General features: G+C 42.0%; 3 protein-coding genes across 4 annotated transcripts; 2 read left to right on the plus strand and 1 right to left on the minus strand.

Annotated features, from left to right (window-relative positions):
* Positions 1–1958: 1958 nt before the first annotated feature.
* ptdss1 (phosphatidylserine synthase 1) lies at positions 1959–24200 on the minus strand. Its single transcript, NM_001127036.1, is given in 13 exon segments — positions 1959–3009; positions 5607–5673; positions 6564–6632; positions 7393–7492; positions 8672–8737; positions 9989–10101; positions 10638–10779; positions 11859–12010; positions 12934–13092; positions 13403–13527; positions 14551–14595; positions 15538–15629; positions 24017–24200. Coding segments are annotated over 13 exon segments (1398 nt in total). The 5' UTR covers positions 24196–24200; the 3' UTR covers positions 1959–2920.
* Positions 24201–24400: 200 nt separating this feature from the next.
* Positions 24401–34502, plus strand: mterf3 (mitochondrial transcription termination factor 3). Of its 2 annotated transcripts, XM_012965214.3 has the most exons (9): positions 24401–24595; positions 25929–26052; positions 27069–27511; positions 29182–29334; positions 30730–30919; positions 31489–31636; positions 32424–32495; positions 33376–33537; positions 34048–34502. In XM_012965214.3, the coding sequence occupies exons 3-9, from the start codon at positions 27175–27177 to the stop codon at positions 34240–34242; spliced, it is 1257 nt and encodes a 418-aa protein (XP_012820668.2). In that variant the 5' UTR covers positions 24401–24595; positions 25929–26052; positions 27069–27174; the 3' UTR covers positions 34243–34502. The 2 variants fall into 2 exon arrangements, with proteins under 2 accessions (XP_012820668.2, XP_004915194.2); XM_004915137.4 differs by lacking the exon at positions 33376–33537.
* Positions 34503–37395: 2893 nt separating this feature from the next.
* LOC101732809 (cytochrome b-c1 complex subunit 7) lies at positions 37396–41191 on the plus strand. Its single transcript, XM_004915135.4, has 4 exons — positions 37396–37501; positions 39175–39246; positions 40307–40473; positions 40999–41191. The coding sequence occupies exons 1-4, from the start codon at positions 37483–37485 to the stop codon at positions 41074–41076; spliced, it is 336 nt and encodes a 111-aa protein (XP_004915192.1). The 5' UTR covers positions 37396–37482; the 3' UTR covers positions 41077–41191.
* The last annotated feature ends 30898 nt before the right edge of the window (positions 41192–72089 follow it).

Below are 72089 nucleotides of genomic sequence, written 5' to 3' on the forward strand. Positions count from 1 at the left end.
TATGGAAAGATCCCTTATCTGGAAAGCCCCAGGTCCCATACCTGTATTGCATTTTCATTTATGAGCTTCATTAAAGTTTCTCCTCTTTCATTCTTCCATCTAGAAATACAGAATGAACCATTGAGATGGGAGGATGCTACTTATCTCACGGGACATGTCTTCTTGGTATATTTGTACTTTATAACCAAAGCCCATACTGGTTGCCCCATCCTGCATAGACTTCAACTGAATAAAGTCACGTATTCACGATACCTGGTGGTACTGCTTAACCCTCGACCTGCTGGCAATGTAGAATCCACTTAGTAGACATTCAAGTGCCAGGCATCATAGAGCCTACATCTCCAGGTTCCCATTACTGACCTGTGTAGGTCAACAACAGTATTTTAAAGAGTACTGTCTTAGGGCCCTTACACACGGGAAATATGCTGTATTTGTTTAAAGGAGAACAATAGCCCAACTACAGAAATAGGTTAGAAATGGTGTACATTAGGTTTTGGGGTTCTGTAGCAGCCCAATCTTATGGAGGGCCACATCTGGCCAGTTGGTTAGACATCAGATATGAAAGGGCGACTGAATGAATTCATTCTGAAAACTGGGAAGAAAAAAAAAAAAAAAAAAAAAAGAATCCTTATTTGTAATGTTCTTTTTTTAAAAAAACAGCTCCACCTTTAAAGGTCATTGTTGGAATTATTGATCCCTTCTTACAATTTGCATTGGAGTTGAAGTATTCTGAGGGGTGTTCAGAGAGATTAGCAGTGCCCTGAACTCTAACGCCCCAATGCACAGAATGGCGTTCCCAAAGCAGTGAAGCACATTTTGATGAATAATCATATTCTTCAGCTTTAATAAACGTGTCAATTTGTGAAAACCTTTCCTGACTCGCACTCCAAACCCCTGGGGCCCCTGGCAACTGTTCTGACAGGGCCCACAGCCCCTCAGTTTACCTGCAAGTGTTCTTGGTGCAACCGACGATGTCTTTCATGTAGGTTTGCAGATCAGCCATTACACAATCTGAGCTGTGGGATAAGATCGGTCGATACGAAGGCTTCCAATAAAATCCCTATAAAAAGGGGCATTGGGTTTTGTTGAATGTGAAGCATTGAGCAATGTTCTAACGTGTGCACTGGCAGAGCCCAGCGAGTGCGGCTGGTCGGAGCCCATCATGTTGGGGCTTCGGAGAGACAGGGATTATTTGGAAGTTTCAGGGAAAGAGTTTTATGAGCAATGGAAAGAGGAGATGCGATGCCAAGGTAAAGAAATAGAATGTTGCTTTTGGAGCAATAAATACTTTTCCTGATCCCCTGCACCAGATGTCACATTGTGTGGCCTAATATAAACTCCCAGGAGATTCTTATTTTTATATTCTGCGCTGCTATAAAACAAGGCTGCTTATAACAGCCATATCCAAATGGAAGCCCACCATGGCTACAGAACTGCAGCTTCCCATCGCTCCTAGCTAAGCAGCAGATAAGAAAAGATGGAGGCAACTGTGTGTGTGCCCCCACTGGAGCGGTGTGCTTATAGCGCCTGCATTCTGCTTGGTGAAAACAATTAGAGTTGCCACTTGGCTGGTATTTAGCCATCCTAGCCGGAATTCACCAGCTAGGGCCAGCACTGGTATTACAAATTTACTGGCAATGTAATACCCTATAAATACCACCCCCCTCCACCACTGCTGATCAGCCTTTATTATCACAGGCCTGCCTCTGCCCCACCCATTTCCCTGCCCAGTCTGCCCATTTCCCCACCACATTCACCCTTTTCCCCACCCTTCTTATGTCATAACCCCACCCCCTAATGATGTCACAGCCCCCCCCCCGACCCAATGGCTGGTATTATAGAAAAAAAAAAGGCAGCACCCTGCAAAAAGCAGCCAACTTGCAAAAAGAGAGCTAAAAGTGCGTTAGTGTCAGGCTGCCTTACACCTTCACACTACACAAACACACACACAATAATTATTATTATTATAATGATTGTTTATTTTGTGCCTCAAAGATGTGTATTTTAGCCATGTTGGCAAATGAGTCATGGCTGGTACAAGATCTGCCTTTCCCTGTTTACCCGAAAAAAAAAAAACTTCAAGTCATACATCCGCTTGTGGCAGCTACAAAGTTGCATGATCGGATTGTGCTGGATGTTTTGGCATTCGGGTTGTCTTTATGTGCATTCTGCTCGCTCCCAGCCAACCCGCAGCGCACAAGGTTGGAAAGCACACACGTTAGACACAAGCCCCTTCACACCTATGGCTGTAAATGCTGGGTTTGTGATTGGTGGGCAAAGACCTGGAATACTTCTGCATGTGGTTAAATCTATTCCTAATAGAACAATAGTACGCAAGATAATAACAGTAATAATAATGGGAGCCACAGTGATGGTTGCATACAAAATGGAAAAAAAAAAAAAAGTTGTACAAAATGCAAAGGAAAATGAGGAATAAAAGCGCGACACGTTGGGCCACATTCCCAGGGGCAAAGCTCTGGAAGCCAAAGTTAAAAAATACAAAAGTCTACCCACTGAAATAAAACCAACAAGGCTGGTGGTGTGGAAGCTTTGGTATCTGGGATAGCAGAGACTTTCTGTCACAAATAAGCAGTGCATGGCCCAAAATAACAAAAAAAAACAAAAAAGGCCCTTATTTCTCCACTACTATAGGGTGGAGGCTGCTGTTTGATTGCCTGCAGTTTGCAGTACTGAAGATCCAATGCCTCTAATGTTTCTGAGAAGCTTATAAATGGCATTTGGAGCAGGTGATGGCTTAGAAATGAAGGTGATGGAGGACCTTTAGCTTGTGGGATGCTTAAGAACAAAACCCTGATTGCACGATCCCGCCTCCAATCAACTAAAGGCTCCTCGTGGGCGTGAATCAACAGTAGAATTGTCTCAGCCCCTGCTCTCTCCTAAGGCTTCACCACACTTGTATTTACTTCTTTCCCACCCCGTTAGTCACTTTTCCTTTGTGGCGGTTCTTTCTTCTTGACGTACCTTCATTCTGCTTCACTGGGGCTTCAACTATCAGTGCAACAATGGGGAGGAAAAAAAAAGGCTTCTGTTAAAAATGGAAAAATTATGGGGAAAAAAATCCCTTTGCACAATGCACTTGCTATTATAAATACGCCCTTAATTAACAATTTCTGTAAAACTATAGGAAATATTGGGTTTATTTAATGGTTAAATGATTCCCTTTTCTCTGTAATAATAAAACAGTACCTGTACTTGATCCCAACTAAGATATAATTACCCCTTATTGGGGGCAGAACAGCCCTATTGGGTTTATTTCATGGTTAAATGATTCCCTTTTCTCTGTAATAATAAAACAGTACCTGTACTTGATCCCAACTAAGATATAATTACCCCTTATTGGGGCAGAACAGCCCTATTGGGTTTATTTCATGGTTAAATGATTCCCTTTTCTCTGTAATAATAAAACAGTACCTGTACTTGATCCCAACTAAGATATAATTACCCCTTATTGGGGCAGAACAGCCCTATTGGGTTTATTTCATGGTTAAATGATTCCCTTTTCTCTGTAATAATAAAACAGTACCTGTACTTGATCCCAACTAAGATATAATTACTGTATATACTCGAGTATAAGCCTAGTTTTTCAGCACCCAAAATGTGCTGAAAAAGTCACCTTCGGCTAATACTTGAGTCGGGTGCAATGGGTCCCTCCGGACTCCCTTCAGCACCCTCTGTCCTTTGTGTGCAAATTAGGCCACCTGCAACCAGACCCTCCAGTGCCCTGGCCTAGGCTCCCAGTCGCAATACTTATTCCCCCTTACGTGTCTTCCGGACTGGGTCTGCTGCCAGTTTGCCAATGTGCAATGAGCATGGGGTAGTACTCATATTATTTTTGTTGACCCTCTTCTCCACTTACAGAGCTAGTTTATGGTTTTTCTTTTTAATAAATGATTAAAAACATATACCCCACTGATGCCTCAATTTATGTAATTTACTGGTTTTTATTTTGATTATTGAAACTTAGCAGTAGCTGCTGCATTTCCCACCCTAGGCTTATACTCGAGTTAATAAGTAAAATTATAGGTAATAGGTAAAATTAGGTACCTCAGCTTGTATTCGGATCGGCTTATACTCGAGTATATACGGTACCCCTTATTGGGGGCACAACAGCCCTATTGGGTTTATTTCATGGTTAAATGATTCCCTTTTCTCTGTAATAATAAAACAGTACCTGTACTTGATCCCAACTAAGATATAATTACCCCTTATTGGGGCAGAACAGCCCTATTGGGTTTATTTAATGGTTAAATGATTCCCTTTTCTCTGTAATAATAAAACAGTACCTGTACTTGATCCCAACTAAGATTTAATTAATCCTTATTGGACGCAAAACAGTCCTATTGGGTTTAACATTTAAATATATCTGTACTTCTTTGTGTACAAGTAGTGCTATATAAACATATACAATCATGGATATATCTAAATAAGGGCTCAGGGAAGTGTTTCTCCCCATATGTTGTATTCACACACAGGACATGAAGCAAAGGTTATACTAGTGCCCCATCTAGTGGCAAGTAAAGGAGTTATAATCAGCCCATCGGCACTGTCTCTTAATGGGAAATAACCACCGAACACGCTTCAGGCCTACGGAATTGTGCTGCTGTAAGCATGGCGTCTAATGTTTCCTGATGTCCTTGAGTTAAAGCAGTAAGTCAGATACTCAATACTCCTACTGATGTCAAACAGACTGGTAACGGCTGGATTCCCAGAGTAAATTCTTCTAATGCCAAACTGATAGGAGATGGTCACCTTGGGCAATAAAGCCACATTATCTAGCAACAGATATGCTGATTGGCCAAGGGAAAATCTGAAAATGTGCTTGCTTTGCATGAACCTCAGCTATGTTGGCTACCCCCTGAAGCAAAACTTTAGTGTCCTAGGCCCTCGGAGATATATCAGGCCTCTTGAATGTCCTGGTGTTTCTCTAGTTATTCCAGCTATGCTCTTTATACTAGGGGATGATAAGATACAGCTTTTACAGGCAATGGCTCTTGCTTCTGCACTCCTGGCCTAAGGCTGCCCAAATAAACACGGACACTCGATCCTAATGAGTAAATGGCATCTATTGGGAAACTCTTCCAGTAGTTTTCCAGCATGTGTGATACATTCAGAATGAGATACAAACATGAGCACTGCCCAGACAGAGGACAAAGTGTTGAGGACATATGGAATAAGTTAACACAGATGTGCCTGGCTCAGACGGGCCCGGACTGGCAATCTGTGGGTTCTGGCAAATGCCAGAGGGGCTGCTGTAAGATGCCATAGACAGTCACTAATTATTGGGCTGGTGGGGGCTGTTTGGGCCTCTGTGTACTTGAAATGCCAGGGCCTATTTTGACCCCCATACCAGACCAGGGCATAGACAGAGGTCAGGGTATGTGCTATATAGAGAATAAGTAACCACGGCTGTACCTTTGACAACAAAGTATGGAACCAGTTACAACATCATGGTAAACACATTTTAAAAGCAATGTCCCTTCCTTGCAAACCTGAGAGGGCCCATCCATTATAATAGGGATAGCTATCTGGGAAAGGCAACCAATAGCCCATCTCTCAGGGTGATGGCAGTAAATCTGCATACTTGCCTGGTTTGTCTATATGGTGCCAGGGAATGTCTGTGTTGTATGTGCTGTCCTCACACTCAGAAAATGTCTGCAGAAAAAACACAGGTTACACATTACTAGCCCATTAACAGGAATAGGCACGGGCTGCAACTGTCACTGTTGCATTACCCTCCCCTAGCCACTAGGGGGCAATTCTTTTTGGGTTCTCTAGTTATATGCAGGCCCAGACTGGGTATCTGTGGGTTCTGGCAAATGCCAGAGGGGCTGCTGTAAGAAGCCATAGGGTCTGTGTGTACTTGGAATGCCAGGGCCTATTTTGTATCCCAGTCTGGACCTGGTTATGTGACAGAAAAGTGAGGAGCTAGCCAGTACATGGAATGAAAATAAATTGTACAGAAATTGGTTTCACATCACTACCGGTCACAAAGCTGCTACTGCTTATACTGTGGGTTATCATCCACCATAATCAAGGCTTGGCTACTCCTGTCTGTAGGTGTCAGAATCTGCCCACCAGAGGACATCTTTACACTATGACATATAGTTAAGATTTGGAGGTGGTTTATCTTTGGTTTAACTATAATGGCCTTGCCACAGGACTCCATTTGGAAGCATGTAAATAGCCCAAGATCCACAACTGAAAGTGATGGGCTGATGGTTAGTAAAGGGCAATGAGAAGTCTCCTGCAGTGATTGCCTGTTAATTGTGGAGACAAAAGGCCTCCTAGGCCAGAGCCCTCTCACATCTATACATGAATGTTACTAGTGGCCCTGATATAATAATATTTACAGCTTTATAAGCAGTTTACAGGAGATATAAGTAGCTTATGTTACATATGGGCTATTGGGAATAACTGGCACATTGGCTTGTAGGGTAGAACTGCAGTCCTGGGTGACATTTTCTCCCACAGGCAGGTTAATTGGCTCCCAGTGAAGTTGTCCCTAATGTGTGTGTAAATGTGATAGGGACATGGGATCGTACCTTCTCTCGTTGCCCACAGTAATCAGCGTACCAGACCATGCCGTACAGACACAAGAACGTAATGACTGCCTGCAGGACAAAACACAATGAGCATTAAGCATGAGGCCAGAGCAATGACATGGCAGCCATTGCACTACAACGAGCTCTCAATAGGAAAGGGGTTGGGCTGAGACGGAGACTCGCAAGTGCACATAAATACAGATGGAATTTGCATGCCGTCAGTGCTCTCGAGGTGGGGTTTAGCCTTCGTTTATTTTCCCCTCAGACAGTAAAGGCCAAGACACAGCTTATTGTTTGCACAGAACATTCTTTCTCTGTGCATCACCATTGCCAGCATTTCCATGGACACTGCCTGGGCGTCCCGCTGCCCTAAGGAGGAGGCTAATGTGCCCCTTATGCATGACTTGCTTAAGGATGATGCTTATAACAATACCAATCTGAAAATTAGCAATGGCTGGAAACTGCATTTCTACATGGGCGGGAGATGCCATATTACTTAGCAGGGCATCACCGAGTTTTAGTTTGTTGTTAAAAATTCCAGTTTATGCTGTAGAAAAGGAATTATAACCTGCACTAGGATATATTTTTAAGATATGGCTTCATCATTAAATTACTGATGACCAGTAGGGGTGCTGTTTTAGCTGTGTCTATCAGTGGTGCAAGCAAAACGACAGATGTAATAGCCGAGAGCAGGGCGAGCTGTTCCATAATAAAGTCACCATCAGACGCTGCTCAGCTTGGCACATAGCATTACAAATGCATCCCTGTTCCAATCCGTGGGACGGCATCCCTTCAGGATATAATGGAATAGAATGAATAATCTACTTACCACACTGAAAAGCCAGAGAAACACATAAAGGAGATGTGTTTTAGAGAAGAGATCCTGCCCAAACTTTATGCAGACTGTGGCTTCCAGGAAGGCAATTGCCCTGCAACAAAACAGAAAATGCCAGAAGTCCTTAGTCATAGCACTATGTTATTTATATAATATGTATGTATGGCCTTAATATTAGGAAACTACAACTCCACGAAACCCCAGTGGCAACTGGGTCACCCTGGCCAACAAACCATTCAGGGCAGTTATGTTGCTGGCACTGTGGGTGGGAAGGCAAGCTTGCCATAACGGCTAGGCAGGCTGTGCTGGGAGTTGTGCAGCAATTGCTGGATGGCTACAGGCTACAGTTACTAGACAAGGAGGATTTATTTTCCAATGAACAGTATAGCATAGCTGGAGGCAGGCCTGACCGGCAATCTGTGGGTTCTGGCAAATGCTAGAGGGGCTGCTGTAAGATGCCATAGACAGTCACTATTTATAAACGGGCAGCTCCCCCTTTCCCCTTTGAAAATCCCTGGTTGCACCTTGCGCTTTAAACTCTTTGCACTCCTATGCGAGAATGGACTACTGAATGGGACTCTCCATAGCATGGGCAAAATCTAGTTGTCCACATATCTTGTGCAGAGAGTTAGTATAAAACAATGCCCGTATAGCCATAGCCTGGGCTAAGCACACTTCTAAAGAAATACCTAGGGGCACTGATGTTGCCTCCTGCTCCATTAATCCCCATAACATATAAACTATATTGGCCTTATAGGAACACGCAGTGTGTAGCTAGTGCATCTATGACTAGCAAAAAAAGTAAAAAAAACCCCATAAAAAACAAAGAACACTGGGATATACAGACAGTAGCCTATATAAATAAGATGTAAGCTACAGAGCCCGGCAGCTGCAAGACTACAATATGTATCACTGGAAAATGCTTGGCCCAGTCCTGTAACCTATAGCAACTAATAGCAAACATTCGATTGGTCACTGGTCTGGGCAAACTCTCCATGTCTAATTACACACATTCATAATTACATTTATATGGACTAGACATTATAAAAATGGGACGTTTTGTTGCCATCAACCAGTGACTGCTTGAAGTGCTTCTCTAGACTATGGCATCTAGGGGGAAGACTACAGCTTTCTTCTTACCTGGCCAACACACCAGTCTCTATGCCATTTAGTCCATTATTGTCACATGGGCAACAAAATTGAAAGAGATAAATAATTAACAAAATAAATTAATGAAAATGAAACTTGGCGCCGCTTGTAGTTAAAAACTCACCCAAACACCCAGCATTGTGTCCCGACCCTTTTGCACTGAGTGTCGGTGAGATATGCATAGTACTGCCTAGAAAACAAAACACAGCAATAAAGCACCTTTAAAGGGGAACTCCACCCAAACACACAGCTTTTTGAAAAGAAAACATAATTTCAAGCAACTTTGCAATATACATCAGTTTAATAATATGCAGTCTTTTCCTGAAGCCCAGCCCCCTCTTTCCCTACAGGACAGTGATACAGATATTGATGATAAGTTAAGAGAATGGAGATAATTAAATAAGGTAAATTAAAGTGGTTGTTCACCTTTAAATTATTAACATTTAGTAAGACATAGACCTTGATATTCTGAAAAAAACTTGCAATTGGTTTTCTATTTTTATGTTTTTTTCAGTTATTTAGCTTTTTGTTCATCAGTCCAGTTTGGCATTTCAGCAGCAACCTATCTGGTTGCTAGGGCCTTTACCTTAGTAGCCAGACAGTGGTTTGAACAAGAAACCAGAATATGAATAGGAGACAGACTGAATAGGGAGATAATTGATAAAAAGTAACTATAACAGTAAAATTGCAGTTTTCCATAGAAATACTTTTTTTTGGCTGTGGGGTCAGTGACCCCCAATTAAAAGCTAGAATGATGTAGAAGAGAAAGTAAAATAATTAAAAAATGAATATAAATAAATAAGGAAGACCAATTGCAAAGTCTATAACATACTAAGGATATTTGTGGTGCTATAGTTTGACGAGTAAACTCATTTCCATGAATGTCATTTATCTAAAGATCCGAATTGAAAAAGCATGAAGAAAAAAGTTTTTCAAAGCAATTTTTTAGATTTATTGAACTGAAGGAAAACGGAGTTTTTCATACTGACGGTACAAAAGCCAGCTGTAGAAGGGGCATCTGCCACTGACTTCTACGAGTTCTCGATGGTGTATTTTTTCATTCAGATTTGTTGCATTTTTGACGCATTATAAATCTGAACAAAATCAATTTTTTTTTTCAACAAAATCAGCCTTTCCATTGGCTGGAAGATTCTTTGTCTTTACATCATCATACTTTATACAGAGGGTACCACACAGTGCGGCTGCTACCAAGAGAAGCGAGTGGTGCGGCCGAACCTTAAAGTGAGTTGAACCCTGGGATAAATGCTCATTTGCTGTTCCCGGTACATTTAGAACAGTACAGCAGGGTCACATTTAAAGGAATTGGAGTTTTGAAGTGCCAGAAACTCCTAATACTCCTAATACTCTGTTTTCTACAGCAACTCTTCAGTGTGGCAGGACAACTGTGTGGGCAGCAGGGTGGCAGAGCGGCAGAGGTTACCTTACAGTAGGTGCAGTGATGATACCAATGAAAAGGATCCGGCACCAACTCAAGGGATGGCTGGCTTGGAACACAAAGATGTGCTTTAAGAAGAACGTATTCAGTTCGGTCAGCTGCAGGGGAAGAAAAGCAAATGGTTTCTCTATGGAACACAAACACGTGGCAAGGTCACAAATGAGGATCTTCTCTCAATATGCTTTCGGGATAATTTGGGCCAAACGATCAGATTAGAACACTGGGGATTCAGGCCACTGGGCAAGGACCACATCAACAAGCCGATGAAAAACCAAAACTGCCCGATCAACATTTGACCGTTTTTTGGCCAGATATCAGTTCAATAGGCCCATTGGAGGGCTCCAATACTCTGGCAGTAAAGTTGCTGAATTGGCCTGAAGGAGCCAGGGCTCAAATCTGCTCGTGTATGGCCACCTAAAATCAGGGAAGTTTTTTCATGAAGGCATATATAGGGTTATGGGGCACACAAAGGGTAAAGGTTATGTAAGGAAGGTTTTGGGAAAAGCTTTATAAACACTAGGAGGACACCGGCATCAGGAGTATCACTTATACAGCAGCTCAATTTTACAAATGCAAAGAATTTCTTTAAATGTAAAGTATGCCATATATTGCTTTATACCATTATTTCCATTACCTGCCAGATAATCATGAACAGATAGACCCCAGCTACTCTTTGAAAGGAAGATTTGGGGTCAAACCAGCGCACGTAGATCCAGCTCGCTGGAGTGAACTGCAGAACGGCTCTCTTGATTTTGCCTGTTGTGGTGTGAATGTCCCTGGAAGAAAAGAGCACCACAAAGTCACAACGGTCCAAAATAAACTGCACATTCAATTGTAAAAAAACAAAAAACCTTTTATTAGAAAGAGCAAATAGATCCACCTGTGTTTGAACATGAGGAATTTTCAAGAACTAATTATAGCCAAGGTCAAGGCAATGTTTCTATTTGCAGAGGAAGAACACTCCCCCAATGTGAGGATATATGGCTTCCTAGGGCAAACAAGGGCAGGCAATTTAAATGGGACTGAGGTTCAACTGAAGGAACAGAACTTACTGGGCATTTTATGGACCCCACTGCCCCTAAAATTAATGCCACCCAAACATGAAAAATATGGTTCAAGGCACACTAGCACTGACACACAGGGTCAGACTGGGCCAGCGGGATAATGGGAAAAATCCTTGTGGGCACTGTGGCCCCGCGCAGATCATGCCACTTAGGCAGCAGTTATTGGAGGTCAATTGTCAACACTGGGCAAATTTTCCCATGGGTAGTAACATATTGCAACCAATGAAATTGTTGCATTCATTCTACCTGCAAGTGGCTGAATAAAAAGCTAATCACTGATTTGTTGTTAAGGGTTACTGCAAATTTGTCCAGAGTTGATAAATGAGCCCCATTATCTTTAAATGGCCCACCCACTTCGAGCGCAAGCTTTACAGGAAAGGGACCTTGTTCAACCTGTGTTTCTTAAAGTGATACTGACACAAATATGGCAGCCTCCTCATAGAGGAACATGGGGGATCAGATTGGTAATGTAAAAACATTGGGCAAATACATTTATGGCAAAATTATAAATAGCATGCAAATACAGTGTTATTATATATTTAAAAACTGTTTTATTTCAGGTGCCACTATCTCTTTAACCTACAGCATAGGAGAATAGAATAAATAACTGATTAGGTAAGTGAATAAGTCATAGTGACAAAGCACGGACAGAGAGAAATACGTATCTCTGTATCAGGGGGACCCACGTGGTACTTGAGTTAAAAACTCCACAAGCCCCAGGTGAAAGTTCCGCAACAATTTCCAGAGATCAAAGTTCTACGAGCAACTGAGGTTTTTGTATTAGGACCTACTTGAAGCTTGCCCAGTGATAGGTTCTCATCTCCAAGAAGCGGCAAACCACCATGCCCAGCAAGATGCCCCCGCCATTACACAAGAGGATGTCCAGAATAACTTGATCCCACCAGCACTCAGCAAAGTTAGGAAGGAGGTGCATAAAGAACAGCTAGATGGAAGGAAAGAAACACAGTGAGAAGAAATAGCAGTGATAGGAAATTCAGTACAGTCTTTTCATACACCGGGGTAAAGAGCCAACCAGGGTAAAGAACCATCCAACACAAAGAACCAGGCTATTGGTTATATTATAAGAACTGACCTATTGGCTTTCCAGTGCCAAGGAAACATGGGGACCTTAGATGCATTGGGATTAGCAGTGGTGTAACCATAATACAACAGACCCCGCAGCTGCAGGAAAACTTAAGTAGGACGATCTATTAAAAATACACATTATATTCTCTTCCATAAAATCAGCATTACCCATCCCTAGTTTAAAGCATCGAGTGTAATTTGGAACCTGTTCCAGAAGAGTCACCCTGAACAAGTATATATGGCTGGATACAGACTGGGCAGAAAATAAATAAATGGTATCCTGTGAGGCTGTAAAATGTTACTGCTAACCAGCCAAATGGGCTCGGCTTATTGGCTATTGAAAGATCCTCAAAATATTCTCATCAACATGAGGATAGCTTGATATAAATCGAAACGCCCATTTCACTCTACTGAACCTAAGAAAGAGAGCAGTTAACGTGATAATTGTACCAATAATACTCCGGTACAGAAAGAAGAGCAATTATAAGAAATTGTTATGAGAGAGCTCCAGCCATGGGTTCCATTCAATAGATCAGATACTGCGGGAGGCAGAGAAGAAGTGGCATTAAACTACCTCTTACCCCATGGGGCCACTATGAGGACAGTTATGGAATCGATATACAGCACAGGTATAGGATCTATTATTTGGAAACCCATTAATGCTGGGACTGGAATTTCTGTGCCTCTTATATTCAGCTAAATAATTCCCAGCACAGTTATACAGAACTCTATTATCCACAGCAAGGACCCGTTTTCCCATAACCAGTACCCGTAGCTCACCTCCGTCATTTCCCAAGTGATGCTGATTGTCCAACACAGGCCATAGCTTCGGATTAGCAAAGCCTTCATGGCCCAGCCCCAGAAATGCCCAAAGGCAAATATATCAAAATGGCTCAGTATCCGCTCCCATGTGATTACATGGCAGTTAACTGCGTACTCCTGCGGGGAAGGGTATAAACAAACATTAGCTATAAACGTGTTGCTCTAGAGATCATGGTACACAGAGCAATTTATCTACCAACAGAGAAATGCCTGGCAATACCCATGCTGCCTGCTGTTACCTTGAATGGTATTGGCCTCTCCCCAGTTACTGCACATGGTACTGGCTCCAGTGCTGCCTGCCATTGGCTCGAATGGTACCCACTTATCACAAGCATTTGCTATGTAAGTCAATGGCAGGCAGCATGGGCGGGGGGGGGGGGGGGAGGGGAACCAGTGAAGTGCTACATGTGCCATTAACCAAACTTACCATAACATCAGATTCCCTTGTAGCATATCGAAGGTTTGGATCCAGCCAATACATGACGGCCTTTACTTGCTCAACGTTAAGGAAAAGCAGGAAGACAAGGAACAGGAAGTAAAGTACACTGAGACCTGAAATGTTAAAAAAGGGGTTACATTTATTAGTGCAAACTGGAAAATTGTAATGTCCGTTATTCACATCACAACAAACCACATATTTTAAAGGGGAAATCCTTATAACAATGTAATATTGCTCAGAGCGCTTCTAAGCACTTTTGCAATTGACAGTAACTGACCTTTCAATAAAAGTTTTAGTAATTTACAGACCCCCCATATATAATATAGATTTGCCCAGTAGCAGTAACCAATAAGATGTTTGCTTTTAAACAGGTGGCCAGTAAGGGTGAAGACACACAGAGCTACTAGTAGCAGCTACTTTTTCACGGCTACTAAACTCCAGAAAATCCCCTGCCATAGACAATACTAAGAATTGCCTCTGCTAAAACACACATAGAGACAATTATCAGTAAATGATCAGCATTGTCTATTTTAGTAGCCACAACAAGTAGCTGCTACTAGTAGCTCTGTGTGTCTTTTATTATATATGGGGTGTCTGTATCTTACTAAAACTTTTATTAAAAAAGGTCAGGTAAACAGGTGCCCCATAATGCTACCTGCTGCTTGGTTGCTATGGGTCTCTGCTCCTGGAGGTCGCTGACCCCGGGAACTAAAAACTATAACTCTGTGAGGCTACAAATGTATTGTTTTGTTACTTTTTATTACTTATTGTTTCATTTAGACCCTCTTCTATTCATATTGCAGTCTCTTATTCAAACTAATGCCTGATCGTTAGGGCTAACTAGACCTTGGCAACAAGATAGCTGGCAAATTTCTAAACGGGAGAGCTGCTACATAAAAAGCTAAATAATAAAAAAAAAAATACACTGCAAGTGCATTATAATATCTTCTATATTGCACTAAAGCTTCAATCAAAGGTGAATTACTCATTTAAATTACTTTTTTTTTTCTTTTAGATTTAATATCAGCAGTTGTTTACTTCTCAGACCATAAATATGTAACAGGAGCGCCCTCTGCTGTTCTGTCTGGCTTGCAAACTGTGTTAATGAAAATACAATAAAATACAGTACATCTTACCGAAAACCATTCGCCATATTGCAGGATGCGGCCTTGTAAATGGGCCTACAAATGAAAAAAATATATTAGTGTTCTGAAGTTACCTTTTCTGCAAACCAGGCAGCACAGGGTAAATATTGTATCTAGTCAGACAAGAATTGAGGAAGAGAGTGGGATTAACAGGTGCCCCTCACCCTCCCCGGTTCCTCTGATGAAGCCCCAGTAGCTCCTCATTTTCTCCTCTGCCAATTCATAGCACATTCTCTGGGCTGGCAGTTACCTGAGCTTAGGGACCGACGCAAAATATACAGTCCATACTCAATATAAAATATCTGAGGTGGATAAGGGATTAATTTAGAGTCACATGACGTGCATCTGAATAAATAATAAGCCCCATAGCATCAGCTACTATGACAGATGAAACCTCACTTTCTGTTAATGTTTAATCAACCCCTCAGCTTAGCTTTTAAACAGCAGACCGGAGCACACTGGGCACGTGCAGTGCCCCTGACACACTAAAGACAGTTTAACAAAAACCATGATGGGGAGCTTCTTCAGGCCATTATAGTTATAGCTAAACCTTTGTATTGGTACAGTAAGGGGCGTATTTATTATAGTGTGTAAGCCAACATCAGCAATTAGATAGGAACTGTCACCTACAAGTTAGAAAACAAAAGCAAAGATCCGATTGGTGCAATGGGCAATATATAAAACACTGCATTTCTAGCCAGATTCTTTATTTAGGCTTCAGTGCTCCATTAGAGGGGAAAAAAAGCTGCATGGGTTAAAAGTTTATTTTTCGGCTTTTTTTTGAAACACAGTCTCCTGGAGCAAGTTTTCTTGTTTTGTAGAAGGTTTATAAAGGAATTAACTTACCATTTAAAATACAGCAGATAAAAACAAGAGATAAATCCAATACAGAGAACAGTGTTTTACAAATGGCTGCAAGCAGAACAGCAAGTCTGTAAATCAGTTACTTTTTTTTACTATTAAACTTTAATACATTACCATTTGGGAAAGCCAAGACACTAATGATCAGGAAGAAGAAGATGACAGAGAGGATTCCTTTCCAGATATTATCTTCCTGGCTTGTGTTCTCCCTGGCGGAAAAGAGAAAATCAGATGAAACCAAACAGCAACGCTGTGGCTTTTCCCATGAGGCTCAGCCGTCACCATGTAACCGCACAGGGGCTCATTCACTCAAGTAACGCTTTGTACATGTGGAACTGAAGGGAAGGGGGGGGGGGGTAGTTATTACTTAAGGTTAAAATCATTGGCATTTATATTAACTCCCATAAGACCCATTGCAAAGTCTCACTCTCTGCAGTATCATGAACACATTTGTAAACAGAAGGCAAAGGCTCTTTCAAAAACATTATCATGTTCTATATGAATATAGTCATGATACCCTACAGTTAAAGGGGAACTCCACTCAAGCTCAAACATATTTTTAAGCAACTTTGCAATTTACACCAGTTAAATCAGAAATCAGCCTTTTTATGATTTGTAATGTAATAATATGGTTTGGAACAGTTCCCTAAGCCCCGCCCCCTGCTGATCTGGCTGACTACTTTGGGACTCAAATAAAATGTAACAGTAGTCGCCTGTCCTCAGCCTGCATCCTCCCAATCCCACAATTCCCTGCACACGTGATGTCAATAAGGAAAGGAACATCACAGGGCAATGCATTGTGGGTTATGTAGTTCCTGTATGCTGTGGGGAAGTTGTTACAATTGATAACATCAGTTTTTTAGTCCCTCCTCTCCTGCCAGGATTTCCAATGATGCAGAAACCGTTTTGCAGCTGGAATTAAGCATAACAATATTATTTATTCATACTTTTTTTTAAATGTATTCATAGAGATTACAGCGATAGGTATATTAGGGTTTCTGTGTTGTGTGGGGCTCTTTAACAAATCTGGTTTGGAAGCCAGAGTTCCCATTTAATGAAGTACAGTAATTAAAGATGTAATGGCTCGGCTGTATAACCGCAGTAAGGCTAAGGGCCACCAAGAGGTTAAGGTTCTTGGGAAAACAAACACAAAAGTAAAGTGAAATGCCAGACGCACACTGCAACCCTTCCAGCCATAGATAAGGTGCCACCTGGAAACTGGTACGAGGCATAAAAGTGTCACTGGCACAGGGCCTGGAAATAAAGGGGCACGAGTGCAGTGAAGAGGAAGTGTAAGTGTCGCAGGGAGAGATTAAAGCCTATATGCCGGGGGCACGGGGTGCTACTGGGGACATACCCCTAGTCCAGCCCAGAGGCAGCAATTGGGTGAGAGTGAATGGCAGGGAGAGGTGCAGCATTCAGTTACACTGATCTAAGGATTGAGATAGAAGGGGTTCCAGTGACAGTGTCCCACGTGCACAGAGCGGAACAGATCTACGATAAAGAGAAGGAATAAGGAATTAGGCCTGGGGAATGTGTTGGGGGGGGGGGGGGCACAGGCCGTGGAGCAGCCGAGCCGTGGAAGTGACTATAAATGGAATTAAAATGAGAGCTCTCTGCCAAGGACAAATTCTACAGCTTTGATAGAAATAATCCATAGTGTGATTGATACCAACGGGGAAACTTCTGACTTTGACCTTTTTTTTTTTTGTTATCTTGTTTGTACAATCATAGAATTAAATGACACACAACTCCTTTCTAAAGCTACCATCAGAGACACATGGGTGAGTTGTTTTCTACAACACATAACGATATTACTAACGTAAATGAATAAGGGATGCACTGAACCCAGTGTTTTGGGTTTGGCCTGAACCCACCCCGATGGATTTGGCCGAATACCGAACGGGGAAGATCAGGAAGGGTTAAAAAAAATTCTCCCCCCGAATAGTCAATCCTGCCGAATGCATATGCTACTTTATGCTAAATAGGATTCAGTTCGGCCACAACCGTGGATTCGGCCTAAACCAAACCCTGCTAAAAAAGGCTGAATCCTGGCTGAATATGGAACCGAATCCTGGATTCGGTGCATCCCTATAAATCAGTGATCCCCAACCAGTAGCTCGTGAGCAACATGTTGCACCCCAACCCCTTGGATGTTGCTCTCAGTGCCCCCAAACCAGGGAGTTATTTTTGAATTCCTGACTTGGGGGCAAGTTTTGGTTGAATAAAAACAAGATTTCCTACCAAATAAAGCCCCTGTAAGCTGATAGTGTGCATAGAGGCTGCCTAATAGCCAATCACAGCCCTTATTTGGCACCTCCATGAACTTTTATGGTGCTTGTGTTGCTCTCCAAGTCTTTTTACATTTGACTGTGGCTTAGTGCTGGGCGGTATACCGCCATATACCAAATACCGTTTTTTTAAAAAAAAAAAACTGATATTAATTTTTGAAATACCCCCATACCGGTGTAGTACGCAACAGAAGCGGCACGGACCGCATCGCTGGCCATACCGCCCAGCACTACTTAGAACCCACCAAGCTGAAAATCCCTCAAAATACCCTCAAATCCACCACCTTTTACTTTGCACCATGCACCCTGTACAATGCTACAAGAGTGACTGACTACTTGTATTTCACCCCACAGCATCCAATCACTCCACCTTGCCCAGACATAGCCAGTAATACACTAAGGTTTCACATAAACTGCTAACAAGACAGAATTTATCTGCAATGTCTGAATAAAATTGATAGTAAATATATACAAATGACAGGGATATGTGTAAATTAATTTATTTAAATTAAAGAAACCCCCCACACTGGAGACAAATTCTTATACTGAAAGCTTGCATCTCAGAGTTAATCGCCTCCAAACTTGAACTCACTGTGTTCGTACTCATTCAGCCTTGGGATGTGGATCTTGCTTAGTATAGCACATTTCTAAGAGCGTTCTGTGGCCACCAAAAAAAATACTGTCAAATACCATGACACCGATATAATTTTGAAAAATACCGTGATATAAATTTTTGGTCATACCGCCCAGCACTACTGCGGCTTACAAATAAGAAAGGTTGGGGATCCCTGCTATAAATGAACCATGAGCAGCAACATAAAGGGTTAATGCCTTCAACCAATTAGGAACTTTCCCTCAATACAAGTGGCACAGAAGCCAATGGCTGGCCCACCAGAGCTTATAAATATGCCTCTCACACTTACCATTACAGCCCATTTACACAATTTATGGGTAGAAATGCTTCAGACTCAGCAGCACACTACCAGCTGAAATATTTATATATATTTCTAACCTACATCTCTCAGGAGAAAACTATAGCTCAGTCCGTGTGATGGGCCGAGAGAATAAGCATATTGGTACAGGCATGGGACCTGTTATCCAGAATGCTCTGGATCTGGGGTTTTCTGGATAAGGGGTCTTTTCCATAATGTGGATCATCATGCTTTAAGTATTCTAAAACAAAAAGAATAGGATTGTTTAGCCCTAAATAAGGATTAAACGGTTTGTTCACCTTAATATTAACTTTTAGTATGATGTGGAGCTTAATATTCTGAGACTATTTGCAACTGGTTTCCCTGCAGGCACCTTCATACAAATTCAGAAAGCACAAACGATGCTTAGGCCTTTCCACAGGCCGTTCCCTTTGTTGCATTGCAGAGAGATTAGTCGCCCGTGGTAGCAGAGATCTCTCCGTGGGACATTACCCGTAGGCTGTTCAGTTACACATTATCACTTGTTGGCACTGTAACCATGTGGCACTTAGTGAATCATTAACTATTCTTATCCTGCAGAACTTAATACAGGGGTACAGAGCCTGCGGTTAGCTCTGCCCTCCTTGGGATATCCAGAAAACCATGCTGGAATTATAGGGGATGCCTCCCCCCCACAGTGTTAGCTTCATTGGGTTTATATCACCTTTAATTTCTATGGTGCAATTGTAAATAGAGCAGCAAGAAATGAAGTAATGTCTGTTTCTGAGTGCTGGTCTATATCTTAAGTACAATTAGAAAAATCCTTTTTTCCTGATGTAATATTAGTCGTGTTCCCCCCCCCCCCTCACCCCCAGTCCAGTCCGGAACCACTGATGAGACAATAAAAAGCCCTGCCCCAAAGCGGGAATAACCCACTAGACAGCAAAGCTGTAAGACAAGAGACATTTCATTCCACCCTATAACTCCAATAACAACAAAACAAAAAGCTAAATCAGCTTATCGGACAGTTACATATTTGCCAAGATTATAGAGCTGGGTGAAAGAATTAATCCTCTTATATTAAAGAAAAATAATTCAGACCTAAAATTGCCTGGGAAGGATTAGAAAAGGACATGACTATGAGGCTGGCTAGATTCATGCAGTATATATAACATGAATAAAATAACTAATGTCTTGCAGTTGTTTTTCAGTTTGATATCAATATGATTGGCTATTCCAGCTCACTGGGAAAAAGTCTTATGTAATAATAGGAGCAAAGTATGCCAAAGTCTAGAAACCCATAGCAACAAAGCAGTAGATGAAGTGTGTTGTTCGACTGCAGGTTGAATAACTAATATAATAATCTATTTGCTATGGAATTTGTAACCCTATTTAAATGTTAGGCACTCTCTAGAGATTATAATCACTTGCCTGATACCCCAGGCTGTGGCTCCTATTTAGCAGGACATTGCACTGACCCAGGGCAAGGCCCACAGAGGTAAGTGCTTATAATCACTGGGGGTGCCTAACATTCACCCTCCTCCCCTAGTGATTTAACATTTCCTTCTCCTTTATTAAGTGCATTGACTTCTACAGGCCAATTCCCTCTTGCAAGCTCTTATTTATGGAGCATTTAGGGTCATTTACGACCTTTCCCTATAGTCAGTCACACATACTTGAGTCCAAATGTGCTCCTTGCACGCCCGTAGCATTGCCCTTGCAGCTGCTGCCTACCTCCTGTGCTGCACCTACTGACGCAAGGGAACCCTGGAGCTACCGCCACCTCCGGACAAGGCCAGGTCTTCAGGATTCCCTCTGCATCAATCAGGCGCAAATGTCACTTTAATTTATGCCTTAGTGCGAATGTCAAAAGAGTGCAATTCCATTAATTTTGACTCAGTGGTCTCATGTGCAACTCCCCCTGGCAAGTGCAACAATGCTGGAATTCTGGGGAAAAACCTGTTAACTTGTGCTGAAAATAGAACTTTGCTCACTGTGCACTTGTGGTCATAAAGGACCCCTTATGTCTCTTGTAACCCAGGGCAAACTAGGGGTTCAGCATTCTGATCTGATCTGACTGTTCAGAGCACAAAAACACACTTACTCAAAAGTAGGGCTGGAGACCAGGGGGTTCTGAGTACCGGATAATAGCTGGGGCCTCAGTCAAAAAACAAAATGTAATCCTGGGATGAGCTACATGAGACCCCTCAGCTATTTTTGAACTACAGCCAATATTGCAGCGCAACAACAGTGAGATGCAGATTTACTTTGTGTTTTACTGTACATAAACAGGGCCCTATCTTCCCAACCCAAACTCAGTCTTGGTTTCTGAGAAGCAGTTCCCTGTTTAGAGTATAAATATTGGTGTAAAATACTACCCCATCCTTCATTCCCCTGTTGCTGCACGGTGCTGCTTTTGTTTAGTCTGCTGCAAAGTCTTAGAAATTCCTTGGCTATCAGCGGCCAGAGAAGCACCAACCTGCACTCAGGGCACCTCACTCGTGCCAAGTTTCCAGATATCCCACACAGCAGCTCCAGAGGATGTTGGGAAGGTAACTGACAGATCCACCTGTGCTACCTGGGCCAGGTGTGGCCACCACTGACGTAAATGTTACTAGTCCATATTAGCACAGTAAACACAGGGGATACACTACCTGGAAACTGCTCCACTTTTAAAGCCCAGATCACCAGCCCTATATTCCTTCTGGCTTTGTTTGATTTCAGCAAACTACAACTCACTGCAGACACATCTCAGGGAGTGCAATGGCACATGGTGACGAAACACTGACTTTGAATGGCACTTAAAAAAGCTGGAAGGACAGAGATCATTGAGCATCAAAACCCCCGGGTAATAATGTATGAACGCAGGGCAGCAAAACGCTCCGTGTCCCATTAGCCTAAAGCATTCGGGGCAGCTGAAGCCGGTACATTTATTACCATAGACACCAGGTAACTAACAGGTATGAAGCTGCTAAGGCGCAAGGGACTGAATGAGCAGGTTAATCGATGCAGCCAAATGGATACTTGTGTAAGGCGTTTATTTGCTCTGTGCCACCAGATCCCAGCGCTTCAGTATCACTAAATCAATATTCCCCTACGAACAGAAATGTAAGGAAAGCAGAGCAACATGCTCCAATGAGTGCTGACCCAATAACTCACTTTATAGACAGTAAATAGCTCCAAAGACACTGTCCCTGCATTTCTGAAGTGTTTAAAGGGACACAAATAGCCCATATAAAGATGCAAAAGGACATGTCCCACCCTGGAGGGAGGAGATGGAAGAGTGAAAAGAAGCCGTCACATTGCAGCTACACAATACATAGCAGCCTGCACAATGGAGACACTGTCTGGAGTGAAAAGAGAGAAATAAGAGCAGGGTTTTACTAAACACTAAGTACAAATACAGGGGTGACAAGCCAGTGGCAGGTTAGTGTTGTTGTGGGCTACAATGAGTGCACACATTCTTACACACATAAAGGAGCCTGTCCGGGTGTAACACCCTAGCTTAGTCCCTGCTTTACCAGCAGTTGTCTAAAATGATGACTGTTTGGCTTCCTAGGGCAGGATAGGGACAGGCCACAATGCTTTAGAGGTGCACAGTAACTCCCCTGACCACAGGCTAATATAAATACAACTGGCCATCTGTGAGTGCTCCCGAAATTCCACGAGATCCAACAATTTAGCCAATAAGCGGCACGATCATGTCGTCCAATGGTCACAGCCGGTGCTCTGTCTATGCACTCACTGTATTAGCCAGCAGCCTTGTGCCTCAACCTGTGGGCAGGGACCCCTTTGGGGGTCTAACGGTTCTTTCACAGGGGTCGCCTAAGACCATCGGAAAACACATATTTCTGATGGTTTTAGGAATAATTTTATGGTTGAGGTTCACCACAACATGAGGAACTGTATTAAAGGGCCGCAGCATTAGGAAGGTTGAGAACCACTGTGTTATAGGAAATATTGTATAACTTCTCTTACTGGGCTACTGCCCAATACTACAGGCACAGCTACTGCCCAATACTACAGGCACAGCTACTGCCCAATACTACAGGCACAGCAACTGGCACAGCTACTGCCCAATACTACAGGCACAGCTACTGCCCAATACTACAGGCACAGCTACTGCCCAATACTACAGGCACAGCTACTGCCCAATACTACAGGCACAGCTACTGCCCAATACTACAGGCACAGCTACTGCCCAATACTACAGGCACAGCTACTGCCCAATACTACAGGCACAGCTACTGCCCAATACTACAGGCACAGCTACTGCCCAATACTACAGGCACAGCTACTGCCCAATACTACAGGCACAGCTACTGCCCAATACTACAGGCACAGCTACTGCCCAATACTACAGGCACAGCTACTGCCCAATACTACAGGCACAGCTACTGCCCAATACTACAGGCACAGCTACAGGCACAGCTACTGCCCAATACTACAGGCACAGCTACTGCCCAATACTACAGGCACAGCTACTGCCCAATACTACAGGCACAGCTACTGCCCAATACTACAGGCACAGCTACTGCCCAATACTACAGGCACAGCTACTGCCCAATACTACAGGCACAGCTACTGCCCAATACTACAGGCACAGCTACTGCCCAATACTACAGGCACAGCTACTGCCCAATACTACAGGCACAGCTACTGCCCAATACTACAGGCACAGCTACTGCCCAATACTACAGGCACAGCTACTGGCACAGCTACAGCAAGCCACTTATTACCTGCCACACCCAAGCAGGGCCCAATACACTGGTTCTTGCTGTGCCAGTGATGCCCGCTGGGCATGTGTAGAGTGCTGCCATCTTGTCTGTGAACATTAGAAGAGTTATAGAGACTGTGGCTGAATGGGTCATTAGTGCCATAGGGCTGCTCTCCTAGTTCCCATGTACAGGAGATGTGCAACGGTCTAAGGAACAATTCTTACAAGGCATTATCATTGGGGGGCTGGGGTCCTGTCAATGCAGGAAGCCTGGGGCAGAGGGCAGATTCACATCAATCTTGTGCAACTAACAAGCCCCCCAGCTGTTGTTGAACTACAACCTTTAGCAGTGGGAGGGATGCTGAGAGCTGCACTTTGGATGTCTCTGATACAAGCAATGAAAAAATCTTTCACACAATAGATGCTCTTATTTAGTTTTATTTAGAGCCTATTCCCCCCATGAGCCCCTATAAAGGTGGGGCCAAATGCCCTTGGCTACTCCTCAATCCATATATAATGAGCAGTCCCGGTCCCCAGTGTTGCTATGGGCATTGCCTTGCACTATGGGCCCCTGTACCAACAGGAGAGGGAATGTGCTCATTCTACTGGTCTCTCTCAGCATAGATCCCCGCACCCCATATCCCCGCACCCCATATCCCCCCCCCCCCCCGGGTTACCTTGTGAAGGCAAAGTACATGAGGCTGACGGTAGTGAAGGTGAGCAGGGTGATGGTGTGGGGTTTGTAGAAGAAGTCTATGGTGATGTCCTCCACCTGCTGCTCGTTGATCATCCTAAAGTGCATCTTGTAGTTCACATCATCCTTACTCAGAGTCCGGGACCTCATAGCGGAGACCATGTCCCTGCGGCCGCCCTGTCACTCTCCGGCCGGGAAGCAAACACTGGCTCCCTCACACACCCGGCCTCATCCACTCCTCACACACAGCGGGGGCGCCACTCTCCTCAGCACCCCCTCCCTTGCCGGATACATGGGCCTGCCTTGCTGTAGTGTCGCTGTGTATTACGCTCACGTTCGGTTTTTTTTTTTAACACATTCAGAACTTGGCTGGAGTTTTTCGCAAGAGCTGGGATTTACCCAAATACCCACCCCTCGACGCAAATGCGGAATGGTATCGCCCATAGAGGAAGTGCCTGAGTTCCACACGTGGGTCGGAGCGCTGGGAGAGATTACATTGCTGGGGGGGGGGGGTCTCCTTGCTACATGGTACAGTACGGCTCCTACCTACGCCCGCTTGCCTGTGAGTATGTGCTGCCCACACCTATATATGCTTATTTATTTTTATATCTTACTTGCACTGAAATGCTGCTAAGTACATCTGAGTAGATTCAGAGCTTTTGCCTTTATGACACCAGCAGTGCTGCAAGTTACTGAGCCCCACAGCAAAGGGCATTTTAGGGCCTGTTACATTTTCCCTAAACCTGCTTATCAGTCAGTGTTATGCCCCCTTTTATGTCTGTGCCCCCCCCCCCCCAAGCAATCACATGGTCTGTGCCTGTGTATAACACTGTATTGTGTGCTGTAATGTCACACTATACATTAGTATGGAACCACAGAAGAGATTGTTTGGGGTGTGTACTATGGGCAAAAGTACAGCCAGTCCAGTAGCCAATAGATACTGTACCAATGAGCTGTTTGTTTTTGCTCAGACCAATGAAAGCTAGCAGCTGATTGGTTGCCATGTGTGGCTGCGCTGGGGGAAGCTTTGCACTTGGTACAGGTAATGCTCTTTAGTCACACCAATGCACTTGGGTAATGGTTACACACAGGATCTTGAGTTATTACCCATTTAGCTTTGCAGAAAAATGTGCAAAACTTTGCAAAAATTCTAGAAATGCATTAGTAAATGCCCCCTTTAGAGGCAATAATTCGAATCCATACACTGACCAGGGATCTCCCAGTATGGGCCACCCTTATAAGAACACCAACATCTAATGATTTTGCTGGGACTTTAACGTTGTCAGCACATAGGCCATGCTTATTAGGCCTCTTTCCAAGCTCACTGGAGAAAACAGCACTTCTCCCACCAAGTAATTGTGGCCAATGGGTGGTATTGCTCTTTATCAGAAGAGGATTCATTACATTCTGTAGAGATTCCTTAAGGCTCCTAGAAAAGTCCATTTACATGGGCTTTGTCCCATTTACATGGGTTTATCCTATAGGCTAAAGCTCACCCACTGGGTTTAAAGCAGAAGCCAGGATAATAGCTGATCAGACTCCCAACTACAGACCGGTTTCGCCCTTTTTGGGGCTCATCAGTGTAGCGCAGGGTTTTCTGATCAGCTTAGGTAGAGCCAGGACTGGCTCTACCTTTAAACCCAGTGGGTGAGCTTTAGCCTATAGGATAAACCCATGTGGGACAAAGCCCATGTAAATGGACTTTTCTAGGAGCCTTAAGGAATTTCTTCCCAGAATCCTGTTATGACATTTGCATACGTATGAGGCGGTCTCCTCAATCCCTTTAGCTTGTTCGTACATTCTGTAGCCGACCCTTTTAATATAGAAAATAAATAAAGCCTACAATTTTGTTCTTTATAATTGTTTAATGCATTTGCCTTTATTTCTTTAAACAGGTTCAGTAGAATAATGTATAGCCACCTATAACCCCAGAGAGTCCATCCGTGCAGCTTTTTGGTAGTTTTGCACAATCCCAGCACTCACTGAGCGGCTTGCTGTGGGCATTGCTGTAGTGCAGAGGTGAGTGCTACTCTTGTGCACATTCTTTATCCCCAGTGTAACAGCCCAATGGAATGATACTGCAGTCATTATATTCCTGTGGGATTTGCAGTGCTCGTTTAAGGGCAGCTTGAAAGCCGAATAAACATATATTTGAATGAGGTATGACAAATACCTTTGGTTTCATTCCTATGGTAAATGTGATCTTATTGCAACTTTGAACTATACATCAATTAAAGAAATATGCAGCCCCCTGTTCCCCTGCTGATCTGGCTGACTACTTTGAGACTCAAATACATGTAACAGTAGTCACCTGTTCTCAGCCTGCCTTCAGCCTGCATCATCCCAATCCCACAATTCCCTGCACATGTGATGTCAATAAGGAAGATCATTGTGGGTTATGTAGTTCCTGCATGCTGTCTGTAAGCTATGAGACTTTGTTACCATTTGTAACATCGATGTTTTAGTCCTTTCTCTTCTGCCAGGATTTCAAATGATGCAGAACGACGAAAACTATTTTGCAGCTGGATTTCAGCATATTAAATGGTTTTAATCATACCTTTTGAAGAAACAGATTATAGTGATAGGTATATTAGGGGTTTCTGTGTTCTGTGGGGCTCTTTAACAGATTTTGGTTCGGAAGCTGAAATTCCCCTTTAAAATTTGAACTGGTGATTCTTACTCTTATAAACCATAATAAGTGTGTTTAACCATTAACATCTCCCCCAGCCAAAACCTTACATCTGTTGGAGTTGATTCCATTGTATCCAATAAATCAATTTTAAATATATTTCTGCTATATTTTCGTATTAGCGTAACACAGATTTTTAAGAGTGGCGACCTGGCTTAATGACCTGCTTCTTGGAATAAAGGGGAAGGGGTCGACAGGGAAGGCGAAATGCCCTTTTAATTACTAGAGTTTATTTTTGTGAGACCTATGTAACATAACTTGGTACTAGTAACTGTGTTGAATGTTTGTGTACAGATATTTCCAGTTTTGTTACTAATTTGTCTACAAATCTTGTGTTTCTATTAAGAAAACTTCCCAAGGACGAAGAAGTATCTTACTGGTGCGCTAAGCTGCCCTGCCTGACGTGTCCTATAGTTACTGCATTGGGTTCCCTTGTTGATTGATTGTTGAGAATGTTTCTGGTTGTGTGTCGGATCAGCAGAAGATGTTCCCTTTTAAATGCCAGCAATTATGCCCATTTTTCAAGAGGATTGTGGCATTCTGCTGCTCTCACCCAGAGATCACAGAGGAAAAATGAAATGGTTGCATTGAGACGACTGCTGGGCCATATATATGGGACAGAAAGAACAACGTGGAGCTCTGTGATGCTGTTAAGAAGACATTTTACTCATCTCAGTACAGAGGGTGATGCAACTGTAATGTTTTCAGAGCAGAACCTGCCGTCTATCAAACTATACCCACAAGAGACTAAAGTATTACCTGGCACAGACTTCAACACACTCAGCGAAGGTAGAAAAGCTTTGCAGTTCTAATCTATAGAGAAAACCAATCCTTTTTTTAATTGGGATGTACTTTACCTTTAAAGGTATTTTCTTTAAAAAATAAATTTCTGTAGCCACTTTAAAACTCTTTGGGGTGCTCACTTGTTACCTAAGGCTGGGGACCAGAATGGAGCCTTTTACATGGCCTTTATAGGCATAGATCCAGCCCTGGACATCAGACTCACTGGAGCTAATGGTGTAGCCAGTATCGATTTGTATTTATTCATTAGGGAACATAAGGGGAAAAGGGAAGGGGAGGAACAAGGACAACAATAGAAAGTGGTTTACATAGCATGGTGACAGCGTCAACCAGTTGCAGTGAGGGTTTTCCAGGCCATCCTCGGGAACAATCCGCCCATCAGTATCAGTAAAGAGTTTATTTTCATAACTACCTTCTTGGCGACCCAGAGGAGAGAATTATGCAATTTATACAATAGCTTGGGTAGATATATCATCTCGAATAATATGCCCCCACAAAGTGAGGGGGAGCTTAGACCACAAAGCATTTGCTGATTTAAACTGGGTCATAATTAGCTCTATGTTATTGGAGATGTACAGTGCTGTATTGGAAGATATTTGAATACCCAGGTATTGATGTATCATAACTCATTGGAGGTCTTAAGTTGTGGAGGGATGGTCAGGTGTGACATCTGCTGTCAGTATTACAGATTTAGACATATTAATATTACACCCAGAGTACATAACAAATGTGTCTAGGGCCTGCAGAGCCACCTTGAGGGATTCAAAGGGATTTGATAAAAAGAGCATTAAGTTATCATTCAAGTCCTACTATGTCAGGGGATTATCTAATTTGTAGGGTCACTGGCTCAATGGCGACCACAAACAATAGCAGGGATAAAGGGCATCCCTACCTGGTGCCCCTTTGCAAAGGGAAGGATTGAGATAAAGCCCCATGGATCTTGATGTGGGTGGAGGGTAATTTATATAACAACTGGATCCAGCTGATAAAGCAGTGGCCCCCAACCAGTGATTCGTAACTAACATGTCGCTCCCCAACCCCTTGGATGTAGCTCCCAGTGGCCTGAAAGCAGGTGCATATTTTTTAATTCCTGGCTTGGAGGCAAGTGTTGATTGCATAAAACCCAGTGTAAAACCAAACAGAGCCTTCTATAGGCTGCCAGTCCACATAGGGGCTATCAAATAGCCAATTATAGCTCTTATTTGCACCCCCAGGAACTTTTTCCATGCTTGTGTTGCTTCCAAACACTTAATCATTTTGAATGTTGCTCTCTGGGATTAATGGGTTGGGGATCCCTATGATAAAGTGAGGGACAAATTCAAAGCGTCTCAGGGCTTCTTATTTAATAATACAATAATGTACAAAACATATAGTTGTAGTTTGACTCATTAAAATTAATGTAACAGAAATACTGTTTATATTGATCTGCTTCAATTCTATGTTACAGTGGTGCCCAAAATACAAAATAAAAACCTGCATATATAATGGCACAGCCTTCGGCCTTATGCCATTTTATGTTCATGGAACTCTTCGGTGTCTTGCTTGTATTTCACAATTGGCTACTGTATTGGATACTGTATTGTGTTTAGAGGCTCCAATTGGAGATATAAAGAAATATCATTAACTTGTTTATTTACTTGTCATTTCTAAATGATCAGACCTGGAAGGGGCTCCGCCACTGTCTCCACTGGAGGAAATCACAGAGAACGAAGCGGCCCAGATTGCTGCGGATCTTCCAATCCCCCCAGCTTCCTTCACACTCCAAGACTATGTGGATCAGTCAGAGACTCTAAAGAAACTTGTGTTGCTAGGTAAGAGGGCACTGCTGCAAGATGCCCATGGTATGCAGGGTATTGTAACCAAGCTGTATGCATCTGATGATGTCAGGCTTTTAGGACTGAGCCTTTTTACGCTTCTTTTTATACTACACGATAACATGTTAGCCACTGTCTTAGGCTATCTGACCACAACCTGCCTGCTCCTTCCCTTAAGTGTGGGGCGAGTCGTAGTGACAAATGGTTGGCAACTGATTTTATGGCAGTCTTGGGGGCTGATTTACTAATCCATGAATCTGAATCCCGAATGGGAAAAAATCGGATTGGAAACTAACATAATGCGACTTTTTTGTATTTTTTGCGATGTTTTCGTCGCCGTTGCGACTTTTTCGTAGCCGTTACGACTTGCGCGAATTGTCGCAACTTTTTCGTAGCCGTTACAACTTGTGCGAAGTGTCGCGACTTTTTCGTATTGAGCGCTAGTAAACGGCGGGCAAACGTTTCCGATTTTTTCGCGACGGCTACAAAAAAGTTGCGACAATTCTCGCAAGTCGTAACGGCTACGAAAAAGGTGCGACAATTTATAAAAAAGTTGCGACGGCGATGAAAAAAATCGCAAAATACCGATCATTACGAAAAAACCGCATTCGGACGCTTTCGATCCGTTCGTGGATTAGTAAATCGGCCCCCTGGTCTTATAACTGAGAAACTTCCTTAGGAGGGACAATGCCCTGTTGGCTTAAGTAGAGACAAACCATGAAACCACCCCAGTACAGTCCCCCTATACAAAGCACAACGCTAAAGTAGCATTTGAGGCCCCTTATCTGCTGAATTGTAAATCTACAATTTGATTAAATCTGTGGGAAATATAAAATTCCCTTCAAACACAGATTCAATTTTCACTACTCCAAGTCCAGTGGGACTCATGGCCTGTGCCCTGCTCTGCCTAAATCTTAACATTGGCCCATGTGCCCATTGCACTTAGTGAAACAGAACTAAGGGCTAAACTCATGTAGCCATCCTGAAACATAAACATGTTTACTGGCAAATACAAATCTCGCAGAGTGCACAGCCTGTCAACACAGACATATATAATAATAATCCAGGTATAGGATCTGTTATCTGGGAAACCCATTATCCTAAAAGCACCAAGTTACTGGAAGGCCGTTTCAATCAATTAATTTAGAATTTTAAAATTGATTTCCTTTTCCCCTGTAATAATAAAACAGTACATTGTACTTCATCCCTATTATGGGATTTTTTTGTAGACATAAGGTATGGGGATCCAAATTATGGAAAGACCCTTTATTCAGAAAACCTCAGGTCCTGAGTATTCTGGATAACAGGTCCTATAACTGTACTGTGATCTCTCTCTAAATGCAAGAAATCCCTTACTGCACTTTATATCTGCACTATAATGTCTCACCTCAGGTGTTGATTTATCAAAGCTGGAGAAACGCCCCAATGTGGCTAACTTCCTGCTACGGTTAGACTTTGAAAGAGATGTATCCAGGTTCCTGCTCTTCCTAAAGGATGTGGGCTTAGAAGATAGTCAGCTGGGAGCATTCTTGTCTAAAAATCCTTTCATCCTGAGCGAGGATCTGGAAAATCTCCAGAAAAGGTATTGTAGCCCTCTCTGTTCACAATAGATGTATATAGTGTGACTTGCCCTTTATTCATAACATACTGTGCATTGTTTCTCTCATTACCTGAAGAAAAAACTTCTCCCACCTCATATTCACTATGAAATTCAACTGCAACTGCTAGGAGTCTCTTGGGCCCATCTTGTTCTTTTAACCTGGAGGTTGGGACTTTTGAGACAACAAATCAGAATACTGACTGCTACATTATTTCAAGAAAACTATGTAAACACCTTAATGGTTGAAACATGTTGGAAATTTTGTACAATGTGTTTCTTTAATAAACTTTTTCTACTTTTCAGTTTTGCCTTTGAGTGTGCAGTCACCTTTGATGTATTGAGCAAAGCCAAATGGGGTGACAGACATTACATTTACAAATAGCTCGAAAACTGTTGAAAACATTAAATGAATGTATATTGGAGAATTTCATTCATTAGGCAAAATGTTCCCCTGCTTATTCAGTGTAGTGTGGGAAAGCTTTAGCGGCCATACTTTCCAGAAATGCTGCAATTGCTTTCATTAGAGTGAAGCTCTTCTCGCCACTTTTCAGGGTCTCGTACCTGAGGCTGAAGGAATTCAGTAAGGAAGCAGTCGCTCGAATGGTCGCCAAAGCCCCTTATCTGCTGAACTTCTCAATAGAAAGACTGGATAACCGCTTGGGCTTCTTCCAAAGGGAACTGGGCCTAAGCACAGAAAAGGTAGGAATGTGGGGGGCCTTGGATTTTATTGTGTTATTTGCCATTTTAAGCAAAATCCTCTGACAGTGATGTTGGTGTCCTGGGATATAGCCATGTACTCTGCTCTAGCAGCTCCTGCAAGTGGACAATGAGATTATTGGTGGACAAATCAGTTTCTGGCCATTTAATAACAGTTCTGGTGCATTTCATGAATGACTTACTGCCATGCTGGAATGAGTTACCAGTGCAGTTTCTTATATGATTGCTCAGAATTTTAATGTCCCTTGAACATTGCCCTTAAGTGTATGCACATAAATGCACTTTCTGTTTGTTGATCCAATGTCACAGATTGTGCTTAAAGACAAGTAAATGCTCATTGGCAATATGGTAGGCACCCCCCTAGTGATTATAATTGCTCTCCTCAGCCCCTGGGCTGGTGCTGCTCTTCGCTGAAAACTCCAGTGGCCTGGGGCACTATTGTAGGAAACGTTTTGCTGCCATCTTTCTTTGGGTCCTTTCAATCCTTACTGATGCCCTGGCAGTGCCCATGCCCAACAGAGCAAAATCAGGATTTCAAAACTGAAAGCCAAAGTCTTTGCCGTATTGCGTGTGCTCCCACCACAAAGCAGCAGTAATATATTGCAGAGACTATAAGCAAGATGGCAGCACAGGGATCCCTACAATAGTACTGTATCATTCACTGAAGAAGTGCAAAGGCCCGGGGGCCTGAGCTTTGTGATCATTGCAGTGTGCATATATTCTGTGATAAAAATTAAATTTTTTTCCAAATTATTGTATCTTTCAACAGACAAGGGACCTGATTATACGCCTTCCGAGGTTGCTAACTGGAAGCCTTGAGCCTGTAAGAGAGAATCTGAAGGTAAGCCTGTTTGCTGCTGGAGAAAGACCCCCCCCCCCCCCCCTCCCATTATAGAACATAAGCTCACTAAGGTGCATAGACAGATCTAACGTTCTCAGATATAATTATAAACATACATATTTTTTTTGACCCAAACTTACATGATTCCACATATTGAAACCATTATAGTCTCTCTGTGCTTGCTTGGGCCCCACCCCCGTAAGCTCACAGTGCAATGCAGCCAAACCTTGTTCCATTGTTAAAGTGATGGCTTCTAGTTCATGAAAGACCTTTGCTTTCCATACTGGGTGGTACACAGATTCTCTACAAAGCAGAGGAACATGTCCCAGAATCCATCACTTCACAATGGAACAAGGTGGGGGTGGGTTGGATCACTTTTTGGGACTCTGTGGGAAGCACCAAGACAGACTATTGTGGGTTTTTTTTAATCCGTGGAATAAGGTCTTTCTTTTTTTTTTTTTTTTTTTAACATAAGACCAGCTGAATGAGCTTGTGTCAAGAAAAGGAGGGGGGAGGTGTACAACAAATAATAGGTGTACAACAAAATAATATTGCTTTAATTTTACTTTTAGTAGTGCGCCCCCTTCTGTTTATTACCTATTTTCAACCTATGTATAAATACCAGTTATCTGTGTGTCATTCTAGTAATGCTATATCACTTTCATTAATATTAATAATATATGTATTTACAAAACACCAACATATTTTGCAGCATTGTATAATAAATGGGTGTATGCGTTAAACATTCCAGACAATATAGGAAAACAATTAATACAAGAGGTCAAAAGGGCCCTGCCCTAAACAGGTTCTGGTTCTCGTTTTGCATGGTTTCATCATAACAATACATACTTATTTTTTATTTTGGGTTTTTTTTTTTTAGGTATGTGAAATTGAACTGGGATTCAAAAAAAATGAGATCCAGCACATTGCAATAAAAGTCCCTAAAATATTAACAGCGAACAAGAAGAAATTAATGGAAACCTTTGATTATGTGCATAATATAATGGGAATCCCCCATCATCTTATTGTTAAATTCCCACAGGTATTGTGAGCTTTTCTTGTTAATATATATTATCCAGCTCATAGGTAACACCTCGCCTTACCTAGTATTTCAGGGAAGCCTCCAAAACCTCCATGTGGACCTTATTCAAGAAACCTTAATTTTGACTTCAGAATGTATTAATTAAACAATTTTACAATTGATTCAAAGTAATTTGTAAATGTAACATGTGTCATGTGTCTGTTCCTTTCCTACCCTGCTGGTACTGAGTTTTAAAAAAGTGTAGCAGAAGACAACCCCAGCCAAGACTCCCTATTCCCACAGTGCCTTTCACTAATCTGCTAATGATGTCACTTCTGCCACGTTGTTTCAATAGTCAGAACCAGCAGTGAGTGTTGAGAATAGCAAGGTAAAGAAGATTATATTTACAGATAACTTCAAAACCTGTATATTGAAAAGTTGCTTAGACACTTCGCTTAGAGAAACGAGAGAGGTGAGAACATGGATCGTGCAGGTATATCCAGTAACCAATTTGTTTCATTTTCCCTGCAGGTATTTAATACAAAGTTGTTAAAAATGAAGGAGAGACATCTGTTCCTGGGATTTTTGGGCAGAGCTGTATATGATCCCACAAAGCCAAACTATGTCTCCTTAGACAAACTAACATCAACTCCCAATGAGATTTTCTGTGTGGAAGTTGCCAAGGCGTCGGTGCAAGATTACGAGCGGTTCCTGAAAACTCTGTGAATAACGAGCATCTGAGAGCTGTGTTTTCCATGCTGCAGTTAGGCGCCTGTATAGAATATCTTTGTGTGCATGGAGAATATTTATGTATATATTTACAATGTAATCTGTTTCTACGCATAAAAGAAAATGTTGGTCATAGGCAGTTCTGTAGCATTGTTACATATGAAGATAATATTTCTAAAGCTCCTTATGTATTTGTACATTAACGGAACAATATATAAGATTCTTTGCTTTGTATGAATAAATAATGTCCTCCTGGATAGATGTGTGGTTGTATGTATCAAGCAAGAACCTCGATACAGCTCCATACTGGCACTTAGTGTATAATTATGCAATGCCCATACTATAGCCAGCTCAGTATTATCTTTATAACCACCATTTTATCTGACTTCTAAGCCACGGAGTAAAAGTACATTTTGGGGCAGATTTATCAAAATGTGAGTTTAGAGATTAATACATAAAAACTCACCAATGTTCTATTCATTCCTATGGGATTTTTAGAAGTGTGGGTGAAAATTAGAACTCAACATTTCATAAATAGGCTTCTGAAAATCCCATAGGAATGAATAGAACATTGGGGAGTTTTTATGTATTAATCTCTAAACGCACATTTTAATAAATCTGCCCCTTTATGTCTGGGACGTTCCTTTGCTGAGGGTAGGTGCTTAGCAGAGGTTATCGCAGGGGGTGCTTTTAGCCAGCTGAGAATCAACAACAATCCTCTGCTGTCTGCTCCCTTTGACATGAATGGGAAATGCCAGTATAGGTGCTTTTTAGACTGAAAACTCTGGCATGTCTCTAGGACAGTGCTGTCCAACTGGCGGCCCGCGACCCCCCTCTGTGTGGCCCCCCACCTGTCTGGCTGCTTTGATGGCTTACCTTTGAGTAAGCTTTAAATGGTATCAGTACTGTGATTAACTGCCCCCCCCTGCATGGTTCTCACCTCCAGATTCAGGCTGTAATCAGGCTGTATTGTTTAAATATGTAATCCCCTGTGTTGTTCACACCTTTTAATCTCTGCATTGTTCACCCCCTGCAGTGTTCACACCTCAGGCTCAGGCTGTAATCACCCCCCATTGTTCCCCTGTTCACACCTCAGGAGCAGTAGAAACCCACAAATAATCCCTGCACACTACAAAAGGAACATATACTGAGGTGGTACTGCAATTAAAAAGTTTTTTAATATATAGTTATTGTGCAGACTGTAGGAGCAGTGCCAGCATTGTGTCACTGTAGGCTGCCTGTGTGTGCCATACACACAGGCATCATAGGGCAAGCAGAGTATGGCACACACAGGCAGCGTAGGGAAGGCAGAGTATGGCACACACAGGCCAAGTATGGCACAAACCAGCCAAGAATGGCAAACACAGTGAAAGTATGGCACATGCAGGCAGGGTAGGGAAGGCAGAGTATGGTACACACAGGCAGGGTAGGGCAGGCAGAGTATGGCACACACAGGCCAAGTATGGCACAAACCAGCCAAGTATGGCACACAGGCAGGGTAGGAAAGGCAGAGTATGGCACACACAGGCAGGGTAGGGAAGGCAGAGTATGGCACACACAGGCAGGGTAGGGCAGGCAGAGTATGGCAGGTTTTTGCTGTACTACAACCATTAATACGGGTATGGTCATGTAATAACATGGGTGTGGTTTCAAGTGGGTGCGGTTTCAAAAAGGGGAGTAGTCAAAACTGGCTTCCATTATCGGCCCTCCACCACGTAGGTCGGAAAAATTCCGGCCCTCAGTACAACAGAAGTTGGACAGCACTGCTCTAGGAGATACTAAAATGGAATAACAAGTTAATACATTTGTTAATAGCTCTAATTTTAGTGTAAATTGGATTTTAAATCCAGGAAAATGTGATGTAATGTCTCCAAAACAGGAAGTTCGGCTTCCCCTTACCTATTTAGTTTGCAGGTAGCACCTTTTACAGGCAAGTGTTAATATTTAGTTTGCATATTGATGGGTAAGGGGAAATTAAAAAAAAAAAAAAAAAAAAAAAAGGACTCAGTGGTGGGTGCTGGAAATTGTGTATCAAGAACCAACAAAAGGCCCCATATGGAACGTGTAAGTGCCACCTAGTTACCCTGCAATCCCTGCTGTTCCAGAAGCTATTCTCCACATTCTTGTTGTCATTTGTGCTCATCCACACATTTCCTACCTGATACTCTCACTCTGCTAAGAGAAACTATGCTGCTCAGATAAATCTTTAGTATGCACTAAACAGGCACAGCAGCCTCCTGTTGGTTGGCACATGGGGCAAGTTCTGTTTTACTGCAAAAGAACCTTCTGGTGCCTATTCTTTCACTCACTTTACACACAGCCTAAGTAAGTGGTAGTTGCACTACACCCCTTGGATATTTCCACATAGTGAAAGCCCATCTTGAATGTTTAGAGTCCTATGTACCCCCATGCTCTGAAGCCTATCTAGCTGGTCTGGTCTGTAAATACAGCCAAGTAGGGGTTACACATCACTCTGGGAGGAACCATAAGCCAGACTGGTACATACTAACACAACTCTGGTCATGCCCATTCCCACACCTTGTGTCTCAACCCTTTCTCCTTGTAGATTGTAAGCTCTTTTGGGCAGGGCTCTCTTCACCTCTTGTATCGGTTATTGATTGCTTTATATGTTACTCTGTATGTCCAATGTATGTAACCCACTTATTGTACAGCGCTGCGGAATATGTTGGCGCTTTATAAATAAATGTTAATAATAACAATAATAATACATTTATAAGTTAGTAAATGACATAGGCATTGGATATCCAATCTGCTCCTCTCAGCTGAACGTCAGCTCTCAGTTTAGCCAGCTGTCAGAGGGTTGATGAAGGGCTGCAGTGAGTCTATCTCTATGGGGGCGGGAAGCTAGTAAAAATGGCAAAGTTTTGATACTTTCTCTCATTTGGATTAACTATATAGACATTAGAAGTGGTAAAGCTGACATAGTTACAGGGAGGGATTCTATAAATCAGGGACGTCCAACAACTAGAGGCACTAGGTAGGACCTACTTGATACGTGCACCGAAATATAGTAACACTAAAAAGCAATTCGTGTCCCCTCTACAAAAAGCGACGAAAACTATAAGAGTTGCCATAACTACGAAAACATCCACTTTCATAAAGTTCAATTGACAAAGACGTGCCCTTCCCTTACTTCCTGTTACACTTCCGCCCGTACTTCAAGCTGCGCGTCGTTTGTACGCGACTCTACGTCAGACGTCATTCTCACTGGGAAAGATGGCTGCTCGGGCACCAGGTAAGGTCGAGGCAGCTTCTCCTTCACTGGCCCCTCTGGGGTCTGGGGTTACTTGTTCCCTATTATTTGGGGCCCTGTGAGGCAGAACCCTATTTATTGTGTGGGGGTGACATGGAGAGAGGAAATGCCGCCTGTGTCCTATCTGTGACCCCGTCCCCTAGCCCCTGAGCCGCCTGTATGGCCGGGTCCTGCCGGGCTGGGCTGCTCCTCAGAGGTCATGGCTTGCTGAGAGACTCCCACACTGCCTAGCAGATAAAGTGACAGCTGTGCTGCCTGCCTGGGAGTTATCCCTAATGTGTTTAATAACAGCTCCCAGGGTTTGCCCCATGTGTTACTGTAAGTGGGGCTCAGGGAAAGCTGTGGGAGATCTGGGACTTTGGGGTATATTTCTCATGCTGTGTAAAAAGTGGAGTAAAACATTACCGGTGATGTTGCTCATAGCAGCCAATCAGATGTTTTGCTTTGATTTTCTAACTGTTGAAATCTAATTGCTGATTGGTTGCCCTGGGAAACATCACAGGTAATGCTTTACTCCACTTCTTACACAGCATGATAAATATACCCCTTTGTGTGAACGTTACATCTCATGGTAATAATTGCCCTTCTGATGAACTTGGTGGGTCACATTCACTCAAACTGACATTTATATTGCAATTTTGTCCACATCTGATAGGTGGCGCTGTTGTTTCAAGTTCATTAACACAGTTAAAACTGCTATTGTCTTGAGAACTAGTACTTGGGATGATCGTCTCTGTGGCTAAAAAATACATAGACATTAGAGCAGGGTAGAGCTGGGCAGTATGACCAAAAATTTATATCACGGTGTTTTTCAAAATTATATCGGTGTCACGGTATTTGACGGTATTTTTTTTTTCCATGCATGATTAGGTGTTAACCCCATTTCCTAATAAATTAGAGAATAATTACTGCAGTATTGAAAATCAGAGTCAGGCAAGCGAAGGATCAGCAAGAGAAAGTCGTAAGGTAAATTAGGCAGGCTTAGTTTCTCAGGCAAGGCCGCAGACAACATAGCACAGGAGGAGGCGTTTGATAGCTTTAAATACTCCCCGCGCATGCGCAGAACCCGTCAGCGCGTCATGGATGTGCACGCTTTGACGCACGCGCACCTGGACAACGGGACACCGCACGGGTGAGTACCCCGACACCCCGGTATTGCGGTATCTGAAAAATGAATATAGTTTTAAAAAAAAAAAAACACCGGTATTCGGTATTAAACAGTATATCGCCCAGCCCTAGAGCAGGGGTGGGCAAGCTACGGCCCGCGGCCACATCCGGTCCATTGGTCTTTTTAATTCGACTCGCCGAGGATTGGTGTGTCTCACTTTGTCCAGACTCATCACGCGAGACTTGGCGTCAAGACTGCATGTAAGCGCTGGCCCGGCACGTCTGTCAAATTTTAAAAGTCAATGTGGCCCCTGAGCCTAAAAGTTTGCCCACCCCTGCATTAGTGGCTGTGTACATATTGTAGCAAAACCAGTTATTTCTGGAACTTTCCTTCATTTTGCTTTTCCCATGTAAAGAATAATGGGTTGTTGGTGATTTGCTTTGCTTGTAAAATGGATCATAATTCTGTTTCCATGTTATTTTGATTATGAATACAACAGAACATAATCTTTCCATTTTGTTGATACATTTACTTCCTTATGTTGCAGTTGCCGCATCAGGCCGACTCATTGACGGTTTGAGGAAATGGTACTATAATGTTGCCGGATTCAACAAACTCGGTAGGTTAATGGATACGGGTACACCAGCAATGATAAATTCGCTTCCCAAAAAAGGAGCGGGTCACCTAACTATTTATTTGCAATAGGCTTAGTCCAACTGAAATCGAAAGCTGCAGATAAAAAGAGACAGTCACCCTGGCAGCAAGAAAGTGTATTCACGGGGAAGCTAGATTGTTATTCTTGCATTTTTGTGACCTTTTCAGGGTATCGCAAAACTGGGGAACTGCTGACAATTTAAAGGCAATTTGGGGCTAAAAAGGATTATTACTTTAAAGGAGTGGTTTACTTTTGAATTAACATTTAGTATGAACATTTTGAGGCAGTTGGTCTTCATTTTTTTTTTAATTTGTTATGGTTTTTGAATTAAGCTTTTTGTTCAGCAGCTCTCCTGTTTGGAATTTTATCAGCTACTTGGTTTATAGGGTCCATTATACCCTAGCAACCAGGCATTGGCTTGAATAGGAGAGAACCTGGATAAAAAGAGAAGTAAGAGAAAGTAATAATAACATTAAAAGCAATAATATTTTTGGGAGACCACCATTTAAAAGCTGGAAAGAGACAGAATATTTCTTATTATTATTACATAGAAGCTATATAATTCCAAAACTATAAAAAATATTGGCCAATTAAAAAGATGAGTAGAATAGTCTATTCTATAACATAATAAAAGTGAACTTTTTGGTGAGCTACCCCTATTCTATTAATGGAACTCCCAAAATTTCCTCTATAATCCTTGTCTGTTACAAATGAGTATTGGGTGCATCCTCGTGATCCTTCCCCAAAGCCCAGTAGAATGTTGGTAACGAATCGCAGCTCTCCCCTTGTACAGAGATGTGCACACTGCAGTTCCTTGTCAGCCTGCCAAGCTGCTAGCTAAGCTCTATGGTCTGTATGAGGCCAGCCAATCCACACCCTTAGTGCCACCAGTATGCAGCTTGTCAGAGCCTCAGCTAAAGTGCTGCCTCTCAATCTGTCCCATTCTGTTTGGGGCGCCCCAAGTGTTGCCAGTAGGCAGAATACAGGCGCTGTGGTGACCATGTGTTTTTATTTTCTTTGGCAGGTTTAATGAGAGATGACACAATTTATGAAGATGATGACGTGAAAGAGGCAGTAAGGAGGCTGCCACCTAAAGTTTATGATGACAGAATCTTTCGAATCAAGAGGGCATTGGACCTGAACATTAGACAGCAGCACCTCCCAAAGCAACAGTGGATTAAATATGAAGAGGTATTTAGCATAATTATCTTTAATGTAAATGAGGAAACTACAGGTCCAGTTCAATGTGCAAAGTGCTTGTGACATGGGTGATGTTTTGCACCAGAGGTAATAGTACATTCCATATTACTTAAAATATCCCACATAATGGTACATGTGCTATTGCTGAGCCACAGTCAAATGTAGAGAGACTTGGAGAGCAACACAAGCACCATAAAAGTTCATGGAGGAGCCAAATAAGGGCTGTGATTGGCTATTAGGCAGCCTCTATGCACCCTATCGACTTACAGGGGCTTTATTTGGTAGGAAATCTTGTTTTTATTCAACCAAAACTTGCCCCAGGTCAGGAATTCAAAAATAACTCCCTGGTTTGGGGGCACTGAGAGCAACATCCAAGGGGTTGGTGAGCAACATGTTGTTGTAAAGACTCTGTCCGTGCTGGACATTTATTGCAAATGGAATATTTTTTCCAAAGCAATTATATTTATCTAAATGAAATAATTTAATGCCATATTTTTTTTTTTTTTTTTTTTGTAGGATGTTCACTATCTGGAACCATACCTCAAGGAAGTGATTCGTGAAAGAAAAGAAAAACAAGACTGGATGAAGAAATGATGTGCAAATGCTGTTTTCTGGGAAAGTTTATGTAAATGTCTTGTCTATTGAAACAGAGCCTGTCCCTTTGTACTTGTGGGGCTGGCCAAGAAATAAACATTCGGAATGAACATCATCTGTCTAATCACGTCATTGAGCAAATTGCACTCATACAGCCAACTGGCTGGCAACTTTTGGAAGCAGTTTTATTTTTGTTCAGGAGTTTGTCGTCTCCTGGTTCACGTATGTTTGGGCACATACAAATATTGGGTGTTCTATACATATGGGCCATCTGAATGATCAGAGATGGAAAGTGGTGTCCAGTATTCCTATCCTGTCTATGTGATTGGTCACTCTGCAAATCTGCACCTAGGCAGTAGCCCATAGCAACTGATCATTCATTTTCTTTGTTCATCCAACTGCAGTTAGAGTAAGGAAAGCAAAAATTTGGTTGCCATGGGTTGCTGGACTAGTGCAAAGTTGTGTGGTTTTAGTAACTGAGCCAGTCTGATTACCATAACTTTTTCGGTAGACCCTAAGGGACTAATGCTTTACCTTTCTAATCATCTCAAGGGGGAATTCCCTGTCTTTCCCATACTCCTTTGCTTTGTTGTGTCACTAGAACAGCACAAATGTGTGCCCTAAAAAACAAATTTGCCATTTGTGTAAATGGAAAGTGGTGGAGGAAACCTTAACAGTTCAAAACTCACTCACAGAACCATGAAGAACACAGTGTTATGTGTGCAACTTGGCAATTTTATTTCAAAATTTCTGATTCTTGGCCTGAATGGAGCTCTGGGAAGAGGGATTGCTGTAAGCTTCCAAAGTCATGCAATTAGCAAGTTCCCTTTCTGGTATTTTTAGATAATTAAATTCCATTCTTTGTTTGAAATGAAGAAGGAAATATTACAGCACTGTGTAATAGTAAATATACACATTGTAATTATTCTTTGTTTCTTAGTTATGATTCAGCGGTATAGGTGGGGCCTGTGCGCACTGAGGTTGAACGTGGGACATCCAGCACTCCGGACTCATGAAAACTGCTAAAATCCAAAGTTTATTCCTTCATGTTTAAAACAAATAAACACCTGACGCGTTTCGTGCCCTTTAGGGCACTTAATCATAGGAGATTATGATTAAGTGCCCTAAAGGGCACGAAACGCGTCAGGCGTTTATTTGTTTTAAACATGAAGGAATAAACTTTGGATTTTAGCAGTTTTCATGAGTCCGGAGTGCTGGATGTCCCACGTTCAACCTTGGAGAATTTTCCCTTTCAGCTGCGGGTTCGGGGCCTTGAGCACCCGGACCACCATCGGCTTTTGGTGAGCTACTTGGATTTCTTTGTCCGTATATTATTGAATGATCTTTTTTGAACCTTGCGTCGGGCTCGGGGTTTGAACACCCGGGCCTAGCCCGATACTGGGTACATATATATAACCTTTACTGTTTTGATGTATATTAGGGAACAAATTTTGATTCAATCATTGACTATATTCCAATTATTTTTTGAGTCAGTTAAGATAACTATTTTACTGAATTTATTTCATGAAATCCATTTGAGGTTTGTTTATTTCACATTCCTCTCCCTCTTCCCTGTGCACACTTACCCTACTGTTGCAGGTTTTCGCTTTTATGGTGAAAAAACAAATAAATTCCAGACAATCCGCTGAAGATTGCACCTTGAACCAACTTTCCCACAGGATAAACAGATGAATATTGTACGAGTGGCCATATGCTGTAAGGCAGTGATCCCCAACCAGTGGCTCAGGTACAACATTTTGCTCCCCAACCCCTTGGATGTTGCTCTCAGGGGCCTCACAGCAGGTGCTTATTTTTGAATTTCTGTTTAGTAGGCAAGTTTTGGTTGCATAAAACCCAGTGTAATTGCCAAGCAGAGCCTTCTATAGGCTTCCAGTCAACAAAGGGGCCATCAAATAGCTCTCATTGGCACCTCCTTTTTTCATGCTTGTGTTGCTCTCCAACACTTTTTCCATTTGAATGTGGCTCACGGGTATAAAAGGTTGAGGATACCTGTTGTAAGGCCACATTAAAGGGGTTGTTAACCTGCGCTTATCTGCAGGCTGGGAATCTGCCCATGTGGCATTAGCTTTAGTGAGTGGGTAAACAGGCAAAACTGCCCCATGTGCCATTAGCCTCAATTAGTTTGTACAGTAAAGAAGATGTACACAGAGTATGCACTTGTAAATAATAGTATATTAACTTCTATGAACAATAACTTCAGATCATAAATACATTATACTGTGAGGGGCAGAAGCAGCACAAATACATTAAATACAGGGAGAAGCAGTGGGATCTTCAGCCCCAAATACATTAAATACAGTGAGAGGCGATGATTTCTGACACCCCAGACCCACTTACCCTTCCAAAAAGCAGGTTTCCTGGGGGCTGGAGAAATTTTCAGTATTCGAGATCAAAACAAATTCAGAAATAATTTGCATTGCTAAATGTGCTCACATGCCCCACCTAGTGGTAGTCAGAATAGCACCCAGGCTGGAGAACCCGTGTTTCGATATTATGCGACTTGGGTCATATGGACAGTACATTGAGTAGGAGAAACAATAGGTTAGCTGAAAGCAGTTCTAATGTGTAGCGCTGGCTCCTTCTGAAAGCTCAGACTCAGGCACAATGCACTGACATGGCGCCTACACACCAATATTACAGCTAAAAAATAATTTTTTTGGTTCAAGAAATTTTAAATGGCAGAGGGAATTATTTGCAATGGATACTGGTCTACCAAGCCACTATAGCGTAGCATATCCCAAGCACCACATCATATCCAGTACTGGTCTGAGTGTCAGTGAAAGGTTGGAGGCCTGATAAGCATGCCTTTAGCCTGTCCATTTATCCTGGCATTAGATACCATCCTCCTTAGATGCCATCTTTTCTCAGATTCCAAATTTACAAAACACCCATTTTTATGCAATTTCTAATTATCTCTCTATGACAACAGCAATGCCTCTCTAATATGTATCATTACCACCAAATATGAATTATTTGCTACAGGTGTATAAATATGAGTAAATGTTTAAGTTGCCTCTGTAGATAAAATACACTTTTTGGCCAAAGGTATATTTCTATCTAGTCTGACAGTTGGGCAAATGCCTGGATAACTCTACTTGCCTGAATGCACTGTGCTGACTGTGATGTTTGCTTGAGGAGGAGCTGTTTCTATGGTTTGGGGAGACATTCTTGGCAATTCTGTGCTTCCTACTTTTGTTTGGGGAAGGTCTTTCCCTGTCTCAGCAGAATAATGCCCCCATGCAGTAGGAGAGGTACTTATAGAATGGATTTGCTGAGATGGGAATGGAATACTATGACTGGCCCAACTGAACCTCTGTGGGATGAACAGGAACCCTGACTGTGAGTCGGGCCTGATCCCCAACGTCAGTGCCCAACCTAACTAATACTCTTGTGGCTGAATAGAAACAGCTCCCACCAATCATGTTCCTACATCTAGTCGGAACCTTCCCAGAAGTGTAGGGACTGTTACAGCTCCACACTTATACCCCTGGTTTGGGAATGTTTAAGAGGCAGGTATCCAGGTACATTTTGCTTTATGGTGTTCATAGATATACAGGTATGGGAACCCTTATCCGGAAACCCGTTATCCAGAAAGTTCCAAATTACGGAAAGGCCATCTCCCATAGACTCCATTATAAGCAAATAATTCAATTTTTTAAAAATGATTCCCTTTTCTCTGTAATAATAAAACAGTACCTGTACTTGACCCCAACTAAGATATAATTACCCCTTATTGGGGGCAGAACAGCCCTATTGGGTTTATTTAATGGTTAAATCATTCCCTTTTCTCTGTAATAATAAAACAGTACCTGTACTTGATCCCAACTAAGATGTAATTACCCCTTATTGGGGGCAGAACAGTCCTATTGGGTTTATTTAATGGTTAAATCATTCCCTTTTCTCTGTAATAATAAAACAGTACCTGTACTTGATCCCAACTAAGATATAATTACCCCTTATTGGGGGCAGAACAGCCCTATTGGGTTTATTTAATGGTTAAATGATTCCCTTTTCTCTGTAATAATAAAACAGTACCTGTACTTGATCCCAACTAAGATATAATTACCCCTTATTGGAGGCAGAACAGCCCTATTGGGTTTATTTAATGGTTAAATGATTCCCTTTTCTCTGTAATAATAAAACAGTACCTGTACTTGATCCCAACTAAGATATAATTACCCCTTATTGGGGGCAGAACAGCCCTATTGGGTTTATTTAATATTTAAATGATTTTTAGCAGACTGAATATGGAGATCCAAATTGCAGAAACATCCCTTATCCGGAAAACCACAGGTCCCAAGCATTCTGGAACAGGTCCCATACCTGTATAATATTCTGGCTCTGTGTGAGATGCACCTCAAACCTGCTAATACACACCACAGTGTGAGAATCCTTATGGTAGCCATTAGCGGCAAGCCTGGACCAGTAATCTGTGGGTTCTGGCAAATGCCAGAGGGGCTGCTGTAAGATGCCATAGACAGTCACTAGACCTGATTTGTGGTTTAATACAGTGTCAAAATGTCCACAACCACCTAACAACCTCTAATGTTGTCCCTGGGAACCATGTGAAAGCGTCGGTATGGTCAGTTGGATAAAAATTTGTTGGTTTTATTCCTGTTTGCTATGGACAATGTCACAATAAAATGGGTGTTAATCTGGTGCAACGTGATTGGCTACAGTCCCAAAGCACTGAAACAAATATACTGACTCTTGTTTAATAACTATAGATCACCTGCGTTTAATCGTCCGCTATGGACACGTTACCTCATGATCTGTTTACTAAGGACTGGGTGATTAAATAAGATGTTTGATGGCTTCTCATGTGGTTCCTTGGGGCGCAATAAAGCAGAAGAGTGTTGGCTTCGGTGTGTTTGTATGGGCTGAGTTTCCAAGGAAAACCCATTCTTCCTTGCAGGCTAAAGCCATCGGGCGCCTTCTCATCCTCACAGGCCCTTGGGTGCAGTCAGAGGCTCCACAACTGAGGTCCTGCTCAGATTTAATCCCTGTTTAAACTCAGGACCCCACGACAAAAGCAGGTGCTTCCCACAAAGGTCAATAAAGAACCTGTTGATTCTCTCCGTGCTTTCCCTATGGTTTCCCTATGGCTGTGTAATCCTTTCTAATGGATGGGTCTTAGTGGCCCACTCTGGAGTCATCTGCTTCTCATCCGTCTTCTCTGCACATCTCCACCTACAATAGCAGAGGATGAGGCCGGCCGCTCATACACCGTGTCTTGTAAGGAATGATGTGCTCATTCTGTGGAGGCGGCCAGGAACCCCGTTACATATACCTCCCCTGAGAGCCAGAAAGATTCCTTAGGACACAAACAGAAATGTGTTAATCGTGCAGCATGGCGCACAGGCGCTGACAGATGCACCTCATTTTCCACTTTATATAATGGAACAAGTCCTGCTAGAGCCGACAGGAAGCACTAACAATTTCAGGCAGATCTTCCCCTAAACGTAGCTTTGTTCCCCAAATCCCCCAATGCGAGGGAACGTTGTACAATGAAATCCTTGCAGTTGCAGCCAGAAGGCATTGAGGCCAAGGGACTCCGGATTTATTCCACTTATTACTCAGCAAAAGTTCCCTTTCTGTTTGCTTATCCCCCGCAGGTGTGAAACAAAACCCACGATTATGGTGGGAATAGTTTGTTTATTCACTGTCATTGGCTTTGGTTGGTGGGAGTTGTAGTCGTAGTTCAGAAACACTGGAAATAATTGGGATTTTAAAGGGGGATCTACACAGAGAATCTGCTTTTCTTCATAATAAAAAAACAACCTTCTGATGCACATTCATTTAAACATTTATAGTGGTGCGTAAATGTAATTGCAACCAGAAGCAGTATTTGCCTGTTGCTCATATTCTGTGCACTGACTACTGAAACAATGTAGCTGATTCACAGGCCTGCCGCAGAACTGACATTTGCTTTATTGTTTTAAAAGTCAGAAGCAGAATACAGGAAGGGATATTATTATTGTTTATTTATATAGCACCAAATATCATTGCCATGAATGCGTGCTCCAGTGGAGCTTACAGCCTAAAGATGGCCATACATGTTCAGATTTTAGTCTTCTTCCAACAAACATTTGGATCTTGGTCATATGCAGGGTTGGACTGGGCCGCCGGGACACCAGGAAAAATCCCGGTGGGCCCTGGCGGCCCAGACCTGAGCCTTGCAGCATTCCCCCTGCTTGACCATTCCTCCCCTGACGCATTAAATTTACGCACGCTCGGGGAGGACGCCGGGTGGGGGCCCCTGTGGGGGGGTTAGGGGGACCCCTGAGGGGGGACTTAGGGGACGTGGCCAGTGGGGGGCAGCGCGGCAACATTTTTTGACCATGCCCACTTTGTGGCCACGCCCCAATTGTCACACCCCATTTTTAAAATAGTTAAAATAGTGCCCACGATGGCCCAATAGACAGCACCCCCATAGACAGTGCCCCCCATACACAGTGCCCCCCATACACAGAGCCCCCCCATACACAGAAGCCCTCCTTACACAGTGTCCCCCCATACACAGTGCCCCCATACACAGTGCCCCCCATACACAGTAGCCCTCCTTACACAGTGTCCCCCCATACAGTGCCCCCCATACACAGTACCCCCCCATACACAGAGCCCCCCCATAGACAGAGCCCCCCATACACAGTAGCCCTCCTTACACAGTGCCCCCCATACACAATAGCCCTACTTACACAGTGCCCCCCCATACAGTGCCCCCCCTACACAGTACCCCTCCATACACAGAGCCCCCCAATTGCCCCCATAGAGAGTACCTCCAAAAGAAAATTCCCCCATATATGGCAGCCCCCCATAGACTTCTTGCGGCTCCTGCTCCTTATTCGGCTCCTTATTCGGTGCGTACGTGTGACGTCACACGTACGCACAGGCGCAACCTTATAAAAGGACCTGTCGCCGCCGTACGAGGAGCCGAATAAGAAGCAGGAGCCGCAAGAATAGCCGGAGCGCTCCGCTGCAGCCAGCGCGTCCCGCTGGCCTGGATAGTTTGATGAATGTTCTGCATTTCCGTAACGCGGGACATTCATTGAACAATCCGGGACAGCGGGACGTGCTGTAAAAACCGGGACTGTCCCGCGAAAAGCGGGACAGTTGGGGGGTATGGGCCCTGCACCCCCCAGTCCAACCCTGGTCGTATGTTTAAATGCAACAACCTAAAACTAACATTCAGAATAAAATTGTAGGATAAAGCCCTAAAAATAATAAATAATGCTTCCATTGTAATTCCCCCAAGGATATTTGGTCCCTTAGCCTTACACTATCCATGTCTGTTTTATTCCTGTTTGCTACGGACAATGTCACAATAAAAGGGGTGTTAATCTGGTGCAACGTGATTGGCTACAGTCCCAAAGAAGTGAAACAAATATACTGACTCTTGTTTAACTATAGATCACCAGCAGTTGGATCCAGTATGGAGATCCCCTTTAACTAGGGAATTTTAACATAAAGGAGCACTGTCATTGAGATGAACATGCACCCAATCTGTAGTGGTTGAGTATTAAAGGGATACTGCCATGGGAAAACATGTTTTTTTTAAAACCCATCAGTTAATAGAGCTTCTCCTGTAGAATCCTGCATTGTAATGTTTTTCAAAAACAGATTTTTGTATATTTAATTTGAAATCTCACATGGGGCTAGCCATATTCTTCATTTCCCAGGGTGCCACAGCCATGTGCTCTGATAAACTTCAGTCACACTTTACTGCTGAGCTGCAAGTTGGAGTGGTATTCCCCCCACTCCCAGCAGCCAATCAGCAGAACAATGGGAAGGGAGCAAGATAGCAGCTCCCAGTAGGTATCAGAATAGCACTCAATAGTAAGAAATCCAAGTCCGGCTTGGGACTCCTCCAGTTACATAGGAGTAGGAGAAACAATAGGTTAGCTGAAAGCAGTTCTTTTTGTTGGTTCAAGAATAAAATGTTAAATGGCAGAGTGAATTATTATGTAAAGAGTGTAATTGAGAAATAAAAAGTACCCCATAAAAATCATGACAGCATCCCTTTAATTCTTTTGTACAAATCAGTTTTAGTTTTCCCCTCCAGTTTAGAAAATATAAACAGTATTACTGTTCTTCAAGCTAACACTTATTTCCTTCTGCAAGCAACTCAACCATGTTGTTGAGTCAATAGTGCATTGAAATGGCTGAACAGGGGAAATTTTACCTCTAGCATTAGATTGTAAGCTCCATGACCCAGGCATTTATGTGGATAATGAACAAGCACTGCAGTATATATCAGCGCTATATAAATAAAGGATGAGAAAAAAGATATTCCCAGATGACAGAGCACTTGGGCCCTCACTACTTAGATTTTTAGGAAAAACAAGAAGATAACATGTCAGTGCTGTATAGAGAATAACAATCACTGTTCTGAATTTCACACATTCCAGTTACATCAGGTCGGACACTAGGGGGCGATACAGTACTTGCACAGAAAGAATTTGCTGTCGCTATAATTTTGTTTGCTCAAATACTGCCCAACAGATTCCCAGAATCAGAATCCTACTTTGCATGTTTGAGTATAACCCCCCAAATTTGCTTTATCTGCATTAGTTGTCCAATTCCACATTACGGGGCAGACTTAAGATTTTATTGGAATTCTGTGATTCTTACCTATGGCTATGTGAGTTCAGTGGCGGCTAAAGGCAAATACTCAGGAAAGTCCAATTGAAACTAAATTTGCTGACCGTCCACAGACAACTTTCCGAATGATTTTTTATAATAATTTTCCAAGCTAATACGAATTGGTTAAGTCTTTTTGGGAGTTAGTAGGAACAGATACCACAGGCACTGGGGATTTGCCCAAATGTGAATCCTGCATAAATTACTGTGATTGGCTGAACCAAAACCTGGATTTGGTGCATCCCTATTAGAAAGCCCTATGCTGATTGGATCCCTAGAGTTACATCCATTTGTGTCAGTCTCAGTAGCTCTGTAAGATTTCACACATGACCCTATCTTGGTCCACTTTACTTGGATCAGACTTGTACACGAGTTAGTGGTGTTTATGGGGCCTTAAAGAACAACTAAAACTTAACAAAGTAGTAAGAATAGTGAAAAAATCTTTGGGAGATCCAGTGGCTGAAGTCCCTCCTTACCAGTCCCCCCCCCCCCCCCCCCCACTTGGCTTCCCACCCTCTGCGAACAAGCAAAATAAAAGTGGCAGAAGTGGCTGAGGAGGGGAACTACCATACAGCAGACCCCACTGTCAGGCCTCCCATTGTAGAGTCTGCTGTATGGTAGTTATGCCACTGGCTGGGCCAAGTAGTATTTGTGCCCTAGGCAATAGTACTTGGCCTGGCACCCAGCTATGACCCTCACCCTGTTACCTCTCTCTCCAACCCCTCTGCCCCATGCTTAGTCTCCAATGCCTGCAACTGTTACTGGGTCTCTGCTTCATTTTGTTTCCCCCTCTCACCCTGCAATTTTGCCCCCCTCTTTGTACCCGAGGCATAAGCCTCTCCTGCCTACTATAGTTCCAGCCCTGCTGGCTATTAATGCTACACATTGGGGGTTATTTATAAAGACTGGGTAAATTTGCACCTGGACAGAAACCTATAGCAACCAATTAGTCTTTTTTCATCCAGCTGCAGGTTCAGCAATGAAAGCAAAAACCTTTCCATGGGTACTGTCAGGTGCAAGTTTGCCCAGTCTTTATAAATGAACCCTATTATGTTTTGGTTTTTTCTGATAGCCGGGGGGGCCACACCCCCCAGGGAAGATCTGTGTCCCCAAAGATGCCCCAGTAGCCGCCTTTTCTGCTGATTCACTGCACATGCTTTGTGCTGCTGTCACTTACCTGAGCTTAGGGGCCCACTCACAATATACTGTATTTACAGAATGTAAATGTCACAATATAAGGCTGATTAGTAAATGCAGATTATTATTAAATGTCAGCTCAGAAACCAGTGCATTTTGCATCAGAATGTAATAATCAGCCCTGTAGCTTCAGCTTCTATGACAGGCCAACCTCATTTTTCTCCTAAGCTTAGCTTCTCATCAGCAGCCAAGAACCCACTGAGCATGGGCAGTGTCAGCGACACAAGGTCCAAGATGTTCGAGATTCTGTGCACAGCTTTTAAGGCCTGGATCTTTACTGTTATTGGGTTGCCGAACCTCTCTGCTGGTACAGTAAGTATGGAATGTACAGTACTTCTAGCAAGATTAGTTTTTAGCTTCTATGAGTAGCAGGCGCCCCTGCAGACTGGGAACCACCGGTGTAGCTTGATTCTGTTTGGTCTAATTATAACTAATTCAGAAACAATCGTTTGTGTGACCCTGCTATGTACAAGACTATTATGTGTACAAAAAACAATTCAATGATTTAATTCCTAACATGATTATTAATTGTTTATTTGGCAGAAAAAATTCTGGGAAGGAAGCCCAGGATCTCTCCTAAACTTTCTATGCTATTTCTATAGCTATGCTATATTCTATCACCTCTATTATGACTATCCCTACTAATATTCAGAGGGCCTATGTTTGCTGTTACTCCCTTTTAATTAAGAAGAGAATTCAGATGCCAAGTGGTTTAGTTGACAGAAAAGAGGATCAATTTAAGACGTTTAAGGCTGCAGTAATCTTAGGATACATGAAATGCTCATATTGTGCCTCTATAATGTGGCGGGCAGGTTCCCATGCATGGGCTAATTCACCGTGCCATTGTAAAAGGCAGCACTGCTGTCTCCTAATGAAGAAATAATAGCTGTGACCTATCTCCTTTTATGACTCTCCGGGAAGCTGGTCCATCTTTTCATGGGGCTATGGGTTATAGTTTGTACCACTTCCAGGATTAGATTCTGCTTTAATATTAGCCACAGGGGTCCATTATCTGCCGATAGCATGCAGGCTTGTGTAGGCACTGGTATTTGGGAAGATTCAACAGAAGAACAGAAGCCTTTATCCCTGGGACAGCAGGAAGACAGAAGGATGAGATTGTGCTGTTAATTTGCTTCTGTCACAGTGGCCGACCCCCTTCCAAACACACACAATGTACAACTGACTGAGAATGTACCACCTTGCCCTTCTTCATCCCTCTTAGTAACTATGTTGCACATTGAACCTTGTTGTGGACATCACCTACCACTTTTATTTATAAAGGGCTAATATGTTCTGCAGAGGGCAGATAGATCGAAACTACAAATACTAATCGATACAGAAGATAACGTGGTCTCTGCTACAATCTGAAAGTTGAAGTTGGGTTTGATACACAAGGTGTAGATATTTCTGGAGTTGTGGTTGAGTGTCTGATACACCAATGTATTCCCATATCTGCGACTGCTGTGAGCCAAGGGGTAGGCAATGGCAAGATGTGAGACCATAAATGGGAACCATAACAGAACAATCTATGATTTAGATTAAGCAGTGAATTCTCTTCTCACTACACAGAATGGCTATTTCCAAATCAACATGTTTTTATTATAGAGTGTCTTCCCCATAATTTCAGTGTTGTGAGCTGAGTCTGCTGCAATTGCACCAGATGCATGAACATGGATTAAATTGTACTTTCCCTAAATGACAGAGCTAGTTCCATTTAACATTTTCAGAGCGTAGGTTACGTCACATCAGGAACGAATGTTCAAAATGGCATCCGAATCACTGGGCACAAGTCTGGTGTGCATATTGGCACAACCTACTGTGGGAACCCTGGAGCTACCACTAGGTCAGGGATGGCAGGATTTGCCCATAACCAAAAGTGTGCACTATTCATCAGAAGAGGGGGGACCAAAACATTGGCAACCATGTGCAAAAGTATGTTTGAATGCAATGAATTGCGTCAGTGTGTGCGTCAGCCTTGTGGATGTGTTGACCGATGACTCCTTGTGTTATAGATAAAAAAATTTTAGAAAAAAAAAACTAAAGCCCTGTAATAAAGGAAACTGTGTGCACAATGATCATCAAAATAGTCCCTGGCATTTTAAGTACACAAAGGCCCAAACAGCCCCCACCAGCCCAATAAATAGTGACTGTGTGGCATCTTACAGCAGCCCCTCTGGCATTTGCCAGAACCCACAGATTGCCAGTCCAGGGCTGATTAGTACTAATACCAAAAAAGGCAAATAAATTCCTATGGAAGGGCTTGTCCCGTAGTTCTGTTATTTAGCAGCAGAGGGAAGTATGTTCTCATACTGTGAAATACAGTCAGGAATGCCTTCCCTTTCCTCATAGGTAACCCTCCTTGCCCCCCTGCGTTTTTCAGAATGACAACACCTCAGAGGTTTATTGCTACCAAGAGAATTTACCACTAAGTCCTGTACTGATGTAATGAAATGTAATATATGCTGTGTAATGAATTATGAGATGTTATTTGGTTTCAGGATTTTATTACTCCAATCAGTTATGACCATATTTCCCTTTATATGAGAACTCACACTTTAAACATACCAGATGACTTGACGTTGGAGAGAAACACCTAATGATGTGCGGAGCTGCCCAAGCAAGCTGAAAAAAAACGTCAGTTTTATAATTCGGGGCTGTCAGTATGTTTTAAGCCAGTAAACTGTAAAAGATTAGGACCAAAATATTTCCAGCATCACTGGAGACAATACAAATGTCCATTATTATTAATAATAATAATAATAATAATTATCAAAATAACTAGTGTTGCCACCCAGCAGGTACTTTAACAGGCTAGCTGGTTAAATTCTTGACAAAGTGGGGGTCAGTATTATAAATTTCCAGCAATTTAGTTTAATTTGTAATACCCTAAAGTTCAGTCCCCGTCCAGTCCCATTAAGCCCCCAATCCACCCCCTTAAGCCCCCAATCCATAGCTCCACCCATTTTGGTTATCACCCTGCTACCCCTTTTGTTGCTGCCCCCCGCAGGATGGTAACTTCACTCTAAGAAGGTGGCAACCCTAAGAATAACGCATACAGGGGGTGAAGGCCATGTATATGAAACTGAGAGTAATAGACTCTTAACACATAGTAGATAACCATAAATATTTTACAGGTTACCTTAGGTCTGAGACAAGTTGCTTTCAATGGAAAGGCGGGTTCAGAATTCAGTGGCTGAGCAGCATGCATCTGCAAGTCATTTACAGTTCTTTGTAGTTATGCATGCCCAAGTGAGCAATTCTGAGTGATCCCGGCCTGATGTGTCAGCATCTGCCATGGTAAGAGACTTACTTCAATGCAGTGACTGCAGGCTGGAGTCAGATCCAGAGTGGGATTCAAAATAGGCCCTGGCATTTCAAGTACACCGAGGCCAAAACAGCCTCCAGCAGCTTTTTTGTGATGAAGATATGCACCTGACGGGCACCTGAGGCATTAAAAATGTTCTACTTATACTGTATATATAGTTTCCATAAACACAAGCTCTGCACCATGATGCTACCAGTAGCAGTTTGTAATACTGTAATATTGGATTTGTGACCTTCTCCATAACCCAGCTCCCAAGTCAGTGTAAATCAGCAGGAGCCAGGATTCATCAACGCCAATATTTTTGCTCCAAAGCCAAAAAGGTCACCTGTTGGCCCAGAGCGGCCCCTGCTTCATGCAACTTATCACCCAAGCTGTGCCTTCCCATGTGGATCTTCTACTGAGTGCTGCGCATTTGTTGATCCACTTAATTAATAAGCACTATTTGAGGACTGGCCTGCCATTGGCTGTATGTGTTTTGAGCCATGGACCATACCAAGTACACGCAAGGCAAGATTTTAAAAAGATATATCTTGTCAAATTAAAAGCAACTTGTCTGACTACAACTGATCATCACATTTTTGTCTTAATCTATGTCTTAGTGGTCTTATAAGAATTCTCATTATAACCGTCAACCCCCACCTTTCTTGCTTGCCCCAGGGATATCCAAATGAAAGGCTGCAGCCAAGGTGTAAGCCCAGTAACTACTCTACAGATCCCTTCAAATAACTTTAATTTAATATGATACCTTACCAAAACCTGGTGTAGTGCATATCTGTTCCATTATATAGTGAACAGAGTACATTTTATTGTAAAATATAAGGATATTATAAGTCACAGATGAGTTCCATGACCATATACAGGTCACGGAGCTCCAAAGTGACTTCTGATATCCTTATATTTTTCAACAGATTCAACAGAGGGTAATTTATGTTTTATAATGTACGAGTTTCATTAAGTCATGTGATCGAAATTACATCCATAATCTCTGATTTTAACTAATGACATCATTAATCATTGTTTATAAGGATAATATTTAAAGGATATTTATGGCTCTTGTGTATTATATAGAAAATATTTAGGACAGAGCACATCTACTGAGTGAAGTGGATATAATAGGTGAAATCTATCAGGGATCATAGCTTCCACCAGCATTTACCTGGATGAAGGAAAGCGCAGGCACGCCTAATGTTATATTCTCACAATCTAAATGTACTGTACTCCTATACATTTCATAGTGATCCTGCCAACATAGAATTTTTCATCTGCAAATAAAAAATAAATAAATAACCTACCTTATACAATTAATTTATTTCCTCAGATGATGAAAAGGGTTAAAACGCCACATTTTTCTAAAGGAATCCCTGTAATGTTATTTTCACCTATTTTTTCAATGAAAAAAGAAAATCACAGGACAATATCACGATGACATGAATGCTACAAAAGGAGGTTCTGTGGAACAAGAAGGTAATTAAGGCTTATTGTGATCTGATGCTCCAATCCGGAAAAGAAACAGCCATCTTTATTATCTAGGTCAAGCGATTTTATCTGGATCTGCCATGCAAACATTCTGGCCTACAATCTTGTCTGTATCCCCTTTCACTTAATACCCACAATTATCTCCTTTGTGTATCACAATGCACAACATACATTGATGCTCCGTGTCTGAGAACTGTACATAGAAAAGGTTTTTCTTCTGACATTTTGTAGAGGTAACATGCTTCCTAAGGCAAGATCCTGCCACTGCCACCCCCTCCGATGTTAACTGTATCAGGGCCTTGAACAGAGGAGTTTTTAATGAGGTTTAAAATGACAGTGTTATCTCCTTAAATGCTTATTGATATTGCCGGTAGAGAAGACCAGTTTTAGGTTGGGTATTAAGAGCATTAGCTCTGGTCCCCAGTATCAGATAGGAGCTTCTTGAAAACCTTAAGAGGAAAAGCTGAAGTTTTGCAGAAATTCTTATGGAAACATCTTCAAAATGCCTTGGTCTCTGTTGTTGAACCCTTCCAATTAATGTCCACTGTGAAGACGTATGCTTGATGTATGAAGCAACTATAGAAAGGAACCAATGAAATAAATACCCCCAACACAATTACTAGGCTGAGGGACATGTAATAAACAAAGAAATGAAGGGCCAATGTTGGGTATTCCCACCCTATATCCTACTTAGTGGGCATGCTACTCCCCAATAGCTTTGCTTCTGATGAATGACCCTTGCCACAAAACTCATTGAGCTTTCACATAAGAAATGATTCTCTGATTCTTGGGTTGCTTCAGATGGTGCAAGATTTGCCCACCATGTAGAACCTCAACTAACTGCTTCTGTCTTTTTCCCTGCAATAAAAATGATATATAGCTCGCTCTTATCTACCATGGACTTAATGCCTTAAATAACATGTGCAGTTCATTTGTACACCCGTGGCATATTTATGTAAGGGAGTGTTTGCAGTGTCATATAACCTGCACAACCTTTGTGATATTTTAACTTTGGCACTGTTCATACCAGCCATTAATATAACCATAAAGAGGCATTTTTGGCAAGGGAAGTGTTGATTTTGAAAATCTATTGTTCAGCTGGTCTAGTAAACATATGATTGTTTTTTTGTCTTATTTTCATCAAAAACTGGTATTGTGAGTTTTCCTTCTACAAAATACTTACCGGTAAACTTTTTTCTTTGTAAATAGAAGTATAAATAACATATTCAGTTTTCACAATATCTATATCACTTTTAAGCGAGGTCATCAAACAATGGATCTTAATCTGATTTGACCACTAATGCACTTGGCAAAAATGGGAAAATCTGTTCATTTGGCTCCCAGGCCTCTTGTTGGATCAGTTAGGCCATCAGGATTCCCCCATACACAGGCCTATGTGCTACTAACTGTGGGGCCAAGTTGGAAACGTTTATCAGCCCATATATGGCCTCCTTATGAGAGATGTGTTGTGGCTTCTATGAGACATAAAAATGATGACCCTAAAATGGCCATACACTGCAAGATCCATTTGTTGTGTGGGTCACCAAACAAGCTGATCTGGGCCTGATTCGGCCACCAACATGCTGGGCAGAATTGGCTTGCTCCAATCATGGGCCTATGGAGGGGCCTGTAGGCCTGTCAGATGAAGACTGCATTAACATTCTGGAAGGGCCAAGTAATAAAAAAGATACCTTTGCCCAGGTGCAGTCACCCATAACAACCAATAAAGTGTTTTAAACAGATGATCAATAAATGATACCTGCTGATTGGTTGCTATTGGATACTGCACCTGGGCAAACATAGACTGTTTATTACATACGCCACAATGGGAAGTAATGTAATAAAAGTCAGAACGCATGCCCTGGGTTTAGTGATCACCTCTTTAAAAGCAACCTTTTAATTGGTTGTTGTGGGTTACTAAGGCAGATGGGTTGTTATGGGATACAAGTTAATACTAATGGTTAATGGCTAATGGATTTCTTTGGATGATATTCATACTCCCATACACCAATCACATAAAATGCAGCTGGTACTTGAATGCATTCTTCAGTGATGAACAAGGCTGACTTGTAAGCAGTTGCTCCACATAGTTTATTTAGAAGATGAAATACATAAGCTTTCAGGGTGGTTTCCTTCCTCAGGTGAAATATTCCACTGCTGAACAAAATATGTAGGCTGTTTGCCACAAGTCAGTCAGCGTGTCCTGCTTATTACTGAAGAGTTGCTTCTGATGATGCTTAGGCACATCTCTACTGCTGCAGGTACCTATAGGTCCAATCAGAGAGGTACTTTCAGTATTCTATCAGTTGAAGACTGATCAAAGCTGATATGGGTTATGGTAAGTGCACTGGAGTTTGTTTGGACAGATCTTTCCTTGATTGTCTACACTTATCTGGCCATCCATGAATCCACGTTATCAGAGATTTGGGTGATATGACTGCCCAACCTTTGCTGCACCTATGGCCCCCTTAAGAGGCAGCTTTGGCAGTCTAGGGTACAGCTGATCCGTCTAGTCTGCCAAAACCTATTATCTGCAATGTGGTACAAAATTTTATAGCTGCAGTTTCCCTCCCAACCCTGTTTTTCAAATAAGTAGGTCAGTGCAATATGACTATCTATGTGGATGGCTACACTGCATCCAAATGTTTTGGCAAAACTCCAGCATAGCCCCATGTACTGTGCCCAAATCTAAACAACAAGGAAAATAAAGCCATCACATGGTCAGAACATTCAGGAGACAAGACAAATATGGAGGTTATTTACTCAATATTAAAATAAGGTACAGTAGAAACCAGTACAGAGGTCCCACTAGGGATATATAGATGTGAGCAAAGCAGATAAACCATTTTTTCAAGCTAATGAATTAACACCATGACTTTTAAGGGCTATAGCAGATGTTGGTTTTGACCAGGTACTGAGAGCTGCTCATTCTGAATACAACATATATGTCCATATATATATATTGCCTTGACCTGAATTTCCAGCAAATTATCTGACTGACCATACACTGCCATCTTGCCCTCAATATAAACTGACCTTACAGATCACTACGTCTCTTCTAATATCAGTAATAGGGAAGTATATGTTGGGCATCAAGGCCCTAGATGAGGGACCACAAAAGATGCTGGGAATGTAGAGCAAAGTGCCTAAGAATCCATACCACCAGCATGGGTAATATAGAGAACATGTAAGTGCTAGTGTTTGGCAGCTCTCCCAAGCATTCTGTCTTTAGAAAATGCATTAGAAGAAGGTAAAGGCAGATGACAGGTAGATAATTCCAGCCCATTGCATATTCCTTATTAAATGACACAGCCTGTTACAGTAAGCCAGTGGTTCCTATACTATTTATAAATGTTACATACAATTCTAGTACCAAGTCCCCAAAATGCTTCATAAACCTTTTATTGAACATAAATTCAGACCAATGCAGGACTTCCTCCCCTGTACAAAGGTAACCACGAAACTGAGCAAAAATGAACTCCAAAACTGTTCTTGCTTTGGCCACATAAATAAAATATAAACTTATCATCACCAACATCAATGTTCTACCAGAAACAGAAACAAAAAGCAGAATGGCAACACCCACAGTCTAAGCATCTGCACTTAATTGAATACAGATGTTGTTACACCAGTTAACATAAAGTGCTGCGCTAACACTGATTCTATATTTATTGTGGCATGGACACAAATTCCATTTATTAGAACAGAATCACACCCATGATCTCCTTTTACACACTTGATATTTAATAAAAGATTTTGTAATTCTAGAGATCGATATACATAACCCTGTCCTATATGTATTCCAAGGTCACGTCATGCTTAGCATACAGCGTGCATAGTTAACATGGTTTCCAGTAAAGGTTGGATGGACCTTTGCAAAAATGCTATAGCTTCATAATCCTTTTCTTTTGTGAAGAAGTTCACAATTGCAGCAATATGAATTGTATGACTAGCAGTCTGTGTGAGGGCCCCTAAACCAGCAAAAGGAGCACAAAATTCCTGGCTGAATGTTCTATTGTTGATGGAAGATTTCAAAGCTGGTTACACCCAAAGGTATCAAAGCAGGAACTAGAAGAACTGTCACCCTATTTGGTCAAGAAGGAGGACCCCCCAACAGACAGACATAGAAACATACCAGATTATATGATAATTTAACTAATACCTAATTCCTTTCTGATATCCAAATATACCATGGTATATTTGCTCTTGGTTACAAAAAATCCAAACCATATTATATAGGCCACCAATGAATCACAAATCATGCACAATATCAAGGATTTACTGCATGTAGAGGTTTCCAAACGGTGGGACTGCCCCACTATGAAGGCTCAAGCAGTGAATAGGGATCTCAGTCTGAAGTACAAGTGGGGTGACATATTGGGTGCATGCTTATCTGCTCTTTTGGACATGACTAGAAGCTAGGCATTAGGCCAGTTAAAGAATGGTTTGGTATATCTAGAAGTAACAAAACCAGGGCCCCAAAACCTTGGTAAAGATGGTCAGTTTCACAAACATTTAGGGCTCATACTGGCGAGTGTTCCTTCCTTCATTCCACCACAGGGGAACGCAGGAAGAAATGCTCGTCAGCACGAGCCCTTAATCTCCATTTGTGGTTTAATTTGCGGTGTTATTCAATCCCTGCACTGCTGCTCCCCCTACTGCCCCTAGTGAGAACACACTGACAGTTATTTATACCTGTAGCCTTGTTATAAGGTGGGGTTGGCTTTCCCCAGATGTTGGTCCACCAAGAAAAGTTTGACTCCATAACATCTAAAAACCCTTGATATACAGTAAAGGAATCTAATAAGCTAAACAAACTTGGATCCAGCCCCATTCGATTTACTGTATATTCATCTTTTAACCACAGTTGATGAATTTCTATATTTTATTATAAAAATAACAACATCAGATAATGCTGCCTTTTCTTAATGTGCAGCCATAATTAGGTTTTGCAATTTTTAACCCCCCTATTGATTTTTTCAATATCAATGCACTGATTTTCAGGACTAAACCATTTAGTGGGGTGTTAGAGCTCAGGGCTGCTTCTGAGTTCTTACACCCTGTGGCACAGAATGGAGCGTGACTACTCTGTGCAAGTTTTACACATTCTGACAATGTGAAATGTTGATCAAAGCTTTAATATGTCTCACTTTTCAAGAACATATCAATATTTTGATGAAATTCAGTCTGTTAAAAAGCCATCGGGATTTCTGGCCTACTCTTATAGTGTAGAAAAATGACCATTAAATGTCATATGGTAGTTGTAGCCCATTATTCCAGCTTTTATCTTCATATGTTAATAACTATGCCTTAAATAGATCTCTTTAACTGGGTACTGAACATGCTCTCTCCAGGTTCTCATTGTACCCATGGTACACAGAAATCGCCCTACGGGCAGTGCCTCAGTGGGGGTTCATTTTATTACTTTCCTCTGGATGAGTATATATGGCATTTGTGTCAGGCTAAATTCCAGGTTTCAGGTATCCATGCTTCCCATATAGAGTTGCCACCTTTTTTTCTTTTGAATAACGGTCTACAAGTTTGGGGGTGGGCAGTCATATCACTTGGGGGCAGGTGATGATGTCCCAGGGTGGGGAAATGGGTGGGCTAGGTGGGGGAATGGGAATGTGGGGGTGGAGAAATGGGCAGGTAGGAGAGGGAAATGGGTGGGACAGAGGCTGTCTCTGTTTTAGGGTGCTGACTGGCCACAGAGAGAATCAGGGAAGGGAGGCATTTATAGCTAGGGTTGTCAGCCTTACAGATTTAACGGCAGGTATATTGCCATTTAATTTATAATACAGGCACCGGCCCTAACTGGCGATTACCACCAAATATCCATAAAGATATACAGTAAATTGATCAATTATTACACCAAATATAATCCCTTTTACTATATGTATCTCCCCAACATGAAGAATAATAGGGGCCACTGCTCATTATTTTCAGCTACAATCCTATTATCTGGGAGAGTAGAATGAAATATATTCCTTCTGCAACACATGGTTAGAACTTTCTTAAAAAATATAAATATTTTTCCAACAATGAACCTTGTTCTAGATAGAACCTGATATTTTGTTAGAATGCCTTATAGTAATATGATAGAATCTCGTTAAATAGATGAGTTTAAGGAGTGGGTTTTTAGTGTATTGAATCAGTACTAAAATAATACAGGTAAGGGTGAAGACACACAGAGCTATTAGTAGCAGCTACCTTTCACGGCTACTAAAATAGACAATGCTGATCATTTATTGATAATGTGATGATGTGTTTTAACAGTGGCAATTCTCAGTATTGTCTATGGCAGGGTATTATCTGGGGTTTAGTAGCTCTGACAAGTAGCTGCTACTTAGTAGCTCCATGTGTCTTCACCCTTACCTGTATTATTTCAGTACTGATTCAATACACTAAAACCCACTCCTTAATGGTCACTATTGTGTCTCTGTGGTCAGTATGCTCTGCTAGTATTTGAGATAATTATGTTTTTATAGGCTGATTGCAGCTGCCATTATCATGTTATTGGACTTCAGTTTAGCGTCACTCCTGGTACAACACAAAACTTGGAGGTCAAGGCAAGCAGATGACCACATTACAGTGAGAGCTGTGAGGTTCTGGAATTCCCTCCCCGAATCAGTCGTGCTGGCTGATACATTATATAACTTTAAGAAGGGGCTGGATGGATTCTTAGCAAGTGAGGGAATACAGGGGTAGGGGAGATAGCTCTTAGTACAAGTTGATCCAGGGACTGGTCCGATTGCCATCTTGGAGTCAGGAAGGAATTTTTTCCCCTCTGTGGCAAATTAGAGAGGCTTCAGATTGGGTTTTTGCCTTCCTCTGGATCAACTAGCAGTTAGGCAGGTTATATATAGGCATTATGGTTGAACTTGATGGACGTATGTCTTTTTTCAACCCAACTTACTATGTTACTATGTTACTATGTAAGAAGTCAATGCACTCATTGCTCAAAAAGGATTTTTAAACCTGCCAAGAGATATCTGCATAATTTTTTGGCCAGATATCTCTTGGGTAGGAAGTGAGGGAGGCCCCATACATGGGCACAGAAGCTGCCAGCTTTAATCTACCATTGTATAGCCATCTTTAGGCAGTAGTTGTCAAAGGTTTTCCAAAGGGCCTCTTTGAAGGTCCAAACTTTGGTCAGATATAGAAAATATTAACCATTTCTAAGAATATAGGGACAGCGAATACAAATTCTGTATAGGTCATTTACTAATTCAACATACAGTTCCAAGGGCAACATTGTCCTTTAAATTGTGTCCATCTGAATGCTAAAAACTCAATTGATACTCACTCAGTTGATATTGGAGCAAGCAGAAACAGGAACTCCTACGTGGCATACAGTACATGTAAACTGCAAAAGCTGCGTGCGTGGGCTTCCTAATCAGGTTGAGATTTTGGTAAATAAATAATAACATGATTTTGTACCTTGCACGTAGTAATTGCTCCATAAATGAGCCTTCTTATGTCTATGGTCACATGATGTGTGCATCTTGGAGGGGTGCTGCATTGCCAGGTCTGTTGTTGCTTGAACCTAACATTTAAGACCTGTATTGATGCCATAGTAATAATAAGTATTTGTATTTGTATAGTTTAGGGAGGTATTTAAATGTAGGGAAGAAAATGTAAAAAATGAATAAAAAAGGTAAAAATAAACATGGAATTATAGTAACCTTTATGGATTTTGCTATAAGCGTATGACTAAATGTAGGTGGAATGAAAGATTATCCCATTTGCAACTAGAAAAACTGATTATATATGTGTATACCAGTCATCCCAACCAATGGCTCACCAACCCCTTGGATGTTGCTCCCAATGGCCTTAAAGGAGGTCCTTCTTTTTGAATTCCTGGCATGGGAGCAAATTTTGGTTGCTTAAAAACAGGTGTTCTGCCAAATAGAACCTCCTGTAGGCTGCCAGTCCACATAGGAGCTACCAAATAGCCAATTACAGCCCTTGCTGGATGCCCCATAGGAACTTTTATCATGCTTATGTAGTCTTCCAAATCTTCTTATAGTTGAATGAGACTCATGGGTAAAAGAGTTTGGGGACCCCTTGTGTGTACAGTTTCAGCACCTACTTATTTAACTAAGCATTGCACATTGGTTTCAGGAAGCACAGGTGTTTATTATGCCATTAAATACCTTTAAAGAGCAAAACTACCCCAGCTCCATGTTTTTCTTGGGTAGATTTACCTAATCCTGAATTCATAGCATGTGACTTTTGAACTGTTATCTGATTCCTGTCTTCCTTTGACCATTGCCTTTTTCCCCAGATCCTGGTATCAATGATCATTGACATCTGCCATTGATTTCTACATGATCTCGACAAGTTTTAGATGGTGTATTTTGTTATTCGGAATTGTCACAGTTTTGTTGCATAGTAAATCTTGGCAAAAATTGGACTTTTTTTTGCCAACTTTTAGGACTAAAAAAGAAAAATCCCATAGGAATGAATAGAACAGGTTAGTTTTTATGTATTAAAGGAACAGTAACACCAAAAAATAAAAGAGCTTTAAAGTAATACAAATATAATGCACTGTTGCCCTGCACTGGTAAAACTGGTGTGTTTGCTACAGTAACACTACTATAATTTATATAATAAGCTGCTGTGTAGCCACGGGGGCAGCCATTCAAGCTGGAAAAAAGGAGAAAAGGCACAGGTTACATAGCAGATAACAGATAAACTCTGTAGAATACAAAAGTGTTTTATCTGTTATCTGCTAAGTGCCTTTTCTCCTTTGAATGGCTGCCTCCATGGCTACACAGCAGCTTATTTATATAAATTATAGTAGACTTTCTGAAGTAAACACACAACTTTTACCAGTGCAGGGCAGCAGCACATTATATTTTAGTTACTTTTATACACTTTCATTTTTTGGTGTTACTGTTCCTTTAAGCTCCAAACTGACATTTTGATTAATCTGCCCCTGAACTCCCCTAAGAGTAGGGGAAACACCTCAGATGTAAGTGAGGGCCAACCTGTCTTACTTCAGATGTGTTGCCCATTGACTGCTGGAAGTCAAAGCTTAACAACAGTATTGGGGGGCATGGGTGACCCAACAAAAAAAGGCCCAAAAATAAAAACTACAAATGTGCTTGTATCCATCATGTTGAGTTCATAAGATCCCTTAGATCTGTGTAGCTGTTTTTTTTGCACTCTTGGCATCCTTCCTTTGGATAATGTCAGAAATGCTATTACAAAAATGTGTCACCTAGCCCTAAGAATTGCCGTATTAATTGGGAACATCAGAGTTATTACTTTTAAGTATAAACAATGGAAATAAAGGGAGAATCTGGCACTCAATCTCTGTTTGGAATCTCTAAAAGAAAAATTATATTTTCGGTTTCTTGATATTTCAGTATTTAGTTTGAGCCGGGTGGCCAGTGTGCTTTGGAACCCTTCCCAACCAAACAAAATTGAGATTCCTATCAGCTAAAGCGTAAGGAGGGAATAATGACCTAAGAGGCTCGTGTTTATCGTAAGATTTGTGGCCAAAGCTATCTGTCTCGAGAAAAGCAAAGTTCAAACAAATTTTTTATTTGGCCAAAATGTACGCGAATAAAGAGAAATGCCGCCTTATTGTTGTGAGCTGCCACCAGTTTAATGTATGGCACTTACAAAGTAGTTGCTCGTGAATGAAGATATATTGCAAGCACATGGCTGCGTTTTCTATGAATTTCTCCAGCCCTCTCACTGGCCTCTTGCTGCTGAGTATGGACAATATATTAACAGAAGAACTTATGCTCATAGCCCAACATTCTAAATTGCCTTAAACCGCTTTTTTTTTGGTAACTGGTCACATTTAGAGACTTAGGGAGTTTATGGTTTCATTGTGCAGTCATGTTCTGGGAATGGCTGGAACGTTTCTGCTGAATACAGTGCATATGTTTATTGACAAAACATGGTCATTTCAGTTCAGCTTTTACTTAGGGAGGTTTGTCAGACCCAAAGCCCCGCTCTAAGTAGGCATTCATTTGTTAAATACGCACATTGTCAGTGTGTGATTGTTGTTCTCCTTCGAATAAACTCACATTTTAAAAAAACTCGAATGTTTGCTTATTTCTTAAAAAAAACAAATACGAAAAACTTGATTGAATAAAAAAACTTGAATACCTTGAATTTGTGAGTTGCCTAGGACAACTCCCATTTACTAATACATAAACTTGCCAGCTTTTGGATGCCAAAGTGTTACAGTTTAGCTGTGAATACCTGTATCGGCAGTACAACAACTTGACAAGAATACTAGTGGCACTGAATATAAATGGATGCTTCTCTCACTTTGCCAAACAGAAGCTCTTCATTGTCCCATAACAAAGAGATGTATGTTGGCCGGCCAGAGCCAGGGCCGTATTTATATATAGGCACCCAAGGGCCTGTGCCTAGGGCGGTTGTCTATATAATCAATAAAGTTTAAAGAAATTAAATAAATAAAACCCTCCCCAGCTGCTGCCAGACTTACTGGTGGAGCTGAGGGGGGGAGCTGAGAGGTCCGGGGCACTTTTTCCCTAATCACCGTACTTAGGTTGGGTGACTAGGGTTGAACCCGACCTAAATACTTCTCTGGCCAGAGGTAGGGAAATACTTTTAGTGCTATTTTGTTCAAAGGGGAAGGTAGAAGCAGGGCAATGCAAGAAGGAAAGGTAAAAGTTGTGTCAGAGTTTTAATAAAGTGAGACATTTGTGTCAATGTTTTCTCAACAGTAAAGTTAGAAAAATTGCAATTGTAATTCTACCTGACTGTTGAGCAGCTATGAACTGTACAACTTACAAGAGCTGCTGGACTGTAAACTATGGTACAGGTATATCTGGAATACTCGGGACCTGGGGTTTTCCAGATAAGGGATCTTTCCATAACTTGGATCTCCATACCTTACGTCTGCTAAATACCATTTAAATATTTTTTTTTATAATTTTTATTTTTTAACAAGGTAAGGTTCTAACCATGTTATGGATATTAAATCAAAATATCAAAATATACAATTATATAAAGCAAAGGTATATAATTTGTTCAGCTGTTAATAATAAAGTGCACTGTCTACAGTCCGCAGTCCTGTTAGTATTAGCTGGGGTGTGGTTGGGACCATTTTTTAATAGTGGGGGGGGGAAGGAGAATATCAGATGGTGGGGAGAATCAGTACCTCTTTGTTAAGTGCAAAGAAAAAAGCAATGTTAGTAGTATATATCATAATCTACACATATTTACACCATAGGCATTGACATTATTTCCAAGTTAAAGTGGTCATTGTATAAAAGAGCCGCTAATCTATGCTAAGGATGTGGTTTGACCAAGGCTGTATACGATAGTTCTTATACAGAATAGGCTGATGTTCCAGGTTCTTAATGCTGGTTTTGCAGGAATTGTAGCTAGGGACACCAAGTTGTCTGGTGCAATATCATTTAAATACTAAATAATCCCAAGAGGATGTTTTACTGCCAATACGGATTCATGCAGCTTAGTCACCATCAAGTACAGGTAGGGGATCTGTTTTCCAGAATGCTTGGGACCTGGCGTTTTCTGGATAATGGGCCTTTCCGTAATTTAGATCTCCATACTATAATTCTATCAAAATCATTTTAACTCAATAATAAACCCAATAGGACTATTTTGCCTCCAGTAAGGTTTTTTTTCTAAGTTCAGATCAAGTATAAGGTACTGTTTTATTATTACAGAGAAAAGGGAATCATTTAACCATTAAATAAACCCAATAGGGCTGTTCTGCCCCCAATAAGGGGTAATTAAATCTTAGTTGGGATCAAGTACAGGTACTGTTTTATTATTACAGAGAAAAGGGAATCATTTAACCATTAAATAAACCCAATAGGGCTGTTCTGCCCCCAATAAGGGGTAATTATATCTTAGTTGGGATCAAGTACAGGTACTGTTTTATTATTACAGAGAAATGAGAAATCCTATTTAAAAAATCGAATTATTTGAAAATAATGGAGTCTATAGGAGATGGCTTTCTTGTAATTCGTAGCTTTCTGGATAACAGATCCTTTACCTGTGCTGTTTTACTGTTATATAGAAAAAGAAAATCGACATTGACATTGACTTGACATTGTTCACCCCTCCTTCTTTCTATATTTAAAAATCTTTTGGATGTCAATAATGAAGAAAACATATTATTAATGATTAAAAGGCCGGGGAACAATATATGTACAGGGCTAGAACACCTGAATGTGTGAAAGTCTACAAACCCTTTAAATGCGAATCATGTGGAGGAGAAAGGAAGCTGATGTCATGGCGGTGTAGAGCGCGCACGCTGTGCAGGCACTATGGCAAGTGTTGGGTGAAGAGTTCAGCCCATTCCCAGGAGTGTTTTATGTCAATATTCCTTCACAAATGTCTTTTCTGATTAGAAGGCGATTTACGCCACTAGTGATTTCAGAGTACACATGACTTAGCAAACATTTGGTGCCCTTTAACTCTCTACAGGTGTGTTAAGCTCTTGTAATTTAACAGTTTGACTCGCAGAACCCATATTGTAGTAAATACTTCAGAAAACACAATGACCTCTTATGTTTTCACCTTCACGAAAGGGAAAGGGGGGTATAGAGCCCAGAATGCCGGCCCGGACCAAGGGAAAGCCGAATTTCTTTTTTATTTGCCTCATTTTTGAGGGCGCATACAATTAGCCGCCCCAAATAGCTCGCCGACATGTTTGCTTTTGTCAATTTGAGTTTTCAATATTTAATTAGCAATTACGGCTGCTGACAGTTTTCGGCTGCTGTGCAAATATACTTGATGTTATTTTGTGTATTTAAACTCCGTAACAGCAATTTTAGCCCCCGCTGACTGACAACGCTGCAAATGCATTGTGGGCGTAGGGATAGCGCTTTGTTCCAAGCCGTTACGCTGGTTTTCTCTTGTCGCCGTTATTGTTCTTGCTCAGCAGAATCACCGCTAATGTCTAATAGCAATAATAATATGGCTTCTTCCATTCAACTGAGCATGAAGTAGTATAGACTTTATAAACCCCATTATTGTAGTTAAAGGGGTGGTTCACCTTTAGATTAACTTTAAGGGGCACATTCATCAAAGTACAAACTCCAAGTACGATTAGCGAAAATTTGCATTAAATACTAAAATTTCTGATGTGATTTTGCGAAAAGTCGTGTCGTGCTTGTCCGAAAATATCGTGGTATGATCTGAAAGTTACGCAATGTTCATATCCAAACGATCGTAAACGGCCGGAAAACCTTTCTGACTTTGATCCTTCAATGCATTATTTTGGAAGCCTCCCATAGGGCTCAATGGCACTCTGCAGCTCCAACCCGACCCAAGGAAAGCCTCCCATAGGGCTCAATGGCACTCTGCAGCTCCAACCCGGCCCAAGGAAAGTCTCCCATAGGGCTCAATGGCACTCTGCAGCTCCAACCCGGCCCAAGGAAAGTCTCCCATAGGGCTCAATGGCACTCTGCAGCTCCAACCCGGCCCAAGGAAAGTCTCCCATAGGGCTCAATGACACTCTGCAGCTCCAACCTGGCCCAAGGAAAGTCTCCCATAGGGCTCAATGGCACTCTGCAGCTCCAACCCGGCCCAAGGAAAGTCTCCCATAGGGCTCAATGGCACTCTGCAGCTCCAACCTGACCCAAGGAAAGTCTCCCATAGGGCTCAATGGCACTCTGCAGCTCCAACCTGGCCCAAGGAAAGTCTCCCATAGGGCTCAATGGCACTCTGCAGCTCCAACCCGGCCCAAGGAAAGTCTCCCATAGGGCTCAATGGCACTCTGCTGCTCCAACCCGGCCCAAGGAAAGTCTCCCATAGGACTCAATGACACTCTGCAGCTCCAACCTGGCCCAAGGAAAGTCTCCCATAGGGCTCAATGGCACTCTGCAGCTCCAACCCGGCCCAAGGAAAGTCTCCCATAGGGCTCAATGGCACTCTGCAGCTCCAACCCGGCCCAAGGAAAGTCTCCCATAGGGCTCAATGGCACTCTGCAGCTCCAACCTGACCCAAGGAAAGTCTCCCATAGGGCTCAATGGCACTCTGCAGCTCCAACCTGGCCCAAGGAAAGTCTCCCATAGGGCTCAATGGCACTCTGCAGCTCCAACCCGGCCCAAGGAAAGTCTCCCATAGGGCTCAATGGCACTCTGCAGCTCCAACCCGGCCCAAGGAAAGTCTCCCATAGGGCTCAATGGCACTCTGCAGCTCCAACCCGGCCCAAGGAAAGTCTCCCATAGGGCTCAATGGCACTCTGCTGCTCCAACCTGGCCCAAGGAAAGTCACGATACGGAAGCTTGAAAAACTTTCATACTCATTTCATCAAATATGATTTTGTCGCACAAATTGCCGCAAAGTAAGAAAAAGTTGCGCAAATTAACGAAAATATCGCTGAAAATATGCAAAAGTTGTAAACTTTAGAAAAAATACAAATTTTTTGTAATTGGACCTGTGGTACTTTGATAAATTTGCCCCTTAGTGTGTTATAGAATGTTTTTTTAATAGTTTTTGAATCATGTGTCTTCTTCTTCTGACTCTTTCCAACATTCAAATTAGGGTCACTAACCCGGCAAACTATCGCTCTGTGAGGCTATAATTTTATTGTTATTGTTACTTTTTATTGCTTATTTTTCTATTCATTTCCTCTCCTATAAAATACCAGTCTCTTATTCAAAACACTGCCTGGTTGCTAAGGTAATTTAAACCATAGCAACTGTATAACTGGTGAAATTCCTAACTGGACAGCGGCATTTCAGCAGCTATCTGGTTGCTAGGGTCTTGTTTATCTTAGCAACCAGGCATTGGTTTGAATGTGAATAAGAAAAGTAAGGAATAAAAATAACAATAATATTGTAGCCTGATAGAGCAATAGTTTTTTTGGCTGCTGGGATCACTGACCCCCTCTTGAATGCTGGAAAGATGTAGAAGAGGAAGGCAAATAATTCAAAAAGTATAAAAAAATAAATAATGATGGCCAATTGTTGGAACATGCTATAACATATTAAAGTCAATTTAAAGGTGAACCTCCCCTTTAAAAAAATCAAGTATTAAAAAATGAAGACTAATTGCAAATTGTCTCACAGTATTACTCATTACATCATACTAAAAGTTAACTCAGAGGTGAACAACCCCTTTACGGGACTGAAGAACTTGAAGAGTTAGCAAAGCAGAAGTTTACGTTTCCTCGGTGGGATCTGAGATTGCTTTTGGAGATGTTAGTTGATTGTCCAAAGCGTGAGGGCCAATTATGGCTGGAATGCTCAGGAGTTAATGAATAGGGAGCCACATGCACTGAAGAAGAAAAAAAAATACAATTATATAATATATTTGTCTATGTGGCTTTCATCCAAGCCAAGATATACAGTGGGGGGCATAAACTGTATTTTGCACAGTACATTAGTTCCTGAAGGTTTCTCTTTATTCAGCCCAATATATATATATATAGTGGAGGTAATGCGCCAGGCAGGGTGCAAAATGCAAAAAAACAGGCACAATCTGCCTTATTTTTTTTTTCTCTTTATGGCCTGCCTTGCACATAGAATAAATGCTACGACAGAGATCTGTGATTGCCCCATAAATACAGTGCTCCCTGTGTTTGGCATTTAGTCCCTTCTGCCACTTCCCTCCCCCAATGTATGTGCCATTCTGATGCGCAAGTTAGTGGCAACAGTGGAGCATTAATCCTTACTGTCTCCTTTATGGTAGGTGGTAAGGACAGGGCCCCTCAGTTGTCATGCACTTGCATTCAGCATTAAAGGGAAACTCCACCCAAACACAACTTAAGCTTTTTGAAAAGAAAACATAATTTCAAGCAACTTTACAATCAGTTGAAAACATGCATCCTTTTCCTGATTTTTAATGCAATAATATGGTTTGGAACAGTTCCATAAGCCCCGCCCCCTGTTCTCCTGCTGATCTGGCCGACTACTTTGAGACACAAATAAAATGTAACAGTAGTCGCCTGTCCTCTGCTTCCCTCCAGCCTGCATCCTCCCAATCCCACAATTCCCTGCACACATGCTGTCAATAAAGGATCCATCATGGTGAAATGCATTGTGGGTTATGTAGTTCCTGCATACTGTCTGTGAGCTGCGGAGAAGTTGGTACAATTTGTAACATCAGTTTTGGTTCCTTCTCCCCTGCCAGGATTTCAAATGATGCAGAAAGAAAATAACTGTTTTGCAGCTGGATTTCAGCATATAAAAATGGTATTTATTTATAATTTTTGAAAGAACAGATTACAGTGATAGGTATATTAGGGGTTTCTGTGTTGTGTGGGGCTCTTATTTTGGTTTGGAAGCTGGAGTTCCCTTGAAAGCAAATGGCCTCTGGTATCTAGTTATAATACCTCACCGCCAGTATCAGTGCTGAGTTTGAAAGATTACTCAACAAGCTC

This window comes from Xenopus tropicalis, chromosome 6, assembly GCF_000004195.4.
Source record: "Xenopus tropicalis strain Nigerian chromosome 6, UCB_Xtro_10.0, whole genome shotgun sequence".
Taxonomy (NCBI): domain Eukaryota; kingdom Metazoa; phylum Chordata; class Amphibia; order Anura; family Pipidae; genus Xenopus; species Xenopus tropicalis.

What these genes read in the sequence shown, in the direction of transcription:
- mterf3 (XM_012965214.3), top strand. Translation starts at nt 27,175, where the DNA reads ATGTTTCTGGTTGTGTGTCGGATCAGCAGAAGATGTTCCCTTTTAAAT. An exon ending in CTGGAAAATCTCCAGAAAAG is followed by an intron (nt 30,920 to 31,488) that starts GTATTGTAGCCC and finishes GCCACTTTTCAG; the next exon opens with GGTCTCGTACCTGAGGCTGA. An exon ending in CTGTAAGAGAGAATCTGAAG is followed by an intron (nt 32,496 to 33,375) that starts GTAAGCCTGTTT and finishes TTTTTTTTTTAG; the next exon opens with GTATGTGAAATTGAACTGGG.
- LOC101732809 (XM_004915135.4), top strand. An exon ending in TGCCGGATTCAACAAACTCG is followed by an intron (nt 39,247 to 40,306) that starts GTAGGTTAATGG and finishes TTTCTTTGGCAG; the next exon opens with GTTTAATGAGAGATGACACA. An exon ending in AGTGGATTAAATATGAAGAG is followed by an intron (nt 40,474 to 40,998) that starts GTATTTAGCATA and finishes TTTTTTTTGTAG; the next exon opens with GATGTTCACTATCTGGAACC.